The sequence below is a fragment of the Candoia aspera genome, chromosome 10 (genome assembly GCF_035149785.1).
Source record: "Candoia aspera isolate rCanAsp1 chromosome 10, rCanAsp1.hap2, whole genome shotgun sequence".
Taxonomy (NCBI): Eukaryota; Metazoa; Chordata; class Lepidosauria; order Squamata; family Boidae; genus Candoia; species Candoia aspera.
This window is the reverse complement of record NC_086162.1, coordinates 12651375-12723463: the sequence shown is the minus strand read 5'-3', so window position 1 is coordinate 12723463 and position 72089 is coordinate 12651375. Positions and strand designations below refer to the sequence as shown.

At 42.0% G+C, this 72089-nt stretch overlaps 2 protein-coding genes across 2 annotated transcripts in view; both read right to left on the bottom strand.

The window, feature by feature from the left end:
- LOC134503489 (digestive cysteine proteinase 2-like) overlaps positions 1 to 4760 on the bottom strand; it is a 10489-nt gene extending 5729 nt beyond the window's left edge. Inside the window, exons 1-7 of the mRNA XM_063312289.1 lie at positions 4757 to 4760; positions 4294 to 4365; positions 4069 to 4161; positions 3197 to 3369; positions 2363 to 2603; positions 823 to 1024; positions 1 to 71 (exon numbers count right to left, since the gene is read on the bottom strand). The exon at positions 1 to 71 is cut by the window's left edge and continues 123 nt beyond it. Coding sequence (XP_063168359.1) covers positions 1 to 71; positions 823 to 1024; positions 2363 to 2603; positions 3197 to 3369; positions 4069 to 4161; positions 4294 to 4365; positions 4757 to 4760 — 856 coding nt within the window. The remainder of the gene's footprint in view (positions 72 to 822; positions 1025 to 2362; positions 2604 to 3196; positions 3370 to 4068; positions 4162 to 4293; positions 4366 to 4756) is intronic.
- Positions 4761 to 23082: 18322 nt separating this feature from the next.
- On the bottom strand, positions 23083 to 69455 carry LOC134503102 (digestive cysteine proteinase 2-like). The gene is made up of 11 exons (XM_063311744.1): positions 69367 to 69455; positions 59075 to 59134; positions 50582 to 50674; positions 43250 to 43422; positions 39666 to 39909; positions 34013 to 34208; positions 32853 to 33046; positions 31560 to 31651; positions 29541 to 29702; positions 27755 to 27944; positions 23083 to 23785 (listed from the first exon to the last, which is right to left on the bottom strand). The coding sequence occupies exons 1-11, from the start codon at positions 69416 to 69418 to the stop codon at positions 23598 to 23600; spliced, it is 1644 nt and encodes a 547-aa protein (XP_063167814.1). The 5' UTR covers positions 69419 to 69455; the 3' UTR covers positions 23083 to 23597.
- Between the last annotated feature and the right edge of the window lie 2634 nt (positions 69456 to 72089).

The window sequence follows — 72089 nt, the reverse complement described above, 5'->3', positions numbered from 1 at the left end:
GACTTTGATCTGCCAAGTGGTTCACTGCCAGTTTGAAGGAGAGGTTGGCCCGGTTCTTGGAGTGGATATACCTGGAAGGACATGGAGGAGGAGATGATGATGCATTCTCATTTGAAGAAGGAACAGGGTGGACTATTGTCTGGACTGGACACACTTAGCTCGCTATCATTCTTACTTTCAGTAAAAACCTGCAGAACCTTTTTAATGGTGGTGGATGGTAGAAGTACTAGCTCTAACTTTATTGTAAGGTTACATTAACAGAATCTTGCAAGTCTGAAAGTACATCTCTCCCCCTTGCCTTTACAGTCCGAGAAATTAGGGAGGGTCCCTTCTGAGACATTTTCCATACCCCCATTCCCTCTGTGGACTTAGCTGCCTCTTATCTGACTATTGCCTAGTCTGCAGCTTTTCCACCTGTCTCCCAAGGTCATCCCCACATACATTACACTCCCCTTTTACAGTGCTTAGGGTTGGGGACTTCCTCTGATCATGCTTGCTGAAAACTGATGGTAGAGTTTCCTATGGTTTTGAGCCGGGAAAGACACACAAGCATTAGTGCAAGACCTAAAATAGGCATATCAGAGTTAAATAAACTCCCCAATAAAAAAAGAAGAAGCTCTGCCCGTCTGTTGAAATAGCCCCAATCACTTTGTAGCCCTCAACGTTTTCTCAAAATATTAAGTTTGGATCTTGACCAGCAAAAGGTTGCTCCTTCCTCCATTACTGTAAAGCCTGCTTGGTGGTCAAGTAGCAGAACCTGGAGAATTCTGGAGTTCTAGGCAATTAAGCTTTCCTATTCCATGTCTCTGCTGGTTCCTCTACCTCATGTTGTGGATGAAATTGTGTCGCCGGTGTTCTATCTCTTTTTTGCTCTTGTAGACCTTTCTGAATTTTTTCTTGTAGTGATGGAACAGATGCTCATGGTCTTGGCTGACTTCTCCAGTTCTCCCAACAAATTCCTGCATTGGATTGGCCAAGATCCTGTGCTCTGGTCCTACTTTTGGCCAGTGTGTACACTTGATATCTATGAGAAGGAAATCAGCAAATCAGTCAAGTAAAAACTCTTCTTGAGTTCTCTGTTGCCTGCTGTGTGCCCTGTGGAGAAGACCAATATTAACAACAAATTGTTTCAAGTTATTTTACTTAGTAGGACATCGTGATTTCATTTTGGCATTGGTATAAACTGGTCATTGAGGAGGGGGAGGGGGAAGGCCTGGAACATGAATCACATGCACTTGGCAAAGTCTTGAGAGTATTGGGCTTGGACGTCAATTTAAGAGGTCAAGCTGTAAGGCCATCTGCTAGGTGGGTTTTGCATAATTGCTCTTCCTAACACATTCTTTCCTAAGCTAAGTGCTTTCCAAATGTGAGGATGTCAACTCCCAGAATTCTGAGCAACGACCACTGACAAGAAAATTCTGAGAATGCACATTTAGAGAGCATTAGCTTGGGGAAGACCATTTTAACCCCTGCAAAACCTACACATTTGTAAGCTATTGATTTATGAAGATGCCATTCATCTCCAGGGTTCTTTTCTCCATCTGATCCTGAAGTTTCCACCTTTGGGAAAAGAAGAGCATTTAAAAAAAAATTGAGAAGGAATTGTCTTTACTGATACTCATAGGTAAAGGTAAAGGTTTCCCTTGACATGAAGTCCAGCTGTGTCCGACTCTAGGGGGCGGTGCTCATCTCCGTTTCAAAGCCGAAGAGCCGGCGTTTGTCCACAGACACTTCCGTGGTCATGTGGTCAGCACGACTAAATGGAACGCCGTTACCTGCCTGCCGAAGCAGTACCTATTAATCTACTCACATTTGCATGTTTTCGAACTGCTAGGTTGGCAGGAGCTGGGACTAGCAACGGGAGCTCACCCCGCCACGCGGATTCGAACCACCGACCTTCCGATTGGCAAGCTCAGCAGCTCAGTGGTTTAACCCGCAGCGCCACCGCGTCCCTTTAATACTCATACAAGTATTTTAATTAACAGGGTGCTATAAGGAGGGTGGAATATTTCTCCTGGGTTACATATTTTGAAATCCCACAATATTTTTATATTGACCAGGCTAATTGGGGCTAAAGGGAGATGATTTAAAAAAACATCTGGAAAGTAGCAAGTAACATCCCTTTGGGTAAGACATTATTACAACTACAATACAAATCCCTTTTAAGTAGATTTTGCCAGTTTATCCTAATCTGGTACCCTCCAGGCATGCTGGGATTTCAGCTTTCAGAATTCCCATTCACCTGGAGACAACTAGTTTGGGGGAAGCTGACTAGATTAGAAGAAGTTGACCAATACAGTAGATCAGTAGGATAGGTCCAGATAGTCCCAATATTCCAGAAAATGTTTTTGTCCATACTTACTGGGAGGGAGATTGAAGATGCTGGGTGAGAAAGTGTGGGAGTAGCTGATATAATCTATCTCATACTTGTCATAGTGGGAACCCAGCAGAGTGTTGAAGCCTTTCATTTCATAATGCACTGGCAGAGGCCCATAGGAACCATCTGCCAACCACATCTTGTAGGTGTTCTTCTTCTTATCCCAATAGGATACACTCTCCAAGACTGTGCAGTACTGTCCATTGTAAAGCTCCTGCCGTACAGGCTAGTGGGCAAGAGAGCAGAACAGAGGCAAGATTTGCCAACATTAATGGAAGTTGCTAATGCTGCACGCTGCTGTTTTGCAACAGTGTCGAAAGCTGATTTACTCTATACACTGGATGTGGCTTTGTACTGAAGATTTTCAGTGTAATCTATGGACAACTACACAGAAATAGGTTACACTGACTTCTGTCTGGCAAACTCCAAACTGGACAGGTGTAGACAATGCAGCCTTAATTCATGTTTTTTTTAAAAAAACTTTTAAGAAGTTGCCTCCAGTTAAATGAGACAGCAGACACACACATGCACATACCCCACCCAGGCTTATCTGAAATGTCATAATAGGAAACACGTTCACCCTTCCCTCCCATTCAGGGAAATGTCTCAGTTAAGATGACAGTGTTCTCATAGTTCATTGACAAACTACATGGTAGCCATCCTGTGCAGGTGGACACTGAGCTAGTAGAACATAGAAGCAGATCAAGAGCTCTGGTCCATGATTTTTGGTGCATGCCTGAATTATAAATAACTTAATTCATGTTGGATGTGATGCATGAATTGAATGCCCAGAGATAAGAAGATGGCCAAAATGCTCACCTGGAAGTCTGTTAAGTTAGGAAAAACACTTTGAGGCATAATGGGATTCTCAGACGTTCCATTGATCTGAAAGCATTCCTTAATGTTGACCTCTGTTTCAGTGGTTTCTGGGGTTATCTTGAAGCTGGCTCCAAAAGGTTTTACGTAGCCTAACTGGTAAGTGATAACTTGGCCTGGAGCAAAGGGAAAAGCAGAATTACACCAAATACTTGATTGCCTCTGACAGTATGGCCCCTTCTTATTTCATTAGGATAACTGTTGCTGGCTCTAGTGCCCTCTAGGTGTGCTGGGACTGCAACTCCCAACATTTCCAGCAGAAGACTTTTGCCTGCCAGAGTGTGTTAGTGTAGACTGTGCATTCAAATGCTCTCTATAAGACAATGTATGTGGCATGTATGTGAGTAGAACAGATGGGGAGGAAAAATAGGTCAAAGGTAGAGTACATGCTTTCAAGAAGGGCCCAGGGTCAGAGTCTGGGAGCTGACCCACATCACAGAGTTTCAGTAAAAAACTAAAAAATAAGGGGATACCCATGTCTAACCACCTTTTTTTCCTTGGAGATAAGGTGGGATATAAAGGAAAAATAATGATGGTGATAATGTAGAAACCTTTATCTGAAAGGAATTGCAGACAAGCTGAGCAAATAATAGGAGTCTTGACCTGCCTCCCCTAACTTAGTACAGTCAAGAAATTGTGGAACTGTAACCAAACACATCTGGGCAGTCCATGGTTAAGAAGTCCAGTTTGTATGGACATGCAGTCTGATCTTTCTTCTATTCCTCCTCCCTGAAGGGCTCTCTACATTCATGGTGAAAATGCAGTGAATGCTTTCACTGGGTGATCCCACCACCCTGGTACCAAACTTGGATTACCATCATAATACTGGATCCGACTTTTTCCTCCAGTCTTGTTAAACCAGGCTTCAAAGGGTTCTTCTATTTCAGCATAAGGCAGTTTCAGGATCCCTGAAAGAAGAGGCAGAAGTACAACACAACAAAAACAGAAATATTGACTGAGTTTCCTTTTATATCAAACCATTCTACCACCAGGTTTCTGCAGACCACTTCTTCCTGAATCATCTAATGGTCCCGCATTACCTGTAACATGATAGACATCCCCAAACATGGAAAGCGTCTGCAACTGGTTGTGTAACTGTGCAGAGTTTACCACTGAAATGCAAAAAAGAGGATAAAGTTAGATTGATATAATCTAACTTATTTCACATGTCTTATGCAAGTACAGAGTTGGACAAGATCAATTTTTCCTAACACTGATACTTTTTTCTAATGGGAGAGATGGGCGATGACAAGCAATATGAACTGGATTTGGACACTGTGAATGTAAACGAGATTTTTCAAAAACTCAGAGACTTAAAGTCTGCCCCAAACTTCTTTCACCACATTTATCCTAATTCTCTGCCACTTTCTCCACTTGTTTATGGAGGAATGCAGTCCTGCTTAGAATAGGATGAATATTGCCCTTCTGAGTAGACAAAATCCACCTCCCTACAGAATCTCCATTTTGTTGGGAATAGAAATGATTTATTGGTCCACTTCCCACCCATTACTGGTCCCAGGCACTAGTTCAGGACTTCCACTTGACTCACTGAATTTAACGGACCCACCCATTTTCTGTTTCAGATCTTAACACAGGATTTCCAGCCTTGTTAGGCATGGGACTGAAGAAATAGTACACCTGTCAATCGTAAGAAATGGAAAAGTAACGAAGAGTCTTGTGGAATCTTAAAAGTTTCACAAGCTTTCAAAATGGATTGTGATCCACAAAAGCTGAAGCGGCAATCAATATGTTGGTTTTTAAGGTGTCACAAAATGCTTTGATGATTTGTCTCAGGAAATTAAGAGAGCTACCTCCCTGAAAACTGAAAGATGAAATAATAATCAGTTAAGACCAGCTTACCAAGGAAACAAGTTGCCCATATTAGCAAGATCAGCTTTTCCATTTCTGTTGCAGGCCAGGCACTCTCCTACTCAGAGGCGCTGTAAGCAGGTGTTGTCTTATAAAGTCAGCAACACTCAGCTAACCAACGGGTAAAACTAGGACCTCCCAAATGGGTGGGATTAGAAATGCAACGGATTGCAAGAATTGGGTGGAAAAGTCTCAGATCCTGATTCTGTACATGTTGGAACCCCTGGCAAGAAACTATGCAATTATATTTCTTAATAGTTGGTTGATTGTGAATTTTCCCCTGGAAGTCAGGACTAGGATAGTGAGCTGAATAGGCAACTCTGAAGCCCATAATATCACCATCAAATGCCTAAGGGCTGTGGAATTACCACATTGAACTGTTCTCTATTCTGGCTGCTCTGCCAGCATCCATCCATCCATCCATCCATCCATCCATCTAGTCCATCCATTTTTTTACCACTCTTCAGCCAAAAAGGTATTCATAGAGTATCTTATAATCATTGTAACCCTTTCCCCTCCCAATCCAAAAGCCATGACATAAAAAAAGGGGGGGGGGGAAACAAGTTTAGCACAATTCTTACCAACCTGTCTCACTTGGCTTTTTTCCAGGAAGGAAGAAAGGACAGGAGGGTGGACTGATGGGCTGCAAAGAAAAATCTCACTATGATTTTTATTTCCAAACGTATCTCAGGACATTCTTAGAAAATAAGCTATATAAATAAAATTATTATAAGGAAATGAACAGTGGGTGGCTGTAGATGAGTATTACGTTTGGAAAAGTGCCAGACTGCCCCCTCCCACCCATAAAAGGCAAGCTGAGAATTGTGCTAAAGCGAGAAAGAAGAATCCCTGCATTTATGGAAGTTGAACTGCGATATTGTGGTTTGAACCTCCTCTTGAATTAGAGTAGAATCATTTGAAAGGTGGATGAAAACAGTCCTCATTGTCCAGCTGCATGATGTCCACGTAAGGCCAAGTCTTTCAGTTCTTGCTGGCTGCAGAGTTTTTTCTGTGCTGAAAGGTCACAGATAAAGCTGTGTTCTTCCAACCATATCATCTGCCTCTGGTGGGAGCACTGCAAAAAGTAAAATGTTTAAGATTTTGTCCAATGTCATCTTCTCCAATTTCTCTTCCACCTCCAAATCTAGCTGGTTTCTATCCCAAGGTTGGAACCAATCTGTACTTATGTCAATATGTTCTTTTGGAAGTCAAAACACACCCAGATATGCCAGCTCTTTCAGACAGAATCTGTATTAACTTGTTAATAAGAATTCTGTTTTGGTTTTAATTTGGCCAATGTTACCTGAGGTTGTTTTAAGAGACAAGTTAGTCTGTAAAGAAAAAATATATTGAGAAATCACAGGTATAAAATTACAGCATTTAATTCTACAGCATTTGTACATATGAAAACTAAATATACAAATCTAAATCAAACATTAAAATATAGTGGCAGATTTTGGAATAAAAAATATTGTCTGAAAAGAAATTAGAGAGACCAGTCAGTCATAAAACAATCCTTTTATTCTTATTGTAAGAGAGCCGGTTTGGCCTAGTGGTTCAGGCACCAGGCTAGAAACCAGGATTTTGTGAGTTCTAGTCCCACCTGAGGCATGAAAGCCAGCTGGGTGACTTTGGGCCAGTCACTGTCTCTCAGCCCAACTCAGTTGTTGTTGTTGTGGGGAAAATAGGAGGAGGAAGATGTATTAGGTATGTTTGCCACCTTGAGTTATTTATAAAAATAAGCGGGATATAAAATAAAATAAATAAATAATGACAATGAAGTCCTATCCAAGTGTACTCAAAAATAAACCCAGGTAAGTCTAAAATGGCTTCTTTCCAAATTTGTTCAGCAAGCCCATATTTATGAAAGTCATTACTTCAAGTATCACAGTAAGAACTCAGCCTATTGGGCCATTGCCAACAAACCATGGCTTAATGAAATTTTTGAGTTAGGTCTCAGAACAAAACATATTTGCTAAATTGATGTTTTCAACATACTGGACAATAATAAATATAACTAATTTTCTATAACTTGCCTGAGGTGGGGCTATCTACATTGTCATCACAATGAATCCATTTTCCTTTTGTTGTTGTTTATTCATTTAGTCGCTTCCGACTCTTCGTGACTTCATGGACCAGCCCGCGCCAGAGCTTCCTGTCGGTCAACACCCCCAGCTCCCCCAGGGACAAGTCCGTCACCTCTAGAATATCATCTATCCATCTTGCCCTTGGTCGGCCCCTCTTCCTTTTGCCAATTACACCTAAATATAATATCCATAAAGATGTATAAACCTGCATCCGAGTGTTCTTACCAATTTGAACCCAACCTGTCATAAACCTGTTGAACAGATATACTGTATATGTTCTTTTAAAAGTAGCCTTCCTAATTTTGTGCCTTCCAGATGTGTTGGGATCACAATGCCTACAATTTCTGGCAGTAGGGATTCTGGAAGTTGTGGGCCCAGTTCGCCTGGAAGATACCAGCTTGGGAAAGGCGGTTCTAAAAGTTTATGGCTATAATTGATTTATACCATCAGCACAGTTTTAGCTGTCAAAGATTTGTCAAATAATCTATTTTTAAGATTATGCATTGACACAATGAGAGCCAGTTTGATGCAGTGGTTAATGCACCAGGCTAGAAACCAGGAGACCATGAATTCTAGTCCTGCCTTAGGCACAAAGCCAGCTGGGTGACCTTGGGCCAGTCCCTCCCTCTCAGTCCTAGGAAGGAGGCACTGGCCAACCACTTCCGAAAAACCTTGCGAAGAAAACTGCAGGGACTTGTTCAGGCAGTTGCCAGGAGTAAAAAAACTGACCTGAAGGCGCACATGCACACATACACACAGACACAAATGGACACAATGGACACCTACTTGAGTTAGGTAGTGAGCAACATCAATGCAGCTGTAATTCTAAGGCAAGGTAGGCTTTAATGTTCTTTTGGTACATGTTTTTCATGATGGTTTCTCAAGCAGTCACGGGAAAGGGCAAGTCTTTCAGCAACTTTTGAGAAACTTTTAGCTCACGTTCTGCCCAGATCTGTGAAAAGCAGCAGGTGCGCTAGTACAGCCACCCTCTGAAAAGTAGAGAGAATAATGTTCAAAGAATCGCAAGGTCAGATGCTGGAAGAAAGAGAAATTAGGCCAAAAGGGAAGTTACCATCAGTCCAAATTTAATTATTGATCAATTGTACCACCAGACATATAGCCATAACATCAACATTCCAGCATCTTTTTGTTGAAGAACTGAACCGAATGGAGGATAAAGGCAGATTGCAACCTCCGTGCAAGGCCAATATTTCCAGTTTTTGCAAGCTTACCAGAAGTGCTTCCTCTTTCATAAAGACCAATGCTTTCTATGAATCCACTAGGTTTTTTTTAAATTTAAAATGTTTTCTTTGATCGATTAACATTGCACTATTTTATTGTCCATTTTTTAAGAGAGTAGAGTGAAGAGGTAGACTGCCTTTTAAAATCCAATAATTAAATTCTCCTTGTGTATTAGTCCTTCAGGCCTTCCTTTCAGCTACACAGCTGACAACCTTGATAAGGACTTTTTGAGCCAGGCTCTCCTGTTGCTTTCCAACTGGTTGCATACCTCTGTTACTGATTTATTTAATTTTTGTTAAGGGCAAAGTCTTCACAGTGACTTCATTAAAACATAAAACAACAGGAGGCTAATTTCACTGTAAAATAAATTCCTCAAAAATAAGCACGAAATCAGTTCAGATTATATTTTGGCATAATAGGAACAAAGAGGAATGAGCAGCTTTTTCCTATTCCTGCAATCAGGAACAGAAATAAACACACCTGGTTTTCATTTGGCAAATTTCTAATAGGTTATCAACTGCAAACCAGGGACCATGGCTTAATGTTAGCCTGGTTCACACATCAAGCCAATTCCTGAAGAGTTTTCTGGGCCATTTTTTTCTGGGTTACTTTCTCACTGGCTTTTAATACCTCTGCCAAGTGTTGGGTATAGAGAGCCAGTGTGGTATAGTGGTGAAGGCACCAGGCTAGAAACCAGGAGACGCCAAGCTCTAGCCCCGCCTTAGGCACAAAGCCAGCTGGGGGACCTTGGGCCAGTCACTCTCTCTCAGCCCTCGGAAGCAGGCAATGGCAAACCACTTCCAAAATCTTGCCAAGAAAGCTGCAGGGACTTGTCCAGGCAGTCACCAGGAGTCAACACTGATTCAAAGGCACATTGCATAAGGGCCAAAGTTGCAAGGTGAGAATCAGTGGAACTCATGGTAGACAGAACAGTTATGTAAACCTTGAGCAGATGTCTGACTCTCAGGGCAGGAAAAGAATAGGCAAAAATCTATTGACTTGAAGAGACAGGAGGAAAAGATGGACAATTCAAACCTTGGCACAGGCAGATTTCTTTCTCTCACATTGATTTCTGTGTTCTGCAATGGGATGGTTTTCTGCATAGATGTGACTTCTAGTATACAAAAAACAACTAGCTGTGTCATGCCCATGAACTTTCTGCTGTAAACTAGTTCCTGAAAATGGGATTAAGTCTCTGGAGAACTGAAATTTATGGCCACAATCAATTCTCTGGGAGTCAGAGGAACAAAGATGCAGTATTCCCACTCCTAGCTGGTAATACTCTACTGGCCCAGGGGTTTATCTCCATCCTGTTGACCCTTGTTGTTGTTGTTTATTCGTTTAGTCGCTTCCGACTCTTCGTGACTTCATGGACCAGCCCACGCCAGAGCTTCCTGTCGGTCGTCAACACCCCCAGCTCCCCCAGGGACAAAGAGTTTGTGTTCACACAACACAATTAAGTCACTTACAAATTTAGCAGTTGCTTTTGTACAACATGCTGATCTTGATCTAACACAGCTACATGGTAAAGCCAAACTCAGTTTTAGTTCTAGAGGCTAGGCAGCTTTGATACAAGCAATGGCCTTTCATTTGTACATGGGAATGGCACCTTCTTCTGAGCTGACATGGTACAGCCACATTTATCTTCTGGCCACATTTAAGGTAGCCCTTGAAGATGTGATCAATTCAGAAGGCAAGCAGTATGTCTTTCAAGCTCAAGCTAAAGGCTTAGGGCCTCCAACTAGAACTTTGCTGTGATGGAGCTTGGGGCTGGGGGAGAGGAGAGCGCATTCCGGGCTGATAAACATTCTCACAGCTTGGAGAGCATGGGGGTGCTGAGGAAGAAAGTTAGACTAGCCCTGCCCTAGATTTCCAAGAGTATTTTTCCTTTTAGATCAGTTAAGAGACCTTTAATCTGGCAAGATTCTGTATATAGCAAGAACAATAAAGAAACTAGAGTTGCAAACCTGACTCAGCATGGTTTCTTCATCAATTCTCCTGACATTTGCTTAGGCATCTGAAAGTATGCTTGCTTCTGTGACAATCTGCACATGGACTAGAGTCAACTTTAAAGAATCTCTTCCAAGTGTCCCTACCTTCCCAAGTAATTTTTTTTTAATCTGTTCAATCATATCTGATTCTTGGGGACTGAACAAGTTCCTGTTTTCTTTGCAAGGTTTTTTGGAAGTGGTTGGCCATTGCCTCCTTCTGAGGGCTGAGAGAGAGTGACTGGCCCAAGGTCACCCAGCTGACTTTGTGCCTAAGGCAGGACTAGAACTCCCAGTCTCCTAGTTTCTAGCCCAGTGCCTTAACCACTATACCACTCCCAACCATCCCAAGTAAAGTAGATATGACCAAAGCAGAGCATTCTTAGTAGTGAGGCCATTCATTTTATCCCAACTCAGAGGGGCCTACCTCACACCAACACTATTACCTTCATGGCACCAACAAAGATATTCTTCCTTGCTTTGAAATACATATTATCGGCCTTCTTCACATAATATACTGTTCCATTATTGAATTAACCATTATTAACCATGATGCTGCTAGATGGTTGGATTTCTAAATACAGCCATAGGACAGCTGCATTCATCCATTCAGTTTGCTTTAATCATGGTCTGTTGAATTAGCCACAATTTATTTCTATTAAATAAGCCACAGGAGTTGAGTTCACTAATCACATAAGCACAGTTTACGGACTCCAGTGGCTGGGTTCATGCTAATCATCAGCTAACCACTCAGACCGAGTTTACACATTCCACTAGGCTCAAATGGAATCAGCAGATTGATGACTCAGCATGTTGTGCAAACACAGTTATTTTTGCACATTAGTAGGTTTTAGCTTGTTCTTAAAAACTGACTGGAGAGCTCTGCTGAAGGGCAGTATTTCCAAACATTTCCAAGTAAAAGAAATCCTTGCGCAACATTCTGGATCTTCAGTATAATGCAGTAAGATAAAGACAGACTCTCAACACAGCCATTCTCAACCTGATATTTTCCAGAAGTGTTACAAATATAATTCTCAGAATTGCCAACCAGTATAACCAGTCCTTCAGCTGGTGGAAGAGTATAAGTCCCAGAATTCCCTGGCAACACAGTGAATGTCCAAGGGGGCTGGGAATCACCTGATTGTATTCCCAATGCATCTGGAGAATATCTGCTTAGGGGACAGAAAACTTCCTTGCATGATGTGGAGTGCATGAATGCTATCCTTTTTAGGCATATTTGCAAGAAAGGGGCAAGGACAGACTACTATTTATCCTGACTTGGCAATTTCCCTGCCCCAGTTTTAGCACTTTGTCTCAGCCATATGTATTTTCAATGGCATAAAATCTATATAAGCTGCTCTCCCGGGTATAAAAGATAACGTTTAATTCACCCAATGAGAAACCACTCTTTTCTTCTTCTCCTTCCCCATCTTCACCAGCAGAGCCTCTAGCACACTCAGTCCCTGAATCTTTGGTTAAGGAAATATCTCATTAACCCTTTATTGAGCTATAATGCCTGGAGATTTTGTAAACTGAGCTGAATTGAAGAGGTGAAACCAGGCATGGTTGATCAAAGATAAGCTTGTTCAGATGATGGTCTTGGTCATTTCCATATGATACTGTTTTGCAGATAAATCTAATCCTGTGAATTTCATGTCCCATTCTCTAGAGTTCAAGTGGAAGTATTCTCCTTCTGCAAAGAAAGACACAAACCACAATGGTTCAAAGCACAATGTAGTATAATGGATGAACCTCAGCTTGGGAAACAAATCATTATAGCAGGAAAAGGGTCAATATACCTTGCTTCTTCTTTTCCTCAACACCTCTGCCCTTTGGCCTCATACTTTTGTATCTGCTACCAATGATGAAAGGTAGGTCCAACCATGGATGCCCTCCCTTAACTGCAGAAATTGCCAAGGTTTTCACTTCTCTGATGTCACAGTTCTGAGGATGCTAGTAAAGGTAAAGTATGCAATCTGGGTGGCATGCTGTGGAAGGACAGAGAAGATTCTGAATCTTCATTCAAAATCTCTCACCCCCAAATCTTCAACACAGGAAGAAATGGATTTTGATCCTGGAATTAGCCTGAGCACTCTTCCATTGGTTCCAACAGGAGATAAATAACCCCCTTCCATCCTCTATTTAAAAAAAGTATACCAGTTACTAAGTTTAATAAGTCTAGACTCTAGTAAGTCTATCAGAAAAATCTCATTGAATTAAGGACAGTAGGAACTGCTTTTGCATAGGCCTGCTACTATCTACTGTATATCAGCTTTTCTTTCCCCAACATTCTTGTCTTCCAAATGTGAAGACTTGAAATCCCAGATTTCTCAGCAGTAGCCCTATCAAACATCGGGAAAGAACCCAGATTGGGGAAAAGATACTTTGGTTTCTTCTGTCCATCCGAAGAGCTTTGCAGTTCTTAAAGGAGAGTACTGAGAGAGCTTATGAACAGTTGCTTTTGCTGCATTGTGTCTCTTGAGTTTATTTTTACTCCAGCATCTGTGTGCTTGGGAAGTCATCTGCAGCCATTTATAAATACTCACATCCCACATCTCACCCAGATTCTGTTACAATGCATCTCATTCCCTAGGTAATGTGCTGAGATACATCAAAGTTCCATTTGGCAACATCACTGCCTTGAGACAATCTTCAAGAATGGACCTATGGCTGTAAGCACCAATGCCTCCCCCAGATCATCTGCATTTTATGCTCATGGCATCTATTATAATCCTGAAGGTGATGAATCATCCGACTTCCCAGTGACAATTTATGTGACAATGACAGACTTACCTACTTCCCCATCCCCACCTCTATCTTCTATAGGATGGAAATATGGCCATAACTGTGATATATATTTCCCCCACATCTTTTCATTCGCATCCCACAAATGACTGACTACACAGCTGCAATGATTAAAAGCAGTCCCAAAAGAAACAGGGCTAAAAAATTCAGGCAAGCTTTAAAATGTACGCAACAAGGCTAATCTTACTTTCTGTCATAGGTGGGAGCCCTGAGGAAACTGATTGCTTGAGAACTTAGAGTGTTAAAAGAGCAAGCAGAACCTGCATCTTGATAAGACACACCATCAAGACCTTAGGAAACACACTTCCCAGCTAGATATGCTCTAAGAAAACTGTTGTTCCAGCAATTGTCTGCTTTTGGATAATGGCAAAACAAGGCCATTATAATCCCTACCACCATTTACTGAAAAAAAAAAATCTCTATGTGCCAACAACTGTCTGGAACCAACTGAGGCTTTTAGAAGTCTAGCAGGGCTTAATGACCCGGTAGCTCCCCTTCTACTTGATGGAATGCTGCCTGTTCCTTAAAAATAATTTGGACATTTATGAAGCCTCAGACTACATAGCTGCAGATCTGTGAAGTTTATATAGTCTGCAATGAAGAGTAAGGCTACATTCTCAGGCTGAGAAAGTGCTAAAGGCTCCTCTTAAAATGAGATGACTTGGGAATACAATATTCAGAGTCTTTTCAAGACATTGCTGGGTTCCTGACTCTAGCAACATGGCAACTCAAGGCAGTAGGAGGTTGAATTAGAAGACTTCTGTGTCCCTTGTGCCTTTAGAATTTATATGATAGTCCTTATTTTTCTCTTAGACTTTATACAGCCTAGTGGTGGGCAGAGCCACTTGGATGCTCACTGAAAAAAGTGGATTAGAGGTACTTAATTTGGCATAGGATCATTAAGCTTCATATGAATTATTAGATGTGCTTTGAAGAAGCACATTTAAGAACATGGAAATGACCAAATGTAGGCATTTAAGTATTTTTAATATGGACTTTGTTCATATGATGCACTTAACTATAAATCAAGGTTAACAAACCTCAACATGCTAAATTAAAGCAAACAAAGGTCAGTATGATTTAACATGGTACATACAATGTGCTAAGACAATGACTGAAGATAGAAAAGACACTGAATCACAAATCGCCCAGCCCATTTTAGCCTAGGCCAGCATGATGTGCAAACCCAGACACCCCGATTTGATTGATTTTAGCTTAACCAATTTAGGTGGTAGATGATGCTTTTTTGGTGTTATGTGAACTGAGCTGTAGGCAGTACAATATGTTGTGTGAACACAACCATAAACTTAACCCCAATTGATAGAATACTTGAGCATAATAACTAAATAATAGCTTAATAGTTGAAACAAGTTGTACTTGCAGCATACATTGCCCCATTTCAGTTTAGCAGGCAGCCAGTAATTCTTTTAGACCACTCAGGTTTAGCCCCAGTTCCCACAACCAGCCAGCATCCTGTGCTTGCTAAACAAGCTCATCTTCACTCACTGAGAAGCTTTCCTACCTTGTTGTTTTTCTCCTTAAGTATCTTTCCCTTTTGTTCTTCCCATTTCAAAGGCTGTGTCATTTTTTGCTACATAAAGATTCATTCTTGGAGAAGTCATTCATAAGGAAACTTAGCACCCTCAACAAACAACACTTCTCAGGCTTGGGACAGAAGTCATGATAGTCACACTTATTTAAAAAAAAAAGCTTGCAATGAAAAAAATGTTTAGCATGAGACTTTAACTTCCTTCGTTTCCTACTTCAGAACTAGTCCATATGTCTTTTATTCAAATCTACATCATCTGGAACTAGGATCTACTTTTTCACTGTAATTTCATTTGCAAATAAAGGGATTCGATACAGCTGTAGGCATTTAATTCCTTGCTTAGTTGCAATGGGGTTTTGCAGCAGCTTGGCCACGAGGTGGCAACAGCAGACCATTAGGCTCTTTTGAAAAATCTCTTTGCCACCCACCTTCCCAACATACAGAGAGAAAACATGCAAACCGCATCTATGAATTGCAGTCCAATTAAATGCTTATATGTTCTTCTTGTTGGCACTTCCTATCACAAACTAGTTAATGTCTTTCATTTCAAAATATAGTAGCCTATTGGATGCTCTTGGTAGGAAATAAACTAGGAAATTGCAACCCACGATGCTGGCTGTGGGTTATGGAATCTGACAAAGGGAGCCATAGCAGCTGATCAAGAACTCCGGTCCTGGTATTGGAGCAAAACTGGCTACATCCTTATATCAACCAAGAATACTTGTAGGATGACCTGTGTTGGCAATCACCCCATTCTACAGTAAGGCAATAAACAGAGCAGAAAAGAAGGGCATCTCAGCCAACCTTTGTATTATTAATAGCAGCTTCCACGAACTGAAAACAGCAGGTGAGGAAATATCATTACCACCTAATATTTACATACTGGTTTGCCATCAAAGGCAGAGATGCAGAGATGCAGAGATTGGCTAAAGTCTGGCAACTTTATTGGATAGCAACTCCACCCAAAGCCTAAGAGAAGCTGTATTGATGTCATATGGCTTGATTCCAATAATAGCACAGTTCTAGCAAGTTCATTTCAGAAATGTGATCTTAGTATAATAGTTTGCAATATTATGGTAAGGAGCTGAGATGGGTGCTGGATATGTGGGGAGGGATCATAATTTACTAGTATTTTACCTGGAGAACAGTCTACCCCTACCTGGTGACCTCTAGATGTATTGAGACCACAATACCCTGAATTCCATTCAGAACTCAACTGGAAGGTGCCAGCTTAGGATACATTGATATGGAGATTTCCATATTATCTCAAGGTGTCTACAGCTAAAAAAAGAGTGGATAATTTGTAGCTTCCAGAACATGTAGATCTCCAACCCCCATTTTTGAACTTTCACAGAATAAAGTGTGGAAGTCCTTTTTCTGGGAATTGGATCAATGCTGAACTGAATGAATGAGTTTTACTGACTGCAAGACAGCATTCTGTGCCAGAGTTCCCTATTATGTTTTGGTTCATAATATGGAATTCTATGCTTTGGAATAAAGAGCATATTGCATTGTTAATTTGTTATAGTTGTCAATCCACTGATGGTTCTGAAGCTCTTACTTATACATTTCTGCCCCATTACACCTCTCGCATGGTTCCAAAGTCCAGTCCTGCCTTCATGCTGTTACACATCCCATCACTCAGGCCACTACCACATACAGAAAATGGAAAAATGAGAAAAATGGTGTCGGTGGACTCAACAGATTCTATGCTAGGAAGAAAAAAATCCATATACATGTCAACCATGTTCACAACTTTGTTTTTGCCCAAGTTGCTCTGCAGGATTTTGGAATTCCCAGATACTTTTCTGATCTTTCCATGATTGAATGTCATTTGCATACAGAGATATAATTACCAGGAAGGTGTTCTGTTAGTAACATTGTAACATTATTGGTACAGGTAGAATGCATCCTCAGGCAGGAACTAAGAGAGAAGTCCTGTATCTTTTTACAACACTTCCCTTTCTTTTCTCCTCCCATCATTAATACATGAGGTACATGGGCTAAGGTGAGATTAGTGAAGCATAAGGAATCATCAGGTATTTCCAATGGGTTGGTTCTCATTAAGGCTGCATCAAGGATTAACCTACCAAAATGAGTATGTTATCACTAGTCTTATCTGCTAGGGCCATGCCTAACCTGGTGCTTCCACAGGCTATATAGCTCATCACTGGCGTTGACTGAAGAAAATGAGTGTTTTTGTGCAATACACCTGGAGAAGACCAGGTTGGGAAAGGTTAGCCTATGGTATGTTTGTGATATGACTTATGCTTGTGATAACTCAGTGTAAAGCATTAGAAAAATAAAGGAGCCATTTGAAACAACAATTGACCTAGGACTTGAATTTGAATGGTCCAAAGAATGGTAAATATGCTTAGCATATTGCACAAAAGCCAATTAATCTGAAAAAATGGAACAAGTGCAGAGAGAATACCTGAGCAAAACAAATCCAACAAGACTGTAGGAATCCTTCAACAAATGTTGGTCCTCTTGGTTAGGAATTATGAAGTAAAGTTGAGTAAGCAAGTTAGGAATGATGGGAGCTGTCATGCAATATCTGGAGGCTGGGGAAGAATGATAACAGCTGTGAGACTGATTTGTTGAGGAGGAAGCCAAATGTTCAGTCCTCCTGAAAATGAAGGTGATTGTAGATGGTATCTCCACTATCTTCTCCATCACAGGCAACAACCCAGAAGATGAATCATGGACTTGTTTTGTGGGAGGGAAGCACCAGGAGTTGCATTTGGTAGCTTTCTTCTTCCTAACACTGATTGTTTTTTCCTCCTGGCAAAGATAATTGCACAGTGCAGCAATTCAACCTTGGGACAAAGAAAGGGAACCACAACCTTGCAGCTGGATCCTTCCTTCCTTCCTTCCTTCCTTCCTTCCTTCCTTCCTTCATCTCAACTTCCTAACGATTGACATACCAAGAAAACAGCAAAAATCACCTACAGCAGGATGGGGCTTGCTGTAACATCAACCCCCAAAGATCTTGATGGCTTTCCTAACACCAACACAGTTGGTGTTGATCTGAGATGCAGTGGTGAATTCCAAAGAAGAGGGGCAGGTATAGAGAGAGCATGGCCTTGTGGTCCTTGATGATGGCAATCTCACAAGGATGGGACTCAAAAGGTGCCTTCCTTGTAAGATCTTGCTGTCATCTACAGTGTAGGAACAAAAACACCTTCCTTATTGCCAAAAAGTGCCATCTTTGTTTTCCAGTGCAAGGGCCACCCTTTCAGTGGTGTGCCAGAAACTTCAACCAAGGCAGCAGGGTCAAGCTTAAAACCTAGGTTGGGTTCTAGGACAAAATCTTAATTAGATTTCACTTACAATTGCACTATAATGACAGCCACTCCCTGTGTCATTTAATAATCTCAGCCAGCTTAAAAATTTGGTCACATTAAAATTATGATTAGCAGCTGTTTTTGGAAGGGTTCTAGGAGACACACCCGAAGGTGGCAGGGGACAGTTGCAGCTTATTCCCAGAATTGAAGCTTCTGTTTGCCAGGACTGGGAACATTAAACAGGCTGAGCATAGAAGTGTGGTCGCCACCCATGTTGATGCTTCCAGGGCTTTATGCAATTTCTCTTCTCAGGCTTCAAGCACAGCTTCCCATGAAGAAGCAGAAGAAAGATAGAGGCATTTCTTGCATGCAAAAGCTGCTGTTGTTGTTATTCCTCAAAGTGCAGGGCCTTAAATGGTCTAGACCTGTGTTTCTCAGCCTTGGCAGCTTGAAAATGTGTGGACTTCAACTCCCAGAATTTCCCAGAGTGCTGGGAATTCTGGGAGTTGATAGTCCACACATCTTCAAGCTGCCAAGGTTGAGAAACACTGGTCTAGATAAACAAGATTACAGACCATGCCATGGGGCTTCCCTACACTAGCATTTTATGCAGATAATATGAAGTTTGGCTCAAGTCACAGGGCACATTCCCTGCTTTCCAACTTTCATAATCTATCCCTCAATATTCCATGTTTGTTCCAAACTAATGGCATGATCCCCTCCCCCACCCTGTGATTGCAATTTGCGAGGTGCTGAATTATGGGCGAACTCATCTATTACTATAAGAATTCTTATTGGTGAAGGTGTTTTTAAAGCTGGGACAATCATTTAAGAGTTGTAGAACCTGTTTGCAGTTTCCCTTCTGATCTCAAGCACATCACAGGGATTCCTAAGGTTGACATCTACAGCTCTTAGATTCCCCCCCCAAATGATTTTTCACTGCCCACCTACACAGCTCCACAGTTATGAATGATGAGATAATCTTTAATATTACACCTGCTTCCTTGAACTGAAACTGATCTGAAGGTGGTTACTGGGCTGGACAACCATGGCAGGACAATGAAAGAAACTCCAGCATGGAATCATCCACCATGATTTGAAGAAATATTGGGAGCTTCGGGCAAGTACATAACATACCCGATGAAAAGATTAAGGATCAAGTTTGGCAAATTCACCCTATCCCAAAGGGTAGGGAATGCATCGATGAACCTGCCTTTGAAAGCACCCATCTGAAAATAAGGTTCAGGACTAGCAATTTCCAAGGATGATGATTATGCCTCTGAGCCCATGCAATGGGACTTTCTTTCCCCACTAGGCAGCGATCGCTACCCTCTCCATGCAAATACGGGATTGGGGAGGAGGGTACCCAGAATGAAGCCTTTTGCACCTGGTTGACATGGCAGCACTTTCGTAGCAGCACTTACCAGTGCTAAAACTGGTGCATTACATACAGGTAGTCCTCACTTAATGACCACTTGCTTAGTGATGGTTCAGACTTACAATGATGCTGAAAAAATCAACTTACAACCAGTACTCACACTTACTACCGTTGCAGCGTCCTCACGGTCACGTGATCACAATTTGGGCGCTTGGCAACCAGTTCATATTTATGACTGTCACAGCATCCTGTGGTCATGTGATCGCCGTTTTCGACCTTCCTGGCCGGTTTCTAGCAAGCAAAATCAATGGGGAACTGCGTGATTTGCTTAACAACCACTGCAAAAAAGGTTGTAAAATTGGGTTGGATTTGCTCAATGACTGCTTCACTTAACAACCAAAATTCTGGTCTCAGTTGTGGTTGTTGAGTGAGGACTACCTGTAGCTAACTCAGTGCTCATTACTGGAGTTAACGCCACAAAGGCAGCAATCCTGTTAACTGTACTCTAAATATACTTGTCTAGATAAGGCCTATGAGTAATATGAACTTGTAATCTTCCCCTACCCCCACCCCAAAGCTGTAGTTTGCCCTTTTTTTTTTTTTTTGGTAAAAAAAGGGTATTTCATTGCTCTGTGGGGAAAGAAGGGAGTTCTAATTGAAAGCCAACAATCCTCCCTAATGGGTCCTTCTATATGCAATGCCCATCAGCACTGGGCATTGTGACCAGTGTTTAAGGAAGAGTAACAGGCTTAGCTTAGACAACATACTAAGCCAGAATGTACAGGTAAACCTTGCTTAATGCCCCTAATTGGGACCAGCAACTCTGTTGCTAAGTGAACGGCTGTTAAGCAAAATAGCTAAACATCACGTGACTGCGCCAGCTTATGAGGGCAGTTCCAGCAGTCCTGGTTGCAGTCATTAAGTGAATCACCTGCTGTTGTTAAGCAAGACATCATGCGACCATGACTTGAGATCTCCTGCCAGCTTCCCCATTGACTGCTTGTTGGAAGCTGGCTGGGAAGGTCGCAAATGGCGATCACGTGACTGTGGGAAACTGCAATGGTCACAAGTGCGAGGACTGGTCGCAAGTCACTGTTTTTAGCACCATCATAATTTTGAACAGTTGCTAAATAAATGGTCATTAAGCAAGGACTGAAGGGACGCGGTGGCGCTGCGGGTTAAACCGCTGAGCTGTCGATCGGAAGGTCGGCGGTTCGAAACCGCGCGGCGGGGTGAGCTCCCGTTGCTCGTCCCAGCTTCTGCACACCAAGCAGTTCGAAAACATGCAAATGTGAGTAGATTAATTGGTACCGCTTCGGCGGGAAGGTAACGGCGTTCCGTGAGTCATGCTGGCCACATGACCCGGAAGTGTCCTATGGACAACGCTGGCTCCAAGGCTTTGAAACGGAGATGAGCACCGCCCCCTAGAGTCGGACACGACTGGACTTTACGTCAAGGGAAACCTTTACCTTTACCTAAGCAAGGACTACCTGTACTGTTTGATTATGGCTAGGACCACTGCTGCAAATTCTTGACAACTATTAGAGGGCAGCGGAGAGCTAGGGAAAACATCTTTGCTGCCCTCTAATGGCTGTGTAAAATATTGCAACTTAGATAGGGTAGCTCTAGTTTGGGTTTGAGGTACAGTGCAATGGTGTATAGTGTGTGTTGTACACAGTGACAACTATGGTTTAATTTAAAAAAAATTATACAAGCCATGATTTGGAGCGATGGTGAAAGGAGGGCTCTTTGGGGGATGAACTCACTGCTGGAAACTCAGCCACAAGAGAGTCTCCTGTGCAGCTCCCAGGCTATGGAATGTGTTTGGTCTCAACTCCCAGTATTTTGGCAAATGGCAACATGTGTCCCTTTTGCCAATTTTTAAATTATGTTAATTATATTTATTTTAATTTCTGATTTGGATCTTAATTGCTTTGATTTCACGGTTACGTTTTATAGTCTGTATTTTTTAAATTGTTGTGAAACTGCCTTAAGTGTCTGCATAAAAAAAAAAAGCCAGGATATTAACAAATGATGCGTGAATCCAGCTTTTGTTACTTTAAACACAATGGCGCGCTCTCTCTGAAGATTATTATATAAGATCCTTTTGGAGATTTGGTACAAAATGTTCCCCAAGCAACTTAAGCCAATCCAACATCTGAAGTTTCCTTCTTGAAGCTGTTCAGATGCTACAGCTGATAAGGCACACTTTTTCCTCCATGAGGAAGGATCCCTGAGAAGGCACAGGATGGCCCAACATGGTAGAAGTCACTTCTTGGCTACAAAGAAGATGACACGGCTGCAGCTTTTGTCAATTCAGCCCCCTCCAGATGTGTTAGGACAAGAATTCTGGGAGTTGCAGTCCAATCACATTCTGGAGAGTAGCAGATGTAATGGCCTGTGGGAATGACCTTGGGAGACAGGAGGGAGAGCTGCAGATGGAACAACCAGCATGTAAAAGATGTCTCAGCCCACGGAAGGAAAGAGGGCGTGGGAAGCATTTCAGAAGGGACCCTCCCTAGTTTTCTGGAGAATAAAAGAAAAGAAGGGGAGAAATATTCCTGTCTTGCAAGATTCTGTTAATGTAACCTTACACGAAAGATAGAACTAGTGCTCCTGTTTGCACTTCTTGTTTGGACTACCTTGCAGGGCTAACACAGGTTGGGGAAGGCTGATGTACAGCATTGGTTTCTCCATGAAAAAGATGCTTGGGGCATGGACTGCAGAAAAGGAAAGCCAGCCATATCCTGTCACTCACTTCCAGCATTGGCCATCAGCCTAACCGGATGCCAAGAAGCTTCACACACCCTGAACATATAGCAAAATCAACAAGAATACATGGTACATTTTCATATTCATATCTGAATCAGTCCAAGCTGGGAAGAGCCACAGTAGCTTGTGTAAAGGTGACGTTTCATGTTTGGCTCAAGTCACTGTTGATCAAATCTTCTTGCACAACCTGCATGTCTCACCTATTTCTGAACCTGGCCTTTTGATCAGGGGTTAATCCTCCTCTGATTGCTGTGTGCTTGGGTACACCATTACAAAAGGCCTGGAATAGGAGCAGTTTCAGCGGTTGTGTGAAATCTTTTAGGAGTCTGCTCCAAATTATGGGGTTTGGTTCACCCTGTGCCTTGTTCCCAGGCAAGGTTCTGATGGAGAATTTTTTTTTAAAAACCCTAGAACAGCAGTGTGCAAATGCTTCCAAGTGATGGTCACACTTTTGAACTGCCTGCTAGGAACCACACTAAACATGCGGACATGGCACTATAAACTTGATTTTATTTAAATGCACATTTAATGAAAATCATATTAAATTAGTACAATTACAATAGAAAGCCACATGATTTTTTATTTCCCCTTTCTGTTAAAAGTTATGATTTAGCAGCAATTTTTAGAGGAATTCTGCAGGCCATATCTAAGGCCTTGAGGAACAAATGCAGTCATGGGACTGTAGGCTATGCTGTTAAAAAAAAATAGGCTAAGAAACACGGCAGCATTTTGCTGTCTGTAACTGGTCTCAAAAATAGACAACAGGAGTCATATCTGGTTACTACTTGAATGGGAGACCACTAGGACATCCCAGGGATGTAGGCTATACAGGAAGAAAGCAGTGGCAAACCCCCTATATATCACTGCTAAGGAAACAACCTGGAATAATCAGAGGAGTATGGTCAATCCAGTTGAACTTGACTGGAGGAAGTCTTTACCTTTATAGGAAATGGTGAAGCCACAATGAATTTCCCTGCTCTGTATTTTTGGGAGAAAGCTCTAGGAAGATTGGGAGATATCTAAACTATTGGAAAAGAGAGCTGAAGTCCTCTTTACATTTCAGCTGGGTACTGCCAGGAAGAAGGATGGACCTGACCATCTTATTTATTTGGGGCACCCATTCCCAGCTTTTCAATGCAAAACTTACTTTGCAAAGTGGCCTGGGTTCTAGAAAAACTCATCAACAGTAACAATTGAGTTGTCCTACCTAAAAAAAAAAAATCTGAGTTTCTTCCAGTTCTGTGATTTAAGATTAAGTTTAGGAGATGAAAGGAAGGCAGTCCTGCTTCAGTACAAAAAAAAAAGGAAGGGTGGAACTTGCATTTTCTTCAAAATTGCCTGAAGGAATTGGCCAAGCTGTGCTCTCATTAAGCCATAATTGGGAAAGTGGCATCAGTAGCAACACCACAGTTGTTGTCTTTCATGGACATAAGGATGTAGCCATCGTTGCCCCAGTATGTAGACCAAGAGTTCTTGACCAGCCAGTAAAGCTCTCCTTGAAGGACACCATAACCGACAGCCAGGACAGCATGATCGAGCCCGCCCCTCTTGTTTTCTAAAAAAGATGAAAAAAGAGTCATCTTGGAACAAATGAGACTTTTATATCCGTGATTATGCAGAAGAGTACACCAGCACCATTGAGGCTAAGCAGTGACCCAGGCTGGAAATCTTAAATCCTGGATTTACAGATCTCATGGGGCACGTAAGGAAGATCAAACGGTCATGTTTATTACCACAGTTGTGAAAATGTAGATTGTAGGTTTCACAACTGCAGTAATCAACACTGTAGTTCTTCTTTTTCTGTCCTTCTCTATTGCTGTTCCATGATTCACAGCTATACCTATCAGGGATGTGAATTACCAGTTGAGATTTTGGAAACCTCAGTATGACGACCATCAGCATCAAATAAAGTCTGTCAGCATTCTTTCTGCAACCCCAAATTTGCAAACACATGCACACAACCGCCACATATCCTTCCACACCCAAAAAGGCATGCTTCTAAAAGTTTCATATAAACAACCGTAATTGCCTTTTTAGAAAGGGTTTACTCTGGGAAAATTTATATTGAAATTATCTTGCTGGACAAACATACACACTCATTCCTCGTCTGCTGAAATGTCAATAGTAATTCTCTCAATAATAATTTCTCTAGAATATTTAGGATGTGGTTAGATAACAGAAGTTGGTAAATTAAAATATCCTGGATGGAATGAATGTAAAAAGTTGGGAGGGTTTTTTCCTTTCTTTTTTTAAGCTTAATATTTGGGAGCTGCCTTTTGAACTGTGCTTTTTCACCTTTTCAAATGTTTCATGGGAATGCAGTAGATCACTTATTAACAGTTATTCTTCCATTTTAAAGGGGGAAAAAAACACAGAGCAGAGGATATAAAAGTATAATGCAAGGTATGCTGCCCTTCAAGTGAGGGCATAGCATGTTCTCACTATATGCACATGCACAATACCTTAACAAATGGGTGGGGTATGGCTGTGTAGGTACATGACTGTAGGGAATATATGAACAGAGAGCCGAAGATTGTTTGAAAGGTTTTCTATCCCCTTCCCCCAAAAGGCAATACAGGTAGTCCTTGCTCAACAACCATTCATTTAGTGATGGTTCAGACTTACAACGTTGCTGGAAAAACTGACTTATGACCGGTCCTCACACTTACAACCATTGCAGTGTCCCCACAGTCACATGATTGCAACCGATTGGGTGCATGGCAACCGATTTGCATTTATGACCATTGCAGCGTTCCGTGGTCATGCGATCACCATTTTCAACCTTACAGCTCAGTTTCTGGCAAGCAAAATGAAAGGGGAACCCTGTGATTCGCTTAACGACCTGGTGGTCTGCTTAGCATCTGTGGTGATTCACTTAACAACCACCACAAAAAGGTGGTAAAATTGGGTGATTCTCTTAATGACCGCTTTGCTTAACAGCTAAAATTCCAGTCTCAATTGTGGTCATTAAGCAAGGACTACCTGTAAATAATGGCCTAGAGTATTAGTCTGAACCTCTGAGGTCCATTCTAGATTGGTGGGCTAGGAATGGGGTAGACCCCATTGGATGGTCTTGAATTAGTCACTCTGTGTTGTTTCCTAAACTATTTAGAACATCTATAAATAGAGTTGTGAGAATGGAGGAGATAAAGGATTTGCATATTGAACAAAAGGATTGCATTAGTTGGAGATTAATAGTCATAACTATGTTGCACACATAGCCAAACCAATGAGCACACGGAAACTGGGCAGGTGGAGCTGCACCACAATTCTCCCCTCAACCACCCCTGCTCAAATTAATCCAACTGGGTATTCTTCAAAGCTGGTATCCCCCCCGCTTCTCAATTTTCTTCCATCAAAGGGGAAGCTGACCTAGCTGTAGAAAAGGGAAGGATCTGGCTGAAATGTGACATACGCACAGCAGATTCCTCCTAAGGGCAGAATTGGGGCACAGCTCTTGCTACGTATGAACTGCTCTTGGGATGTACTGTAATTTCAGAAATGCATCCTGATTTACCCATTCCCACGTTAATGTGGCAAGCTATGGGTCTGTCCATCATTTTTACTCCACCAACATGTTTTGAAGTTGACCATGCAATTGTCCTCACTCCTGCCAACCTCCAAATGCTGAGAACAGCAAGAAACTGCATGTCCGATCGGTGCTCTCTCCAGGTGCCCAAAGGAGAATGCAAAGAGTGTCATTCGGTCAGGAACTTCCTGAGTTCCAGCAGCTCCTGGAGTAACAAAAATCCCTTCATCCCCAGCCCAGATACAAAGGGGAAAAAAATAAACTGCCATATTTTTAATACATGCTGTGTGCATTGCCATTTTTTAAAAAAAAAAACCTGGGCTGTTGGGATGAGGGGATAGCGGACGTCCTGTACGTAACTACCCGCTGAGATCTGTGGTTATGGTATTTTGCAGCCAGCTGCAACCGTGGCTGTGGGCTGCAGCGTAGAAGCTCTGGGTGGAGGTTGTGGGGGAGAAAGAGAGAATGACACAATTGAACCCAGAGGCTAGAAGGTAGCATGCAACAAGACTTCAGGGCTTGCTGCCTACAAAACCAGGAAAATCCAAGCCAGGCAGGTTTTTTTGGTTTGTTTTTAACAGAGATTGCAAAAGTGACTGGAAGCTACCTAAGAGACGGAGATTCCCATCTGCTGGTAAGAATGCCCATGAAATCTACTAAGAGAGCATGGAGGTCAGGCAGTAGGAGGTGGGAGAGGCAAGAGGTCCTGCCAATGGGAAAACAGCCTGCCCCCAAGCCCTGCAGAGTTCTAGTATCAATTTGAACTCATGGCAGCTCAGCTTGAAGAAAACTGATTTGACAGTTCTCTGACTCATACAGGTAGTCCTTGACTTACGACCATTCGTTTAGTGACTGTTCAAAGTTATGACGGCATGGGAAAAAGTGACTTACGACCTGTCCTCACACTTACAACGGTCGCAGCATCCCTGCAGTCATGTGATCAAAATTCAGGCACTTGGCAACCGGCATGTATTTACAATGGTTACAGTGCCCCAGGGTCATGTGATCGCCATTTGCAACCTTTCCAGCCGGCTTCCAACAAGCAAAGTCAATGGAGGAAGCCAGATTCGCTTAATGACCACGGCAAAAAGCCATAAAATTGGTGTGATTCACTTAATGATCACCTTGCTTAGTGACAGGAGTTTTGGTCCCAAATGTGGTTGTAAGCTGAGGACTACCTGTATGGTTTGATCGTGTTCTGTTATGGCTTTGTTTGGTTTCAGGTCATTTCATAAGTTAATACAACTTTGGGAGCAAAAATATAGAAGTTAAAAATGTGTGTGACACTCCAAAAATATGGAGTTGAATATTTTATGAACTCTGGCTCTATCAAGATTGGGCTAAGAGAATTATTTTACAAAGATGGAAGGAAAGCAATGCTCCAGGCAGGTGTGCTTGCAGGATATGTTTCAAAAAGTCAAGATGGTGGCCAGGGTGATGGGATCAAAGCCCTGCCTGCTTTTTATGTCCATTGCACGTGTGGCACATATAAAAGGCAGGTGGCAGTTTGACTGCCCCATCACGGCTGCCACCTGCAGCCACGCCCTAACTCCAGATGTCAAAAAGTGGATTCAAGAGATGCATTTGCAATGTATTTACACAGTAAAAATGAGAAGATGAGGAAGTGTGCTTCTGTGTGATTTAGACTTAATAATATGTTAAAGGACCGAGCGCCCAGAGTTGCTGGGAATCGGGCAGCATATAAATTTAATAAATAATTGTATATTAAAACTATATTAATACTGTGTGGATCTTTCCTTTTCCTTTTTAAAAAAAAAAATCATTCTTTTTAATCACCATTATGTATAATTTGTCTATATTACCACTGTTCCTTGTCATTTCTGTTTGTTCATCTCGCTATAATCTATAATAAAAGTACATTTAAAAAAATAGAAGAAAACGGGGTCAGGCGCTTAAAGAAGTGACAGCGTGGGAGCGCCGTGGCGTAGTCACATCAGGAGGAACGCCCCATGGAGCAGGGGCTCGGACACTTACTACATTTGGGCTCGTAGTACACCCCATTAGAATAGAAGGAGAAAGTCCTGTGGGAGGCATCAATGCTGACCGACACCGGACCATGCTTGTAAATGGCCGCCTTCAGAGCAGTGATGTTCCCAGAAGTGACATTGACGTAACCTGAGAGCTTGCCCACGAGGTGAGTCTTGTTGCTGTGACAGTAGCCATTCTGACAGAAAGAGAATATCCCAAAGTCAAGATTTCCACTTGCTCTATCCTCAATCCCCTTGATTTAGGAGTCCCCGAATGCCCTCCACAGATGGATGCTGTTGTGATTATTAACAATATTAACAAGTCAAGACCTTATCATAGGCATTTATAGCCTCATTCTCCCATTCTCCCTCTTCAAAGCAGTTCATAAATGCACAAAGATGTATTAGCAAATTGAAATCAGTAAGGAAAAAACTAAACGAGGATATCTGTGCACACACAGATATATGAGAGCAGGGTTTCCCAACCAGGGCTCCGTGGCACCCTAGGGTTCCACAAGAGGTCACTAGGAGATCACAATCTATTTAAAAAATTATTTCAAATTCGGGCAACTTCACATTAAAGTGGTAAGTTTATTTTCAGTTTAAGAACACTGTTAATGCATATACAGGCCTACACATGAAACGAATATAATGATTTTGTAACTTCTGGCCTCTATTTGAGCCTGAATGTACAGGCGTTCCCTGAGGCCTGAAAAATATTTCAAGGGTTCCTCCAGGGTCAAAAGGCTGAGAAAGGCTGCATAAGAGGATGCGTGTATATCAGAATTAAGAAACAGGTTCGTGTGGGGAAGCCATGCTTTGCCTTAAGAAGTCCTTCGGTGTGTGTGCTGCATAGGCCCAGAGATGACCTCTAGCTTCTAGATCTGCTAGTGCAGCTCTTAGAAGCAATGTGTCAACTTTGTGTTGCTTTTTAGAGGGAAGGGCCATATTCCTCCACAAGGCTGTTTTGAAGGAATGCTTTGTCTGAAGCCTCTTCAAAGTGAAGCACAGCTTTGAAGCTTTGCAATACCCCTATTGTGCAACACTAGGCAAACTGCTGTTTTAAGAAGAAAAAACCCCAAACTTCTTTTGATAAAAGAACAAGGTCATCCAATTTCATACAGATCTTGGAATCTAACAAATCTGCTGCCTGTGATCCAGATGGCAAAACTCATATTGTAGACACGTTAAGCTCTGTCAGGGTGAAAATAAAAATTCCCGCATAACCTGAGGAATCTGCTCACTGCGTGCTGTGAAAATTGCAACCATGAATGCATCTTCACAGCTCCTTTCCACCCATGTGTCAACACCTGTCACCCTATGTGTACATAAGGATAACATGCATGTACCTGCTAGTCATAACCAACAACAGCCTCATAATGTTTCTACTTGGATTGGAAGAGCCCAATGACTCCATATCTCTATATACATGGAGGTGTTTCCACAAGGGGTCAAAAAGTCAAGATGGTGGCCACTACCATGCAGTCAAAGCCCTCTTTTTTATGAGCGTCGTGATCTTGGCATTTTTGACACACACCCCTGGATGCCCCTAACAGGTATCCTAAGAGTTCTACATAGTTGGTCACCAAATGCACCTCCCTTTACTGTCCCCAAACTATGTTGCTCCAAACTGTACATGGCAGTTCATGCTTTTGGTTAACCCCAACAGAGCTGGAAACCAGTAGCTGCAAACCAGCTTCTCTTTCAGAGCAAGTCTTAAGCCACACTGCTCTTTCTAACATAAGCATAGGTCTTCTGCATGGCCCTCTAACAGATGGGTTTCTATTACTCACTTGTCCTTTGTAGGGCCCATAAGACTCGGTGGTGGCAATGCCGCCATGCTTCAAGACCCATTCAAATGCTTGCCACTCCTCACCACCATCGCAGGCATAATTCCCAAAGCCCCAGGAGCAGTCGATGAGAATTTGCTGAGACAGGGAGATGAGATGCCCAGTCTGGGGAACAGGATAAAAGTACTTTGTTCAGGCTTGGTGGCATTTCCTGACAAGGGAGCAAAAGCTGCCAACTGCGGTTCCTAACTGCATCGGAAAAATCGCAGGGCAGGGTTTGTGTATATGCGGTGTATCGTCTACAGAAAGCAGCTGCAGCCTCTTTTACAGCTCAGCAGACATATTGCTATGCTTTGCAAAACAGCAATCCTTCTTTCCATCAAGGAGGATTGTTCTAGTCACATCCTTTGCTATCCTGAACAACACAAAGTTCTGTGGAATATGAAAAGCAAATGAAGGGCAAAACCTGATTAAATTATCGTAAATATCAGAAGCACCATTCCAGGGTCTTTCACCCCACAAATTAGGGAGTTGATTTCTTTCTAACCTTTGGCTCAGCTCAGGAATTTGTTTTTGCTATAGGAACAGTTTTTAATCTCTCAATTTTTGTTGCTTTTTAAAAAAAAAAATCTCAACAGCATAACTTAGAAGACTTGATTGTGGGCAGAGTGACTTTTGTATATTACTCTGTGTGTTTTAAAAAAAGCAATTTCAAACGTCTTGCTGAGCAATCACTCAGACATTGACCAGTATTTCCAAGGAACCTTAGAAAGTGTTTCTAAGAGGATATATACTAGGGCTGTGTAATGCATCCAATTTTATTGGGAGGAAATACTTTGGAACAGGTAGGAACATGAACGTGGCAGCTTTCCCAACTGAGCCCAGAGCTCTGTGCTGCCTTAAGATGTCTTTTTCTTGTCCATAAAAAGAAAGGAATAGAAACATACTTCTTCCTTGGTAGATTTGTATTCAGACAGCATTCTCTATAAAATGTGCTTGACAAACCCTAATGGCTAAGCCAAAATCAAACCAACCACATTATGTCTTAGAGAGCCCTATGAACCAGGTCATTGGATTGTACCATAATGTTGATTCTTTGTTTTGGCTTTCCATATTATGGGAGGGGAGCCACTCTCAGGACGCTAATCATGGCTTACGTTGTACAACTGTTCTGTACTAACTAAAATATAATTAGGCATCCATAATTAAACACATAAATTAAAACAATTAAATTAGGAAGAGGAATGGAATTTATTTACATATTTGTCAACTTTGTCACCGCCCATCTCCTCCGACCAGAGGGACTCTGCGTGGCTTACAATATGAAGTAATAAATATATAATAAAATTTTGATATAAAACACACTATAAAACAATTCCCCAGAGCTACCACATATAATAAAATCCAGATGGCTGTGGCAATTTCTCTTTGCCTATGTAAAAACTAAACGTTGGAAAAACATTTATACTTGTTAAACACACTACTTAAAGAACTTAGTTGAAACAGATTGGCAACCTCAGCCATTTGTGGATTTTCCTGTGTATGTTTTTTTTTTTTTTTGTGGATGTTATTTCCCTCTCTGGCAAACATATTGATACAAGTCATCCATTATTCTCTTTCCATGTTTAGCCTACTAGTCACTTATGCTAGGTTTCTTTGGTTGTTGATGTAATAGATAATGCTTGCTCTGTGACTTCCATTAGTGATATTAACACTGGGCCAGTTTGTTGGAACCAAGATCAGGATAGTAAAAAATTAGATGGATGGATGGATGGATGGATGGATGGATGGATGGATGGATGGATGGATGGATGTCCTTGGGCACCCAACATGAGAAGCATGCAAAGCATCTGAAAGGCAAAACATTCCAGGCTTTAAACACTGTTGCACGCACAAGACACTCAGTTTCCCCTTCCAAACAATTACCGTGACCTTCCTCGGAACAGGGTCTTTTGAATTTGAAATGTTTTGCACACTCCTAACCAACATCTTCCAAACTTTAAGGAACAAGGCAGGTCTTACCTTAAGGAAGAGAGCTCCTTCGAGGGATCCTGTACTGGAAAAACTCCAGCAGGAACCACAGACAGCCTGATCTTTGACAGGAGTCACTGCCCCTGGAAAGAGCAAAGAGAAATGTTTGCACACTTACCTTACCACCCACCTGCACACCTCCTCCCAAGCTGCTTATCTTCAAATGCTGCCAAGCAGGCCAAACTTCCATGCTTTTTATTTCATAATAGGAAAAATGCACAGTATATCTATAACATTGTTTAACTTTCACCCACGCACCCCAAAACCATCAATTTTTTATTTTTATTGCTTGCATTTTCTATCTATGCCACTTAGCATTTACACACAGATCCACTCTGGGTCACATCAGGTGAGGACTAACTTCTCCACTAGTGGTTTCCAAAATCTTCATGGCATTCCCCAGCTGCCACTGGAGTGATATAAAGCCTGCTCCCATGACTGTTGTTTGGGTAGAGTTAGGGTTGGGTGATTCTAGAAGATGTAAAGTTTTGGCGGAGAAGTGGTCTGAGTGAGCAAATGGCTGAGCAATCAGCCAATATGTCCTGTTGCAACAAAAACGAATAGAAGGAAACTTGGCTCCGTAACTAATTAGAACACTACTAGAGTTTGCAAGGACATGAGGAAAACTGTGGGAAGGGGAAAGGAATTCCCCCCACCTCTGTTTGAGTGAAAACCCTGTATCTCTGGAACACTGTTTCTCAATCTTGACAACTTAAAGATGTGTGGATTTCAACTCCCAGAATTCCCCAGCCAGCATGCAAAACATCAAGCTGCACTCTTTTTTTTGTTTCTGGCTTAAAGTGAGGTACAAAGCCAATCCTTGAAGTTGGTCCACGATCAACGGCTGAGTGCGACGTTGGAATGAGGCCCCTGTGGCTCATTCAACAAACAATGGTTTAGAATGGCCTGCTTTAACACCTTAGGTGAATCCAGTGGCTATCGGGAAATAGAAAGTTGGCTGGAGGTCCAGATATTTTGAAGAAGTGACAGCACAGTTAGGTACGAGAGAAAAGTCAGAAAATGTGGCATGGCTCACTTACTTATTTAGGTGATTTAGAAGCTGCCCAACTCCAAAATGACTCTGGATGGCTTATGCTTAATATAGAAAAGCAATAAAAAGAACCAAGGGTCCAGACAAACTACACAAAACCAACCACCCTTGGCTCCACCAAATCCCTACCCCAAGGCATACCTTCTCCATGCTGATTAATGACTGTCATAAAGATTGACTTGAATTGACTCACCTTCACTAACCACACTGTTGCCTAAACCAGCATCACATACCATAGAGTCGCCAGTCCAAACTTTCTGGCAAGATGAGGCCTGTATACAGCTCCTCGGAAAACGGCAGCCCCTTGTTGGGTGCCGTGCTCTTGAGTTTCCCCCTCATCACTGCCACCTCTTCCTGGGTGAGATCGGCCAGGTGATTCAGGGCCAGCTTAAACGGAAGGTTGGCTCGATTCTTGGAATGGACAAACCTGAGAAAGGAAGGAGAAGGAGCAAGAGCTAAGCCAGGTGTATCACCTTTCTGACAGTTAAAAGTCCCTCTGTCCTGAGATCAAGGTGGGCTGGGAGAGGCAGCAGATAACAGACAACCACTAGAAGGGCATCCCTTCTTTTCTTTCATAGGCAAACTGTGCTCTGTTTACCTCCTTGATAACAAAGATGCAGGGATGCTTGTGGCACATCTGAAATTTGAGATATGACTCACATTGGGGGGCGGGCTTGCACCTTCACAAAATGGTGGTCATGGCGGTCTGGCCTCTCCTAGTATCCCTAGTAACTAGAAAGCAAATAGGCGTGGATGCTCCCTGTTGCACCCTCTAATCACCCTAGTGAACACTGGCCCCACTGATTTTGGGACTCTCAACCATTTAGGCTTGACTTCTGCATGAGCTTTGCAATCTTCAGTTTTGGCACTCTGTGAGATCTTTTGGCACCAGTTTTAGCCCTTGTTTTATTGCTGCTTGTTTTGACAAGTGTTGTTACATAATGTTTTTATGATTATGCATTTTAATCTCAGCTGTAAACCAACCTGATCATTGCTACTAAAGGGTAACATCAGAATGGTTTACATGCTAAAAAGTGCAGTGGAGCACAAGTTCAAAACTTGGCTGGTGAGATGGGAGAAGAAGCTTTAATTTTGCCACCTAGGTCTTCATATGAATGACAACGAAAGCCTTTGAACCTGTGTTAAAATGGTAGGGCGGAGCTAATGTAGGACTCCTAAGGAATAATAAAGAGGAAAGAGTGCAGCCAGCCATGCGTAGAATCTATCTGTCAAGGCTTTCCCCCAGTAATGAACACATTTACTGATTATGGAGGAAGCCCATCTGAGATTGCCAAGATACCTGCAAATGTTTTTCACCAGTTCTTTTCTCCTCTCCCCTGTCCTTCTCCCAACCTCCATGCCTCCCGTTGCTTCATCTCTTTAGGCTTTGCACCTCATGTTGTGGGTGAAGGCGTGCTTCCGATGTTCCATCTCCTGCTCAGTGTCGTAGTTCTTTCCGAACTGTTTTCTGTAATGGTGGAACAGAGTGTGGGCACGATCCTCTTGTCCACCAACAAAATCAGCCATGGGGTTTGCGATGATGTGGTGCTCTGTGGAATCCCCTGGCAGCTCATCACAGAGTTTGGTTTCTAGGGAGAAAGCACAATGAATATGTGGGTGTACCAACGCCCAGGTAGCTTTGAAATGCAATAGCCCATTTCACAAATCCAGGGACATATTCTGAAACCAGGGAATTGGAAGAACTCTCAGGGCTAGCTCTACCATTAGGCAGAGAGAGGAAGCAGCTTCCCAACTGGTGATAGGGAGCAGGGAGAAGTGATCAGCTGCTGGAGAAGAGAATTGGGTGCCCTAGCAGGTGTCCTTGAAAGCTAACCGCTGGTCTTCCAGTACAGCTCCTTGCCAGTGTTAAGTGTTTAGTTGCCAATTGAGTTGGCTTCTGTACATGGAATCAAGGGAAAGTACCATCTCCTCCTTTATCCTAGGCAACAAAACCTTACCAAAGATCACAATTTGTCAAGCAGTGCTTTATTATATTCCATATAGAACCAACTGACCAGGTTTTATGCAAAAGCATAAAGAGACAACAATGGTCACAGAACCAGGAGGAGGACATTTCAACTAGACTCAGAACATTGCGCAACTGATCTTAAGGTTGCTTGATTTGAAGGAGAGAACCTGAAGATACATTTCATTACTCAACAGTTTTGCTATAAATCCTCAGAATATTTACTTGTATTTCCTGTTGCTTGAAATAAAGGCTTTTTAATCATGATGCTTTTTATTCAGATACTAGTTCACCAATGAAGAATGTATCTCATCTGACAAGTGTTTTGTGAATGGATGCTGCTAATAAAATAATAATCACTGGCCGTATCTTCCAGATGCCACCTGCTTCTAATCTTTCAGGTTACAATTCCTCTTCCTTCAAATCATGAATATGCTCCTAGCCTCCAGATGACACTTCATGTATCTAAAGAAATGGACTGTAGATCATGAAACTTATGCTCTCGTAATTTTCTTGATCTTCATTTCTACAAAAATGTATCTTGTTTTTAACGGATAATTTTACATGCTGTAGAAAGTTCTTAAACACTATATAGTATTCTACAACACCGTAGCTTCTGCAGGAAGGATTTCAGATCGTATCAACCAAGACACATGTTGATCCAAAAGGCAAAACAACTCTCCACGTGAGAACCAGTTTGGCCTAGTGGTTAAGATGCCGGCCTAGAAACCAGGAGACGGCGAGTTCTGGTCCTGTCTTAGGCATGAAAGCCGGCTGGGTGACTTTGGGCCAGTCCCTCTCTCTCAGCCCAGCCCACCTCACAGGGTTGTTGTGTGGAAAAGAGGAGGCAGGAGCATTAGGTATGTTCTCCACCTTGAGTTATATATAAACAAAGTGGGATAAAAATGCAGCTTTAAGCCAGGTTGCTCTCTTTAGCAGGAATAAATTATTCCTAGCTTACATGATCCAAGTTGCCAAACTTCGAGTCACAATAGGAGCACAGGGAAGGGAAGGGCTGATGTCCCCAGGCCAGAAAGCCATTAAGTGATATATAGTAGCCTGTAAATTTCCAGGCGCCTTAAGCAAGAGGGCTACAGAGAGGGTGGAGACTGTACCTCGAGCTCTTTAATATAACCCATAAAAATCCATCCACATTAACACCATATAATATCCCTGCAAGCTCCCTTGGCCCTTGCGGGCCACAACCTGATGGGGTGGAACGGATAAAGAAGGAAGAAGAGAAGCTGGGTAAAGGCAGACTGTGTAGTTTTCAGCGTCTACATTGAAGCCACATCTATGAGAGCCTTAGTTGCAGCTGCTCCAACATTTTTAGTTGAAATGTTCTGAGTCCCTTTCTCTGCAAAAATGAAAAGGTCATCTGCAAGGCATTCTCCAATCTGCTTTTTCATTTGGATGGCTGAAGCAATTTTTGGCCTGTGCTGCTAGGCACAGGATGTGGGGGAGGTGAAAAACGGCACTTGGAAGCCAGTATGATTGTTGAGGCTTGCGAGGGCAAAAGGGCACTGACAGAAATGAGGAAGCTGTGTTACCACCAGCTCAGGAAACTGTTAGGGTTCGTACATTACCCTAAACTAGTACAGGTAGTCCTCGCTTAACAACCATTCATTTAGCGATGGTTTGGACTTACAACAGTGCCAAAAAACCGACTTACGACCAGTCCTCACACTTACAACCATTGCAGCATCCCCCCCAGTCATGTGATCCCCATTTTCAACCTTCCCAGCTGGTTTCTGGCAAGAAAAATCAATGGGAAGCCGCATGATTTGCTTAACGACCACATGGTTTGCTTAATGGCCACAGGGATTCACTTAATGACTGCCGCAAAAAAAAAACTGTAAAATCAGGTTGGCGACCAAAATTCCGATTCCATTTCTAGTTGTTAAGCGAGGACTACCTGTATATGAGCTAGTTTGGCTTTGCCTCAGCCTGCTAGGACTGAGAATCCAGGCATTGTGGTTTGTAAACCATGGTTTGTGGCTCAGCCTGTTGCGCATACAAAGCCAACTACAATTTCCCATACCTATTACAGACCACGGCTTAATGCAATATACAAATGCAGCCGGAACTGAAGAATGGTGAAGGATGATGGGAGCTGTAGTCCAGCAGCTTCTGGAGGGTTGTGTATTGCTCAGGGCTCATTTGTATGGAAGCAGCACTTCAGCAGAATGACCATTTAGTGAAATTGTCTGCCATTTCCTCGCCCATCAAAGTCTTAGAAAACCATTTTTAAAAGGTATTCTGGGCCATCAAACAGGATAAAGTTAAAGAATAAATGGATGGATTTTGATAGGTTTTTCAATTGCTCTGTTGCAATCTTTCCTTGGTGTTGTTTACCAGTTTGGGGGGGGGGGATAAAACCGATGTTCCTTGTACCAAAACAAGGGAACCGCTGCCTTCATTTCAAGTTTCAACCAACAGTTTTGTTTCTCCACTTAAAACTACTGTAGTGCTGAAACGGGCTGGGAGAATCACCTTGGGAGACCAGAGGAAGAGTCGCAGCCTACGCAACCGTCATGCAAAAGACATCTCAGGAGGAGATGGGGGACCTCCATCCACAGGAGGAAAGGGGGCGTGGGAAGCAACTTGGAAGGGACCCTCCCTCGTTCTCTGGAAAGTAGAGGTGAGGGATGGGGTAGCGCTTTCAGACTTGCAAGCTTCTGTCACTGTAACCTTACAAGAAAGGGAGGGCTGGTACTTGTGGCTTTGGATTCTTGTCTGGACTACCTCAAAGGGATCACAATTGCACAAATATCATTTTGCAACAAGAATGTCCTGTATGTTCAAAGCTATATTGGAAACATAGCACAAGAATATATTCCCTGATTTGGGGGAAGCATAAATCAACCTTTCTGCTGATTGTCTCTATTTTTGGTGGATTTTGTTTTGTACCTTAACTGTTTGCTGCTATTGGTATGCTGTTCCTTTTTTCATGGTACATGTCATGTACAGTCAAACTATTCAGCTATATAAATTTGATAAGTAAATATATAAAATATAAGAGAGAAAAGGCCATTCAGGAGAGAGAGAGACAGGCCAAGAGACAGGCCTTACTGAGGTCCCATCTCCTAAGAAGCCCCAACTTCAGGGACCCCATAGTACAGCCTTCTGAATGATGGCACCCCTCCTGTGAAATAGCCTGCCCCATATATATGAATCACCACTCCCCGGATGAAACCATTTTCACAGAGAAGTGGGGGAGAATATTTGGGGGGTGTTAACTTTGGGATCTGCCCGTTGGGTTCCATCATTACAGTTTACATTGTCTTCTCTTTGTTCTGTTGCTTTTAATCCTTGTTTTTGCTCTAGGCTGTTCACAGCTGTTTTGAGTGGAGTGGCACAGAAATGCCAGTGATGAATAAACCAACAAATAAAAAGAAGCAGATAAAGAGAGGTTTCAGCTATCGGACGAACAGTATCCTATCCACTCCAGAAGCTGACCAAACAAGTAAGCCCATAAAGCTGGAAGAAATGTTCACTGCTTACATTTTCCAGGACAGGACTCAAAATAAGTTTGCTACAGGTGACATAGAAATAATCATCATCATCTCTGGTTGGTTAAGACAAGAGATTGGATTGGAAGTCCCCCTACATGTAACATTTTGGCTCATCTCACGTTATCAAGCCATTTCATATTTTTGTGTGAATCAAGACCATGGACATTGTACAGTAATTCTTTACACCTCGAATGAAAAGCATGTCCAGAAACCAAGAAATACCTTCAGAGGTGCTCCTGTTAATTCTACTGCATAGCCTCTGCATACTTAATATCACACACGACTCATTTCTTCTGGTGGATACGTATCTAGAGAACAACAAGCCAGGAAGGAGGCGGCTACCTAATGCCAGGTAGACTACAGAGGGGTTTGTATGATGGAATCATAGAATCAGAGCTGAAAGGGAGCTTAGAAGTCATCTAGTCTAATCCCCTGCTTAGTGCAGGATTCACTATAGCATCTGATCTTTCTGTGACGGTCCTGGTCCTCAGTTACTAATTTAGAGTCTCTCAATCACAGGCCATCAAAAGGTGTGGAAGAGTTCTTTATTAATACAGGTGATCGGTCCAAGGCAAAGATCAGACTAAGGAAAGCCCACACAATTGCTGTTACAAATATCCCCGTAACAGCCCCCGTCCGCACCAGCCCCTCCCTGAATACTGGTTCCCTCTAACAACTCTAACTCCCAACTGCAAATACTTTAGCTAACAAGCGCTGACCCTAGAGCTATTCAGGCTGTTGAATAACCCTTGCAGACATTACATGGCCTGACTAGGCAACATCTTCAGTGCACGAGTGCACAAAATGTCTGCAAGCAAACAACCAAGCTCAGAGAGCACCAAGGGCTCCACTATCCAGCTTCTGTTTGAAGACTTCAAACATAGTTGGCTAAGCCATAACAGTGGGCATCACACAGCAGGTGATAGAAACTATGGTTTACAAACCACTCACTCACACTTAGCCAAAAGCTCACATATCATACTTTGCGTCATGTGTGAACAAAACCTCTCTTTCTGTCAGCTCTTCAAGGTAGACCAGACTAGGAAACCAATGCCATGTAGGTTAGTAGTACTTTTATTGTAAAGCTATAGGAACAGAATTTTGCAGGTCTGAATGTGCTCCCCGCCCCCGCTTTACCTTGATGTGAACTAGGGAGGGACTTGTCTGTGACATTTATGCATGTTACACTCTTGCCCTGGACTCAGACCAATTTTATTGACAGTTGCCTCAGTAGCAGCTCTTCCTCCTATCCTTCAAGACCATTCCCTCCTCCCTCTATGCTTTCCTTCTCAATCTTTATAGTTTATTCTGAGCAGCAGAACCATCTGACGTTGGTTGCTACCCAATCCTTTAACATGGAGATTTAGCTTGAGGGTCTACCCCTCGGCTTTGGTTCTTCTCTGTCAAAAGAGGGTCTGCGTGGGCATGACACGTGATTCTGATTCCTGCTGAGTTGTGCAGTTTGCTATGATGGTCACCCACCCTGTGCACAAGGGGCAAAAGCTCAAAGACCGCCTCCCAAAATATTTTGGAATACAGGCAGGAGGTAAGTACTTCTGGCTCACCGTTTGCTTTCAAGTTGAAGATGGAAGCTGGAAAGCTGTTGGAGAAGTCACTGTAATCGATTTCATACTTGTCGTAGTGGGATCCCAGCAAGTTGTTGTAACCCTTCATCTCGTAATGTACAGGGGAGACCCCGCAGCTGGTGTTCGTCACCCACATTGTATAGACATTCTTCTTCTTGCCCCACTGGGTTATGCTCTGCCACACGGCGCTATATTGGCCTTTGTAGTACTCTTCTCTTACAAACTGAGGGAGCAACAGAGAGAAGCCATTGAAAGAGGCATGTAGGAAACTGCATTGTTGCAGTCAAACTCTTTGGCTGGGGTTGCATATTCCACCAAGCCATGGTTCTTGTAACCCTATCTACTGAAAAACCACAACTGGCTGACTTCACTCATACTGTGCCAGAATTCATGGCTTGCAAACCACAATATAGCTGGCTCAAACATCACAGTAAATTAAAGCCACATGATGGCTTAGGATAATAGGTGAACCCAGCCTTGAGTCAAACCCAGGGGGGTAAAAAGGACCAGTATCCCCTTTGGTGCCCTCAGACCCACCCAGAGCCCAATTTTTCAGTGTTCCCCTACTTCGTTGGAGTTTGTGGAGTGGGTTAAAGAAACAATGGAAATCATTATCTTTGCAGAGGTTTTGAGGACCTATTTCATACTTTAAATCCCCTGGAATCTCCCCTGTCTTCATCTTCTTTTGGAGTGTAGCCTTGGCATGCTACCCAAAAGCCTGGGTGGTCTTTAAGCCAACAGGAGTTGCATACTCCTAGTTGTCTTTTTCAACTGGCAATTCAGTTTTCTGGCAGAAGAATTTCCCATGGCTTATTTAATCCATACAGAAGTAATGATCGCTGGTGATACCAGGTGTTGAAATTGGCACATCTACAAAGGAAGCATGAGCTCTACTATTGAATTACTGTTCCTTCCCCCAACTGGCACAGCTTTCATTTATAAGTGGAATGCATGTTACCAACATTATCCTGAGTGCTTTCTCACCTAAAGGAAAACCAGCTGGGTAGCAGGTCCCCAGGAACTCATGTCATTCCTTGGACAAGTCGTAGAATAGCTCTATCTCCCATGGGCTTTTGGTTTTCCTACCTGTAGCCAGATAGCCAGTTGCCAACATCCCAAGTAGCCCAAGAAATACAGCAACTAAGGCAGCTCTATCAGAAAGACAGGCTGCCAATAATTCCGATAGGGTCTTTGAAGGCATTGTGGATTTTGAGTCCTGTATTAGCAAACTTGAGAGCCAGTTGGTCTAGTGGTTAAGGCATCAGGCTAGAAACCAGGAGACCATGAATTCTAGTCCCGCTGTGGGCATGCAAGCCAGCTGGGTGACTTTGGGCCAGTCCCTTTCTCTCAGCCCTGGGAAGGAGGTGGCAATGGAAAACCACTTCTGAAAAACCTTGCCAAGAAAACTGTAGGGACCTGTCCAGAGAGTTGCCAAGAATCGGACACGATTGAATGGATCAAAAAAAAAAAAGAGCAAACTAGCAAAGCAACATCCCAAAGTTTCTCCCCCACATCTGTTGCATCACGCTTTACCAGGCAGTGATTTGGGATAGGTCAAATTACAGCTCGCCATCAAATGTACCCTCTGTGTGACAAATGTCACTTTGAGCAGCCACTGCAGAAAGAGATTTCATTACTGTTAAGGCACAGCATCTGGGCAAAGCCTGCTTTGCAATTTTATTAGAAATCTGGCACGAGTAAGAGCAGCTTTGCTGCAGAAGGAAGTGGCTGACTCACTAAACAAAGGTTGGCTGAACTGGCTGAGGATCTGTCCGTGTGTTGTTCTCAGTTGGAACAGCTTTTTCAGGCCTACCAAAAGAAAGGAAGGCTGGGATGTTAGTAAGTGTTTCCCATGGTCTGTTAAAAGAACTGGGGTGCGCAGAAGGTACAGGTAGTCCTTGCTTAATGACCATTCATTTAGCATCGGTTCAGACTTACGATGGCACTAAAACCTGATTTACAATCGGTCCTCGCATGTACGACTGTTGCAGCATCTCCAGAGTCACACAATCGTGAATTGGGTGCTTGGCAACCAGTTCACATTTACAACTGTCACAGCATCCCACAGTCACACGATCACCATTTTTGACCTTCCCAGCTGGCTTCCGGCAAGCAAAATCAATGAGGAACTGCATGATTCACTTAATGAACACCACAAAAATGGTCATAAAATCAGGTTGGATTTGCTTAATGACTGCCTTGCTTAGTGACCAACATGCTGGTCCTAATTGTGGTCATTAAGCAAGACTACCAGTATAGTAATTCTTGGAGCCATCATAGATGGACTGGGTTCCAAAAGTAGGTGACCTGGGGAGAGACTGCAACTCAGTGGCAGAAGATCTGCTTTGCATGAAGACCTCCAACATCTGCAGGTGGGGTAGGAAAAAAATATTTTCTGAAATCACAGAGGCTCACATCCTAGCCAATGGCTGATATAGTTGTTTGTTTCCTAAATAAACCACAATTTAACCAAGTCCAGGCAACATATTAGCCATGATTTACAAATGACATGTTTACACAACACATTAGCAAACCATAAAATCCACATTATGATTTTGTGTGCTACATCAATCCAACCAACATGGTTAGTTCGGTTTTGGCTTAGCAAGTTGGGAGAATCTGGCCATTATGGCCTCCAAACCATAATTAATAGCTCAGTGCAATGTATGAGCAATTGATACCTTGTTCAACAAGCCATGTTTACAATCACTGGTTTGCATGATGGGTGAATCTAGCACTTCCTCAATGCTGCCAACACTTGTCAAACAAGATGCAGAAAGCTATGATTTAAATATCTCACTGTTCACCCCAAATGCCAGAGAAACTTGTAATGTGAACTATACTTTTCCCAAGTTCAGTCTTACAGGAATGTATTTGGCAAAGAAAGGGTGAAATTACTCACATTTTTAAAAAAGTGGCAAGATATTAACAACAAAGCAGAGATAAAATATGTCATAGGGAGGAGTTAATGTCATCTCAGTATGAAAAAGAGAGATACAGGATGCCTGGTTCACTGTGGACCAGCCTAGTTATCCACACCACAAACTGACAAATATCCCTCTATTTCCACCCATCCCCAACCAAGTGGAAAACACTTTGCATTGCCAAAATGCTTCACAACTTTCATTTGATTTAACCCAACCCCACCCTGCGAGTAGTTCACATTTAGTCATAAGCAACTCGGGTTAAGATAAGCTGGTTGCCACATCATGCTAAGATGCAAGATATGTTCCCACAACTCACTAAGCCATAAGATTGGCTTGGTTTGGCTACCATGATTAAAAACAGGCCACAGCTTAGCATGGTGTTGGAACTCAACAGTAATGAGATTTGCTTGGTTTCTTCTTCATGTGTTGTGGGAGCCCAACGATTGCTATTTCTGGACTCTAGTTATGGTTTAGCATGACATGATAACCCAGATACTGTGGCCCATTTCACAAACCACAAGATAGCAGCTGTGTGAAGCTAGGCAGTGCCTCTTCCCAAAGATCATCCAGCCAGCTTTCCAGCTCCAAGCACTGGACTCCATTTCCTTCTCCAGCTGCTGAGCATTGCTGACTCACCTTGAAATCTTTCATGTCAGGAAAGACTCCTTGTGGCTTCACATGTTTTTCTTTGGTGCCATTTAACAGGAAGCATTTCTCAATATTGACCAGTTCTTCTGTGGTGGCTGGTGTAATCTTGAACAAGGCACCATAGGGCTCTAAACATCCAAGCTGCAATGTCACCACCTGGCCTGCAGAAATGACAGAATGAGCAACCAGTGAACAAAAATGAAGAGAAGAGAAGAAAATGTGGCTAAGCCACAAAGTGCTCACTTTGCATGCAGACCAGGGATCTCTGGCATTCCCAAGTAAAGAGATGATGTAGCAGGAAGACAGCTGTTGAAACAGCTCCTGAGTAACCCATACAGCTGTGCAGAGATCCCAACTCAAAGGGCAAAACATAATTCAGAGCACACCTATGCATGCTCCAAATCACAATTTCCCTTCACGTTTGGATTTCTGTATTGTACACCCCCAATCCCCAAGACAAACAAGAATGCAACAGAAAATACTGGCCATTTTTTCTCCCACTTCTCATTCAACTGAGAAAGAGATTGTGTTGAAGGAAAGAAATTGTGCCAAAGGAAAAGAGCACTTTGGAGAAATTTTCCCAGGTGGAATGTGGTTTCTTGCACTCATTTAGCAATGAGGGAGCTGAAGCATTAGTCAAAGCACTCTCTGGGGACCTGCAGTCTCCTGGGCTTCCCACATTTCCATTCAATCACAGGAAAAGATTTGAGGAGGAAATTCTCCGATGGGACTTTTCAGAGTGATGCCACTGTCACTGTTAGAGGGAAGGTCTGTCCTTGAGACAGTACTGGAAAGTCCTCCTTGCCCTGGAGAAATTCAGAGAAACTGTCCCAGAATTTCTCTGCAGACAAAATCTGGTGGCACATTTCAAAAGGTCTTTTTTTTTTTAATAATAATAAATGTTTTTTAGAATGTTTCAATACAATAAAAGTATTAAAAAATTAAAGGAAAGAACAAGAGAAGAGAAGACTTTTGTGTTCAGTGGTAATTGAATGGACAAGCTGACACAGATTTTGGGTGACAGGGGGCAAATCTGGAGCCTGAAGACACTGGTAATCTTGGGAGGAGTGGAGAAGTTTCTCATGGTTTTCAGGAGGTAGGATGCCATTATGATAAACTTCCTCTTCATCTCTTGTCAGGGTCAGTCTCCCCTGCTCACCCTGAAAAATGCAATCAGTGTTCTTAAAATACTGCTGTTGTAGGAGATGAATGGTCTTTGTGTGTGGGGGGGGGGGATTTTCAGCCCAGCCCAAGGACAAATAGTGCAGTTCAGGATAAGAGAATGCTACAGCTTCCTATGTACTTCTAATGTGAAGCTGGTATACAGCAGCCTGAAGATTTCTTGGCATCAGCCCCTCACAGCAGCTTGCCAGCAAGAGAGGGAGATTCTCACAGATTCAGAGCAGTCGGGGGGGTTGCAATGAGAGAGGAGCTAGGCTACGGAATCTTGGCAACTGGGTATGTACTGGCATGGCCTGGGCCCAGGTTACCTGAGGAACCATCTTGTTCCAATTGCATTGACCCATCCCACTCAGTCCGGCAGGAAGGGCATGTTGTAGACCCTGCTGACTAAAAATTCTGACTGGCAGGGTCTAGGTGGAGAGCCTTTTCTTCTGTTGCCCCTGCCCTGTGGAACATCTTGCCTCCTGAGGTGACGTTGGCCCCCACTCTTCTGGCCTTCAGGAAGAGCGTCAAGACCGGGCTCTGCCAACTAGCTCGGGGGTCCAAGAGCAATAGGCAGCCCTGGAGGTGGTTGGTGGTTTGAGGACACACTCTCCACCTTTGGGTTTCCCTCTTTTATCTTCTACTTTTTGTATTTTTTTGTATTTTTATAATGGTTTTTATAACTTTTATTTGTAAGCCTCCCAGAGTCACTTTTATAGTGAGTGGGCGGTGTATAAATTTAATAAATAAATAAAATAAATGTGTACCTTGACCCTCAGTGAGCATGTTAAAGCAGGTCCTCCCTGTTCCCTTTGATCTTCTTTCTAACTAGGTCTTGCTTTAACGGAGACAATGCTAATCACTTACGTGATACCACAGAAATGTCTATTTGTTCTTGTTCTGGAATATTTTGGAAATCGCTATTTTCATACCCAGGGGCAGAGAATTCCATCACATGTAATCTTTTCCATTTGTTGGGTTCCAAGTGACACATTGCGCATCTAGCTGGCAGCATCTAGTTAACCTTGGCTGATCTTAGAAAATAAGACTGGAAGGAAAATCACCAGGAAATCCCAGGACTTTAGGCAGGACTGGAAAGTTTAAAAAATACCCCAGAAGAACCTAATGGCAAGCCAATTCTGTGTTGTTGTCAGTAAAACTACACGGATGTGTCCATGAAATCATCAGAGTCAAACCTGATCAGAAGAGACTTCCATAGCAAATTAGAGGATTATGCCTAAATCTGTTTCTTCCCTACGAATGCATTCATTAGGTCCTCTTTAGCCTAGCTGAAGTGCCTCTCCATACAGAGTTGAGAGAGAAGGCCATTAGAGAGATGCCCATATCTGAAACATCTTCTCCAGATGAGTCTCCTGGCAGTCATTATGATTTGGGGAACTGCCGTATAGTCACCTTCAGCCTACAGTTACCTCCCTATGCTCAGTTGCATCCCTATGCTGACTGGGCTCAAGTCTATAACCATGGTTTTCTGGGTGGGGGGCATCTCTAAATACAGCTCACGTGTATGTGTTGGAGCATTTTACCACCACAGTTTGGAGAAACCATCACAACTGACTTGGTTCACTTAATATAAAAAGCCATAAAACCATGGTTTAAGTCCCAGAGGCAAGATTCACCCATCACACAAAGCCCAAACTACATACACTTTAGTGCGATTTGTGAACCAGATCTTGGCAATGGCACTCCACCAATTTAAATTGTAGCCTTTTGCAGTGGAGTTATCAAGGACTGAACCCTGGACCTTCTGCACTCAAAACACATGTGCTTTGTTCACTGAGCTACAACTCAGATCCATTCCATCAGGTCTTTCCTGGACGTGAGTTTTTCTGCTTTTTCAGTGTTAATCATAGAACTGTGGAGTTAGAACAAACTGTGGGAAAGGTTCTTTGGATCATCAAAAACCAAGGGCTAGCTGAACCAGAGAGAATCTATGTTTGAATAGGATGTAACCTCTTTGCAGGCTGGTCCCACAAACAACCTTTTTTTAGCAATCATGATGGATTATTTGCTTAATGGATTATATGTCCATCTGAACACACATGTGCATGGAAATGCAACACCACGCTAGGGTGGACTACCACAATGATTTGCCGAAGATCAGGAAAGGGTCAAAGTATGTCCGATGGATAAAAGTACCATGAATCAGGATGTCTATGATCAAGAGCTGACTGAAACCAGTAGTTCTCAAGTAATGACCACAACTGGGACAAGAATTTTGTTTGCTAAGTGAAGCAGTCATTAAGCGAATCCAACCTGATTTTACAACCTTTTTTGCAGTGGTCATTAAGCAAACACCACGGGTGTTTAGCAAACCACATGATTGTTAAGCAAATCATGTGGTTCCCAATTGATTTTGCTTGCCAGAAGCTGGCCAGGAAGGTTGAAAATGGCGATTCCGGGACCACAGGATGCTGTGACGGTCATAAATGCGAACTGGTTGCTAAGTGTCCAAATCATGATTACATGACCGCGGGGATGCTGTGACAGTTGTAAGTCTGAGGACTGGTCATAAGTCATTTTTTCAGTAACATTGTTAAGTCTGAATTGTCACTAAACAAATGGTTGTTAAGAAAGGACTACCTGTACAGTAGACCACTCCTTTAACTGCCGTCTAGATTGTAACAATATTTCATGGCAAGATTGATGAACATTGGCCAGCCAGAGCCCAACACTTTCAGGTTATAAATTAGGAGACAAGGAGGAGCTCTGGGTAGATGTGCGTGAAGCGTGTAAAAGTGTGCATGTAGTGTGTAAGAGCTTCTCTAATGTATAGCTATTTTACTTGCTGCTTTTTGCCAGCTGCTTTGCTCATTATCTTTTCCACCTTGAGAAATCTTTCTGGAATCCAGAAGCTACAAGACAACTTTGATAACTACCTGATTAATAATTTAGATAACCTCTCTGCTTACATTAGTTGGGAAAATCATGTTGATCGCAATGTGTTCCTCTAATTAGCTGTGCTGCGATTGAGAAATCTAATGGGACAATTGTTTTCAAGCCTCGGTCCAGCAAACCAATGCAACTGTTGTGGTGTACACTGTTGCCTTCTGTGGTTGCCCCCCAGGGACAAAGATCCTGAGAGGGAGGAATGTTCCCCCCTCTGTGTTCCCCCGCTCCCAAGAGGGACCAGCCGAACCCTCTGCCATGTGCAAGAAAACCAGTGTTATTCCATACTTTGCATATTTTTTTGTTTCATTGTTATAGTATTCTTGTTACAAGGATATATGTCTAACTTCAACATTCTGGCCAAAGCAACGGATGCATAATCAGAAAAGAAGTGTTTTAAATAGGCCATCAGCAGATATTTAAAAGAAGAGAGATACCGCCAGAGCAATGTTAATAAGGATGACCCCTGCCTCCACAGATCCTGAGCTCTGCTTTCATACAAATCAGGATCAAGCTACTGATTAAATGCCATTTCAAGCTGCTCCGTCGCTTGCATTTAAGCAAATTGCGGTATAAATGCAATTTAAAGTGTAAATTAAAATCAAACATAAACAAAGCTGTAGATTGCTAAAGCCTAAGGAGAGACTTGAGGCCTTAAATGAAGGAAGACAAATTGCAGTTTAAGTAGATGTAACCAGCCCTTCTTATTTAAAAGAAAAGCCATCGTTCATCAGAGCAGATGGATGCATTAAAAAGAAGCACATTTTTAAAAAGCAAAAGAAACCAAGTCAATTGCAGCTTCAGCAACGGATTTTGCTCCTTCTGCAACATCAGGAGGAGCAAAACCAACTCAACTAAAGGTTGGGTTGAAAGTTTAGCCTATTATATTAAAGGCAGCTGTAGCATGCACATATACCGACTTTAATTGAAAGCCTTTAATTGAAGTCGTGCTACTATACTGGAGGGCACTGCTTAGGTTCAAAACGTGTATTAAGGCTTCAGCTATTACAGAATATACAGGAAGCAAAGCTAAGCTGGCCTGGCCTTGGTCTTTGCCTGGATGGAGACCCTGGGACAGCCAGTTGACGCTGCTTTAGATTTCATCATGGAGGCCCTTCATTTTCTAGTTTATTTTCATTTTCATTGTTGGCAATGTAAAAAATATGAGGGGTCATTGACCCATATGATTTAGTCTTGGGAGTCTCTGGCATCTTTCTGGAACCATATTTTAATATAATTAAGTAGATTCATGGGGAAATCTTTTAATGTTAAAGATATTAATTCCATGTTAAATTATGCTCTAAAACTCTAGAATCTGACCATTTTTGAGAACTATGGCTATATTGGGTGTGGGGTATTTCTAAGAGAATTATTTTGAGAAATTGGAAAAGTAGAATTGCTCCCACTGTTAAGGACCGCATACAGCAGAGGTGTAATCTACCTGTTTTTGGAAATGCAGTTTTACCTGCCAATCAAAAATGATGCAATTTGTTTCCTTTTGGCACAGATCTCACCTTATTTTGCAACAATATTTTATTTATTCTCTTCAAACGAGAAACCTTTATACAGAGTCCTGTTTATTACTTGAAATATATGTGATGTGCTTAGATTGTAATGCTTTCCTCTTTCTTTTTTCTTTGCTTAATTATTAATTACGGTACTGATTTTTTGTACTTTGTTTTTTCTCTTTTTCTTTTTGATTTTAAAACTTGTAATGAAATAAAATTTGAATTTGAATTTTAAAAATGGAGGAAAGATGAATCTGCTATTCTAATAATATTCTGTGATTCTAGATATTCTGTAAGTAGTTCATAGTTTGGTGTAGTGGTTAAGGAATCAAGCTAGAAACCAACAGGCCTTGAGTTCTAGTCCCAACTTAGGCATGAAAGCCGGTTGGGTGACCTTGGGCCAGTCCCTCTCTCTCAGCCCAAGAGCCAATCAGGCGTGGTATGAGAGTTCTAGTCCCGCCTTAGGCATGAAAGCTGGTTGGGTGACCTTGGGCCAGTCCCTCTCTCTCAGCCCAAGAGCCAATCAGGCGTGGTATGAGAGTTCTAGTCCCGCCTTAGGCATGAAAGCCAGCTGGGTGACTTTGGGCCAGTCACCCTCTCTCAGCCCTGGGAAGGAGGCAATGGCAAGCCACTTCTGAAAAACCTTGCCAAGAAAACTGCAGGGACTTGTCCAGACAGTCTCTGAGAATCAGACACGATTGAATGGGGGGGAAAAAAGGTAGTTCAGATGTGTACAAAGCTAGATAGACAATTTTATCTTTTTTAAAAAATAAAGATTTCTAGTCTTTAAGACTGAAGAGAGAAGCTAAGGCATGTGAATAGTGCAGGTTTAAGGAACTCAGAGAAAGGAATGGGAAAAACAAGATTTCAAATATTCAGGATGAGTCTCTTACACGCCTCACTCATAGCAGAATTATGCCATATAATATTATATAAAATAAATCCATACAATTTGCACAAATTATTTAGCTCACACAATTCATGCTCTGATGGATGAGAGAGACTTACCTATCACTGCATCACTAACTAGCCTGCTGAATAATATGAATACTAACAATAATTTATTTTACATTTAAAAATTAAGCACAGAACAGAAATAAAGGAATATCAATTGCATTTGAATACATCAAATACAAAATAGACACATTAAAGCCAACTATAAGGGAATAGTGAAATACCAAACAAGTAACTACTTCACACACAAAAAAAGAACAGATCAACTAAATCCTATAAAACTGACTGATTTTATACAATTATAATCCTTTGGGGGGGAGATGGGCGGTGATACAAATTTAATAAATAAATAAATCAAGTAAAATCAAGCAATATCACAGCCAGAAGGGATTGCCACTAAGGCCAATCCAGACTTTACAAGTCCCCAGTCAGAGGAACACTTCTATTCTTCAGAATCAAACCAAAACATTTTAGGGGGGGATTTAATGATAAAAAGTTCTCCCCCATGCAAAGAGAACTGGGGGAGAGGTGTGAATTCCAAAGCTGTGGGACTAGATCCTGAAAGGTGTCAGCCCCCAACCCTCCAAAAATCAAAGGCGTCAGCCCCCAACCACCAAAACATTGAACTTCCCATCCCTGGTCTGTGCTAAGTTCTGATCACTTTTGTCAGACCTTCAGAGTTGGGTAAACACATCCTGGTTCTCCACTGACCTGTTTGGGGCATTTTCTCTACCTAAGGCTAACTTTGCTGGTTCTCCCCTTTCATGGAGGGCACCAAGTTTCTTACCATTATAGTATTCAATGCGACTCTTGTTGCCAGTAAGGTTGTACCAGGCTTCAAATGGCTCTTCTATTTCAGCGTAAGGGAGGCTGATGACTCCTGCAGGACACAAGGAGACACTTGGATATTTTATTTATTTATTTTCTATCCCACCTTTATTATTTTTATAAATAACCCAAGGGAGTGAACATGCCTAATACTCCTTCCTCCTCCTATTTTCCCCACAACAACCACCCTGTGAGGTGGGTTGGGCTGAGACAGAGGGACTGGCCCAAGGGCACCCAGCCGGCTTTCAGGCCTCAGGCGGGACTAGAACTCTCATACTGCGCCTGATTGGCTCTTGGGCTGAGAGAGAGGGACTGGCCCAAAGTCACCCAGCCGGCTTTCAGGCCTAAGGTGGGACTAGAACTCTCAAACATATATATATCAAACATTGCTATAGAAAAGAGCCAGGTGGAAGCACCACTAAATTTAGGGTTACCTTCTAATTATGGAAAAGGGTATCAGACAAGCTTGTTTTTACTTATTTTTTTACATTTTGAGGCTGAGAACAGATTTGAGGTTGGACAGATCCCTCATTCTTCTTGCTCAGTATATTATTTTACACTATCTACCAGTTTGGATGCTATATAAGAGAAGAATTCAAGCAAGACATGAAGCTGGTATTGTGTTCATCCATTTTTCCCATTAATTCTTAGCATGCAGATAGTGAGAGATAGATCTTTACTGAATATGGAGGCTCTGATTCTAGTTCTCATCACCACTGGCCACTGTTTGCCCACTTAATCTGTCACGGGTTCCAGCGGCCACCGTAACTGAGCAGCAATGAACTCCAAAAGTTGGTGAGGAATTAACTTTTTATTTACAGTGCTTTAGTTGAAAGCACTTATATCCTACACTTTACCTGGCATGACCCCAGAAGAGCTTACAGATTCAGAAAAGGGACAGCCTTCTTTGAGGTTTGCAAGCCAAAAAGACACAGCACACAAACAAACAAAAAATGGGTGAGGAGGGAAGAAGAAAACAAAATACCCCAGTGGCAATTCTTAATGTTATGCAGATCTCCTAAGAACGAACCAGTTTATGGCAGTAATGTAGCAGAGGCTGTTAGTCTTTTTAACACAACTAATCAGAATGCTATATATAAAAGTCTCCAAGCACTTCATGTATCCCAGTTTAAGAATTCTGGGAGTAAGTCCAGCACATCCCAACAATGCCAGCTGGGGGCAGTGACCTGCATTAATGTCCTGATCATTACACTAATTCTTTCAAGTTGTCATGTCCAGAATGGGTATCATACTGGCTAATCAGGGCCTACATCAATCACACAATCAACAGTAGCTTGCCAAAGGTGAACATTTGGTGGAAGTGGTATTTCAGAATGCAGGCACAAACCTCTCAAAAGAATTTGAAGAGGGGAAAATCCAAAATGTTGACAACCCCCGCCCCCCCCCCCCAAACTTTCAACAATCTCTCAGGCTTTATGTAAGAGCTGTTGGGTCTGCTTATATAAAAGACCAACAGGAACCACTTTTTCCAAACTTTGTTCCTAACATTAACAGGCAATTTAGCTGAAAAAGACGGGGGTGAAAAGAGAAGGTGGCATTTTCCAGCCCACGAGCATCACAAAGGAAAGACACCAACTCTGCAAAGGTCTGTTCAATCTTAAACTCCCAGAGCAAGCTTTCCAATTAGGCAGTGACACGAGAGATGCTGCACTGACAGCTATTAATTTGCATGCCATTTTCTTGGAAGTAGGGCACGTTCGCATTTTGGGTTTGATTTTTTAAAACTGTGCTCAGTGATCTCTCAGGTTCCACCATGGTTATACTAAATGCCTGGCTAGTTGGGAACATCCATAACCGTTGTTTGTGCAACTGCCTTGCTCACCTATAAGGAGGTAAATATAAATTGCACATTTAAGTTTTACTTTTTAAAAAAAAGGCAAGCTGAGGTGTTCTCCTATTATGCAGTCTTGAAGAGCATTTTCAGCCTTACTTACAAACTAGTTACCTCAATGAGAGCATCTTGATTTAAGCATTAAAAAAAGCACATTTTGTGCACCCACATCCAGCCTGTTTATGCCTTTTGTATGATTGGAAAATGAGCCAAGAAGCTGTAGTTGCTGACCACATTTCTGTAACATGCTAAGACATGCTTTGCATTAATCATGGGCTAAAGATATCCAGTCCAGGGATCAATAATCATTCCTGCAAATGTTCTGGCAAACCCCTTTTTCAGCTGGTCAGCTGACATTTGGTGGTTGATTTGATTTCTAACAACACTGGGTCAAAATCTTCCTTGCAACTTCCCAGCATTTTTCTTCCCCCAAAAAAGGAAGGGGCTTCTGGTTTTCTTCCTTATTCTCAGGATGCAAAGACATTTCTTGAGAATTTCTCTGGATGGTGTTTTGGGGCTTGATTGCTCTTGCCAGTTTGGTGTAATGGTGTAGAGCCAGTTTGGTGTAGTGGTTAAAGCATCAGGCTGGAAACTAGAATACTGTGAGTTCTAGTCCCACCTTAGGCTCAAAGCCAGCTGGGTTTCCTTGGGCCAGTCCCTCTCTCTCAGTCCTGGGAAGGAGGCAATGGCAAACCACTTCTGAAAAACCTTGTCAAGAAAATTGCAGGGACTTGTCCAGTTGCCAGAAGTCAAAAACTGACTTAAAAGCATCAAACATTCTAGATCCCTTGCTTACTTATCTGAATGTTACTATTTGAATCTATTCTTTTTACATGTTTTTTTATCTCTCTTTATTCTCTAAAATACATAATAAAACCAGACCAAGTGTTTGCTAAAAAAAGAGGAGAGATTTAACTAAAGAAGCTGCAATTGCTGGAGAGAGGAGTCCGTAGCAAAAAAAAAAAAAGAACAGGACATTTACACAGAGTCTGTGACCACCTTTTAAATAATAAACACAGGAATATCATTGTCCATGTCTACGCACTCTTCTTCTCCTTTGAAGGAATCTCCAGAACAAATGTCCTTTCATCAAACTGAACAAGAACTGGTAGGGAAATAATGAAGGAAGAATGTTTGGGGTCAGTTGCAGTGTTTATTAAATAAGAAAGCAGATGCGGTGATGGGCCAGCCAGGATCGTAGCCATGCTGATGACATGGAAACAGCTTTGCTTTAAAAAGAATTCCAGTGTGTCTGTTTGCATGTGTAGGTGAAGGAAGTCTCAGAGAAATTTCCATGCTGTGACCTCTTCTATCTTTGTCACAGTATTCCAGGAATATTGGGAAAAGCCATGGCTCCAGATTATGGCTAAGATGTGGTTGAGGGTTTATTGTGGCTAAAGTAAGTCTACCTACCTAGTCTGAACTTCCATATTCACCCCCTTCCTAATGTCGCCTGTGAGAAGTTTGGAAAGCTTTATCTCCATTTCTGATTAACCACTGCTTGTTTTATCAGCCAAGCTTAAAACCTGAAGTTTAACTCAACTATGGCAACTTGAAACCAAACAGCTGTAAAACATGGGGTTATCCACAAGACAGAGGTATGGATGATAAGCTAAGTCAGTGTTTCTCAACCTTGGCTACTTTAAGATGCTGGGGAATTCTGGGAGTTGAAATCCACACATCTTAAAGTAGCCAAGGTTGAGAAACACTGAGCTTAGCTATAGTCAATTTATTTATTTATTTTTCAAATTTCTATCACCACCCATCTCTCCCAAAAAGGGGACTCTGGCGGTTAATTAAAGCAGGAATATTCTCTGATAATGGGGAATGTTTTACACTGAGTGAAATCATTAGCTCTCTTCTATGTACTCAAATGCAAGGTTTTTTTCCAGTCACGTTGGAACCTTCTGCACATGTAGCACATGGGCTGGTTATATGTTTTGGTCAAAACTCAACTTTCCAGGAGAGCTTTTGGAGAATGAGAGAGTCAGCACCATCTCTGGTTCGGGTGTGTTGATTGATTGCATTAGTTTTAAGTTTTAGTGAGATCTATCTTTACGGTTAATGTTGTTATACTTTTATGACATGCTCTCTCACTTATGGAGGAATCCTTTTCTTTCTTTTTCTTTCCTTCTTTCTCAAGCCCACTCCTCCCGTTAGCCCAAAGGAATTACTGTTGAAATGCTTTTGTTTTTCTTCTCTATTTCATATATCTGTATATATATCAACAGTATACACTGTGTATCTGAGATAACAGGACCAGGTGGAATGTGAGGAAGATAAAGAATAGTTCTCTGTTAGCATTTAAACAAGGAAAAGGATTAACTTTTATTAAGTCACTTAAAACAGGCTGCAAACAGGTTCCCTTAATACTAGAATTTATCCAAAAGCTGTCGATCCTACCTTTCTCTGGCACTAAATATGCACTCATAAATCTATCACTTTGACAGATGGAGGCTTGACTAGGACTATGAGCCTAGTCAACCCATCCTTCCACTCATACCTCCCAAATATCTCTGTCCTCAATTCCCCCTACCTCCAGAATATAAACTGGGAGGCAGTACCTTATGTTACCATACTTCGATTGACAGTTCTAATAACCAGTCATCACATAAGCACTAGGAGTCTTTTGTTGATTGTGGAGGTACACAAATCAATCAATCAATCACATACATGCCACAACTGACTCAGAACAGTTGTGAGGTTGGTTTTATCACAGGTCCTTTAGATGTTCAGGGGTTTCCAAAGAAACTGGAAAAAACCAGGAAAACAAGTGCCTGTTTAAAAAATTCTGGATCACAAATCAGTCATGAATGAGCCATGCTCTGAACAGGAGAAGAGGGTAGCTTTCAGAAATGAGAGGGCCTCCCGTGAACAGTCCCATTTTTCCATACCCTTGCTTTCCCCAAGTTTGCAATGGTTGATCCCAATCAACTTGGACTTGAAGCATCGTCTTCAGGATTTTGCTCCGGTAAGAGGGGATGCATTGGGAAGGATTTAAGCCATCATGTTCATTCTAGTTAGAGGGAAGGATAGTTGAGAAACTGCTGTAGAAGTCTGCTTGACTCAGTTTTTCTGAACGATAACAAAGGCAGCCTGTTTTCCCAAATAAGAATCCGTATGAACATAATAGGTCAAAGCCAGACATTGCATATATGTTAACTTTTGAGCTAGTCCAGACAAGTAGTACGACAATGAATACTAGCTCTATCTTTATTATAACGTTAGGAAAAGGTAAAGGTTTCCCTTGACATTAAGTCCAGTCATGTCCGACTCTAGGGGGCGGTGCTCATCTCTGTTTCAAAGCCGAAGAGCCAGCGTTTGTCTGTAGATACTTCTGTGGTCATGTGGCCAACATGACTGAATGGAACGCTGTTACCTGCCCGCCAAAGCGGTACCTATTAATCCACTCACATTTGCATGTTTTCGAACTGCTAGGTTGGCAGGAGCTGGGCCTAGCAACGGGAGCTCACCCTGTCGCACAGATTCAAACCGCCGACCTTCCGATCAGCAAGCTCAGCAGCTCAGCGGTTTAACCCGCAGCGCCACCATTAACAGAATCTTACAAGTCTGAGAGTACCCCTCCAGTCCCTTACTTTTACTCTCTCAAAAACTAGGGAGGGGCCCTTCTGAGATGCTTTCTCCACCTCCTCTCCTTTGGACTCAAATGTTGTTTATCACACCATTGCCTAGGCTGCAACTCTTCCTCCTGTCTCCCAAGGTCATTCCAACACACCATTACAATATATTGGGGGATGCAAGTTGTTGGATACATCATCCCTGTCCAAATTGTTCCTTTCAAGGTGCAGAATAGAGGGGGGAATCACCTGGTGTCCTCCTTTCCCTCTCTATTCTGCTAACTTGGAACAACCAAAGTCCTCTCCCTTTCAGGCTGTGCCTGCTAATTAGCCACGGCATGGTTTCTAGAGCCTGTGGAAAGTTCTGTGTCCTTCTGATAAATAGATAGAGCTACTGATAACAGATACTACACTTGATCTTAGCCAAAAGGAGGAGAAGCAGGAACATACAATGTTGCCAGGTTCTGCGCAGCAGCGCTTAAAATTTGCCAGATGGTGACTGGTGCCACAAACTAGCATTTATTTTAATATACTAGAGTACTGTATTTACAAATATACTAACCTTTATGCTCCCCCACACTCATCTAATGCTCCTACTCCTCCCCGTAGATTTTCTTTTTCTTTCGTTTTTCCTTTCTCCTTTTCCTCTAGACTTGGTGTTTTAGCTTTTTATATTAGCTTTTAATGTATTTTTTATTTTCGTGTTTTAGCTTTTTATACCAGATTTTAATACATTTCTGTGTTTTAGCTTCTTATATTAGATTTCCATGTACCTTCTGTGCTTTTAACTGACTGTACCCCACCCTCCTTATGCTGGTCTTTGACCTTAATCAAGATTTATATACATATAGATAGAACTACAGAGATAATGATTAGGAAATGACCCCAATCAAATTACATACTCCCAATGATATCACGATCCTGGATGTCTTGTCGTGTTTCATAGCCACATTTAATTAAAGCAGGTATTTTACCATGTATCAAGTCAAACTGTAATTTGACTGTGTTTTTAATAAACCATAATTGGGTATGCATAGCCCAGTAAGCCTTAAACTCGGCTTGGGGGTCCCAGGGAACCAATAACATCTTAAGATGGCTCCACTGATATATTCACTCTTTCCATGCCTGTGGTTTATATATTTTTACTTTTTAATGTATTTTAATTTTTAATGATGATTGTTTTATATTTTTATGATTGTATTTATATAATTGTTTTTATCTGATTGTTGTACGCTGCCCAGAGTCACTTCTTGTGAGACGGGTGGCTACATAAATCTGATAAACAAACTAGAGTTTGCAGAATGCTATGGTTAGATTCAAGCCACATACTGAGCCCCAAATTGAATTTTAAAAATGAAATCTCCCACTGTTGCCTCCTTAAAAGACGGCACAGAATACTGAAACAATAGGGCAGAATATAGGAGGGTTGCAGATGGAAAACCATGTTGACTGGACAAAAATTCCAAGAAAAAGAGGAAGAAATCACATTATAAAAACTTCCTCTGCAAGCATATCCACTTCCAAGGAAAACACTAAGTTTTAAAAACAGGTAATTGCTTTTTGCCCATGCACAGCTTTTCAGCCTAGAGCGATGATACACAGCTGGGATTTGCCACTCAGCTATTGACATCCGGGCACCCATGTGTTCATGTGCCAAAGCAAGAGAGGCACTTAGCATGACTTCAAAAGGACTCTCCCTCCAGTAGAGGTAAGAGATAATCTGATGGCAAAACTTCCAAAGGTTGTTGTAATATATACTGATTCTCACACTTTGATTCAGCAAATTTAAGATCCTGTCATCAGATAAATTCATTCCTGGAAAGATGTGCTAGGCGCAATAAATCTTTTTGCCTCTAGATCTCTCTTAAGATTTGCAAAACCCTACTCAGGCAAAAAAAAAAAAAGGGGGGGGGAGGGAGAAGCTTAAAGCAAGGCGCTCCCCTGAGGAAATTCTGCCTAGGTAGGTTAGCAGAATTCTGACAAGCTCCCCACCCTTTTTTATTTGGCTAAGGGGAAGATGCCAATTATAATCTAGATTTTGCTTCCTGTCAAATCCTTACTGGTACAAACTTGCATTTTCTATACACCCATAACCCACAGTAATAAAAGACAGCCTAAACTGGGTACTTCACAAAAAATGGTTGGAAAATGTAGCATTGAGAAATGTGCATGAAAGAAAAGGCAGCATTGTGTGCACTCATCACATTTCTAGATGGCCAATTGTTTTCTTCTAGGTGATTGTACACCCTTGGCATGCAGTGAAATGTGAACCCTGAAATATTGGCCTGCTCCAGCCCTTCATCGGAAGTCCAAGTGTGGGTGGTTATTGGCTTAGTGTATTGAGTGAACCTAGCCACCATCGTTTATAAACATGGCTTAGAGTGTAGTGTGAAGCCAGCAAACCAGTTAAACAAACCATGACTTAGTGCAACATGTAAACCTGATTGCATGTATCTGAAAGTTTGATCTTCAACAAATTCAGTGGGACTTATTCTCAGGGAAGTACATATTAAACTGTATCCTTAGAGCAGGAGTGGAAAATTTACAGCCCTCCAGATGTTGTGGGGTTATAACTGCAATCATCTTTAACCAAGGATCATGATGGCTAGAGCTGATGGGAATTCAAGAACATCTTGAAGATCAAAGATTCTCCACCTGGGCCACCACAGAAGACCAGATAGGAGAATTATGTGATATGCCACCAGAAAGTCAACAGGTGTAGTCACCAATATCCAAAGTGGTAATGGTCCAAAAGATATTTGCAAATTATACTGCTTGGAGAGATGCCCACAGCATTAACTCCATGATTACAGCTACCCACTGTTGTTTATAAAGCAGAGGTTCAGGATCAGATTCAGCACCTCTGTTCTGTATAAAAGGAACAGCAAGGAAAAAATGACAAATGTGGTTTAAAATTTGGGTGGCTGAGTTACCCTGGTCAGATTTTTTAGTCAATGTCAAGGCAAACCATTAAGAAGTGTTGGTCAGTGACTTTCAAAAAGGCACCCTGAATGGAACTTACCTTTGACATGGTAGAGGGCTCCAAAATCTGGGGTTGTGTTAGAATAATTGCACCCATTTCCTGCAATAAGAGAAAATAAAGGTGAATGTAATGTTGAATCCATCACATTGTCATCAGATTCTCTGCAGAAACAAGGGAACAAAGAATGGGAATTCTAGAGGTGGTGGCTAGCATGGCAGAGTTGCTATGATTGGGTTCAAATATGATGTTAAGCCATATCATGGTCTGTTTGTTTTTGGGCTTAGTGCATTGTGTGAACTAAGCTATTCAGTTAGTAAACCAAGGGGCATGGTTCAATATGTTGCATAAATATGGCCAATTGTGGTTTATTCCAATCACAGTTATGTTTAGCACAATGCATGAACCCCAGCCAGAGTCTTCCTGCTATTTACTTGTAATTAGGTGACAATAAGAAAATCAGAATCATCCTGCTTTTATGTCTTATTTGTAATTGACTCACCTTGGAACAAGCTAGGAAAGAGCAGGTATTTATTTCAACCTTAGTGCTCCTGTTTGAAATAGAGGGGACCATAATATAGATTTATAAGCAACGGTGGCTGTATTGATTACAGTGAGATAATATATGCAAAGTGCTGGCACATTTCAAAGTGGATGTATCTCACACGGATTGATACCCACATATCAAGCACAACAACTTTGTAGTATTAGAAATGGCTGGCAGAGTTGCCCTAAGTTTATTTAGCTTGGCTTCATCACTAACAACAAAAATAATAATCCACATTAGCATGCCGTTCTTTCACACCACCAGAGTTTATTGCATTTATAGTTTAGATCAGCTTCCCTAACCTGCTTCTCCTCATTAGAGAATTGCACTCCCAATACATTTGGAAGATGCCAAGTTTGGAAAGCCTGACTGAGGTGTAAGCACATGTATCAGCCTTCCCAGGTAGACCAGACAGGAAACATGCCAGATGAGCTAATTCTACTTTATTGTAAGGCTACATTAACGGAATCTTGTAAGTCTGAAAGTACAAATCTCCTGCCATCTCTTTTTACAGTCTGGTAAGTTAGGACGGAGGGACGCGGTGGCGCTGCGGGTTAAACCGCTGAGCTGTCGATCGGAAGGTCGGCGGTTCGAAACCGCGCGGCGGGGTGAGCTCCCGTTGTTAATCCCAGCTCCTGCTCACCTAGCAGTTCGAAAACATGCAAATGTGAGTAGATCAATAGGTACCGCTTCGGCGGGAAGGTAACGGCGTTCCGAGTCGTCATGCTAACCACATGACCCGGAAGTGTCTATGACAACGCCGGCTCCAAGGCTTAGAAACGGAGATGAGCACCGCCCCCTAGAGTCGGATTCGACTGGACTTTACGTCAAGGGAAACCTTTACCTTTACCTAAGTTAGGACGGATGCTTTCTAAGTTTCTCTCCGTTCGTAGAACTCCTTATGTCCCCCACCAGAATGAGAGAAACTGCTATGCTCATAATATTCTGGAAATTAATTAAGCCCTGTTTGTTCCCAAAGTCTTGGGGACTGAGGAATTGAGAAGAACTTATGTTTTTACAGGCATGAGTGATGGGCACTATGGTATCAGTATTGTATTTGCATCATTATGATCTATAATATCCTGATGATGATCTTGCTATATTATGGGTCTTGGCTTAGATTTCTTTGATTGGAGCAGCATTGAAGCAGCAGTAAAAATAAAATAAATAGCAAGGTCTTACTAAAAATGCAGCAAGCAAAACTGGCAGTTGGCTGGTAGAAGGAAACGGGTAGATTTTCAAGAAAAAGCTCCTGTCTCACTCTCAAGGCTGGAAATTGCACAGGGGAAATACATATTTGAGACAGGAAGGACTAAAAAAAAGAGGAAAAGAAAAACAAACTAAAAGAAAGATAAACTGAGCCCAAACCCAAAGTTTGTGTCCTGACTAAGCAAGAACCACGCCAAGACGAGGAAGAAGTCTCTAGTGCTTTATTATTGCTATAGTAGACAGAAAATCCTACCAAACTGAAGAAGCGTGGGAAAACCAAGACAGATAAACCCCCAAAAGTCAAGGCGGGTCTGTTCCGTGTCTCTTTGAATGACAGCTCAAACTCTCTAAGCTATGCATGCGTTTTTGCCCCTGGATAGCGGTCCCCTCCTGTTCACCATCAGTACTCATGACAGTTTGGGTTCAGATAGCATGCAAAACCCAGGTTAACAATAACAGTTAATGTTCTTTATCCAAGTATTTAAATAAACCATATTCTAGCTTAAAGTGACAGCCCGGCTGAGACAAAAAGCTAAGACAATGGCTGGATTCTCACAAGATACCAAAGTATCCTCAATCTCAGTCCAATTATTGTGTGAAACCAGATGCTGTAGATTTGATCAGTTTCAACTTACACCCACTTTGACTGAGACTTCAAGGAATACCAGTTCTTGTAAGATTCGTCTGTTATTAACACAACCCTGACCAAATCACAAAAACAAGGCAACACACCTTGAAAATGGGGCTGACCCTTTCCTTAAAGTCAGCATTTTCCATGACCAGAGCAAACCCCTAATCTGCAGATTTGAGCAAGGCTGCTTGATGTGGAAGAAGATAAACTGCTACCACCTAGGAAGGCAAGCCTTACAGAATCCTTTTCCACCCTCCTTTGTGGATGTAATGACACGTGGGAAAGACCTTAGGAGATTGGGTGATGCTACCTAGCAAACAGATAAGAGAGGGCACAGCCCTCAGCTGGATAATGAGTGGGGTAAGAGGCTCAGAAGAGACCCTCCCTAGTTCCTGTAAAGGAGACGTGGGGAGAATTATACTGTCAGACTTGCAAGATTCTGTCAATGCAGCTTTACAATGAAGTGGAATTAGCTCATCTGTTTGTGATTCCTATCTGGTCTACCCCGCAAGGCCGACAGCTTTCTTCTCATTTCCTTATAAAGTGGCTGGGCACAGAGCAGGAGAAGTGGCTGCAAACCAAATATTCCTGATTACTACTGACTCCCAGGCAAGGCTGAACAGATGAGATATTTACATGTTCCATTAGGGATCCTTTAATTTCCAGCTCCTCAAGTCAATGTGCTCTTCCTTCATTTTTTTCCAGGACAGCACTTTTCCTGATAATTCCAAATATACATTTTCCTCTTTCTTCCCTATCTTTTGTCTCCTCAGCTTTTGGACCTCCTGTTCCAAAGGGTGGAACAAAGAAGTTTGAGGTGGAAGATCTACTGATAGATATCTAAGGTTCTTGATTCTCAATAGTTTAAGGACTTGGGAGGAACACTGACAGCAAAAAAAAAATTAGCTGTGGCTCATACTAAAAACTACCTCCACCCATCTCAGTACTCCTCACCTATAAAGCATGGGATCAGGTTTGTTCAACTGGGGGTTGGAAGTTAGTTTTCACATTGTTTAAGATGAATGACCTGATGTGATGTCAGGCCTTTACCAAAACAAGGAACAGATGGCAACTATCTGGTACCCAAAAGAAAATTGCTTCTATCCCTTTACAAAGAATGGGGAGGAAAAAAAATTGATATCAATTATTATAAGCAGAACGTGAATTTGTTATTCAGCATTTACTAGAGTTCTTTCATAATGGCTTCTTGGCTTTTCTACAATTCATCGCTTATCAGAAGTTTTTGGATTCTTCTGTGCAAGTTTATTAGTTTTAGCCAAGCATGGTGAAAAACCTGACAGTATTTGTGCAGCTATGGGCTGTCACTGACCCTGTTCCTTAACACTCCAATCCATAGTTGGCTCTCCTTCATCTCCAGCTGCTAGTTTACGTTCATCCCTGGTTGGTGAATCTCTGCACTTAACAAATGATGATGCTCTCAGTCAGGCCTAAGGAATTAAACAGACACTATGGCAACCATGATGGACTGAAATACTGCAACAGAAAAAAAAAAACCCTCCTTTGTGCAACCTCCATGGAATTTTGCTGAGTCTTAGTGCCATTCAATGGAATACTTTGGACCTCTTTGCTATGGAATTTCTTAAAATAAGCCAAGAAAAATGATCTATGATACCAACAGGAACAAGAGGAGTCAGAGAGAAAGTGGTATCATTTTGCATTGTTCAAAAGAACTTTCTGGGATATGTCAAGATGACCTCAGCAAAAACTGTGTGGCATTATCTCCTTTGGTTGACTGTTGGCTTTCATGATCCACTCTCAAATGCACAACATTAGGAGGAAGGAAAAATCCTGTTCTACCACAGAGCATTATAAAATAGCCAGGGTACCTTGCTCTCATTTGGGTAAAAACACACACACTCACTCCATTTGACTTTTATTTTCCCTTTCCCTTTGCTTTGCTATGTTGTTCCAGTTCTATGGAGATCAAGAGTTTCTTCACTGACAATTAAAAAAAAAAAGGTATCACACCCCACAACTGTTTTGCAAAGGGCCATTATCTGTAGGCAATTATCTCTCCCAACCTCCTACATTTCTCTATAACCTCTCTTTTTACTATTTCCCCAACCATCACACACCCTTGCAAAAACCATAGCAGGACCAAAAAAGATCTCCCTTCTAGAACAATAACTGAGCTAGCAGTGAGTCAACCAGATCAGATCAGCTGTTGCTGTTTTCACCTGCATCTATTTTCTCTCACTGTGCAACCAAGTGTCACACCCCTTCCTTTTCTTATGATTGCTCCGTCTGTGCAACAGTCTCACCCAATGTTAATAAATATGCATTTGCTCATCTTATATAAGAGATTTCTACAATAGCACTCAGCTCTTAACAATTAGGGCAGCTTACACTCAGGCTACACTAAAAAGGTAAAACTAAAAAAATATTAAAGGAGACTATTTAGACGTAATCTTTCAGAAATTAGAATCCAGCAGGAATCAACAACAGAGGATCTTTACTCCGCACCAACATAGGAAATCTATCTTAGGGAACGAGTTTCATAAAGAGAGCACCATAACTGAAAATATCCCCTTTTCAACTGGTATGTATTTCCAACCACGGGGCATCCACGAAGGGTTCTCCCGCTCCCTAAATCTTACTAAATGGGTAGGCTGATTGGAGAAATATATTTAAAATACACAGATCCCAGGATTCAAAGGAATTAGTAGTTAAGCACCAGCATTTAGCTTAGGCACTGAAGGGGAGCCAGCAAAGCACTTTAAATAATAATGACATCCATTCTGGATTACTGTTGGACAGTACGTCTTCCCTGACAGATACTTACGTTTTCTTGGCCGCAATACAAAAGTGGTTTGCCATTGCTTTTTCTCCAGGATGTTTTTCAACTTCTCTACTCTAGTCTAAACCACATTACAAATACTCATCTTTAAATGGATCAACATTTAACCCATCAGTGTGATGACAGCCTTACTCACGGAACACGCAACATTGGTTTCAACCCAGTTTCTGAAGGTATTCTTGCTCAAAGCAAAGAATGACTCAACTCATTCCTTGCCCTAATTGGTTTTATGATACTTTTTCTTCAGACCAATCAGAGCTTCCCAACATTGCTGAATACACTGTATTTCAAAACTATGGGACTATTAATTTTACTTATGCAATACTGCTAGGAAAAGGTATCCATTGCTTATAAGCAGCAGAGAAATGGTTGAGAATTGAATGGATGTCATTGTGAAACTGACCAGGTGAGTCCCTTATAAGATCAGGTTGCAAAATTATTTGAGAATGTGCAAAACATCAGTGATAGAATGGAAGGGATCTTCTCCCAGTCTCTGTTCCTTCCAAGGTTATCGACTGTGTGTGTCAAGGATAGCCATCTCAGTGGGGTTGGAATACTGGCCTCAGATGTTAAAACCATATTTAATGCTGTTTTCCAACACAATTCTAAAATTGCTCCCTCGTAATTATCACTTGATTCAGCAGGATTTAGCTCAAGTAGGATTGTGCAATAATCTAGTGGTAGAAGCATGGGAATATAGAACCCATACCTCAGCAATCACTGGAAACTCTCCAGACCTTAGCTCCAGCACCTTAAGTCCTGGAATTTTAATGTTAAATCTTTTTTTTTAATCTGTTCAATCATGTCCAAGTCTCAGAGACTGCCTGGACAAGCCCCTGCAGTTTTCTTGGCAAGGTTTTTCAGAAGTGGTTTGCCATTGCCGCCTTCTTAGGGCTGAGAAAGGATGACTGGCCCAAGGTCACCCAGCTGGCTTTGTGCCTAAGGTGGGACTAGAACTCATGATCTCCTGGTTTCTAGCCTGATGCCTTAACCACTACACCAGACTGGGTCTCATCTGACATTAAGAGCACACTATTAAATTCATGGGAAGGCATCATATTTTCTTAATTTTAATTCTAACTGAAAGCAATCCCATTTCATTTGTGCAGGCTCCATCTTGGTTTTCAGAATGTCAGGCCAGAGACCGTGCCCAAGGCAAAGCGGTCCTCTTCCTGAAAAAGGTTGCGCATCCAAGCCGTGGACAACTTGGGAAGGACAAGCATGGACTCCCATCAGCCAGACAGAAGGTAAAGGCAGGACGATTGCCATGTTCCAATTCCCCAAAACTGATCCGAAAAGGGTTATGATGCTAATTTCTTTCCTACCGCATGGGGACTCAAGATCATACACATCTGTCACCTTCGTAAAGGCAACTTGAAAAAATAAGTGGTCTTTACAGCACATCCAAGCATGTTAGAACAAGATCCTACTAACCAATTCAAAATGTAGGTTAGCTTCTCACCAGCTAGTGCCCTACAGATATGACGGGAGTTATTCCAAAACATCTGGTGCTATCAGGACACAGAAGGCTGGTTCATTCCATTCATGTCAGTGTTTGTACTCAAAGTTTATTTCAGTCAAAGACCAGTATAGAGCAGAACAATCAACCGCGTCAAGCAGAAGAGGAAAGCTTGATATGAAACAGCAGCTAAAACGGTGGAAAAGAATATTACATTATCAATATAAACTGTGTTTGCACAGGTGTGAATTGAGTTTATGTGATTTCCATGCTGCTGAAGCTGGGCTCTACTCAGAATTGTAAGTAGTAGCTCCAAGCATCAGAATTTCACCAGGTCTTCTCTGATGCTTTTTGCTGGACTGATTTTTAGGGTAGGGAATCCTTGGAATTGTACCTCTGCAAAGAAATCTTTGACACTTCTTGGCACTTTCTGGAATTCTGTTTCCAGGATGCCTGGGAGATGGCTCAGCAGCTTAGATCGATTGTATACAGATGCCCACAACTCTGGAATGGCAAAAGTTGCCCAAGTGTTTGAGTCTCTGGCCATGATTGATTGACACTTGTCCTCCCACAGCCTCTGACTTTTATTTCCAAGGGAAACTGGATGAACTGCCATGAGAACTGCAGTTTATGGTTTATATTTCAATTAACTTGAAAGAACCGGACTCAAATGAAGGGTTACTCTGGCTCTGCCAGTCTGTCAAGCTAAAAAAGGAAGGAAGTGTGCTTTTAGAATTACAGCTAAGTCTGTAATCAGTTTCAAAGAGCATCAGCACTTTCAGGCATTTAAATTAAATACTTCAATTGCAAGAATAAGCCAGAAATGTGAGCTTTTTAAATAATTGGTAGGAAAGTGCTGCTCATCTTTGTTTTTAAATGCTAACTTGGTGGCCAAAAGTCACCAGAAATTCTGTGCACACTTATGGAGCAAGTGAGTATATTGCTGCAGAAAGCACCTTCTGTTACCCCCTTTCATTTGTAGGCAGAGGGCCGTGTTCATCTAGGGTAGCAAAACAAAATAAAATCTGAAGGAGCCTGAGAGCACCTTTTCCAACGAACAAATGTTCTTAAAAGGCAGACTCCTTCCCCTTTTCTTCATAAGCAACCTCTCTTCTGGCAGGCTTACACAGCAGTAGCACAACCAAGTGACTCAACACCAACAAACTCCAGAAATTATGCTGGTTGGCCTATTTAATACCTGGATGGGAGACGATCAAGGCATTCCAGGGCTGTAGACTTGATTGGAAATTAAAAAAAAACAGGAAGAAGCCAATACCACGCCACTCTTATTCTGTTGCCAGGGGAACTGCACCATCTTGCCCACAAAATCACTAGGGGTCAAGCTCAACTTGAAGGAGGTTTTCCCTTTCTACCTGAGTGGGCTTATTAAAGATGGTTGCTATATTGGCTTTTTAACAGCAGAGGTCTCCCTTCCCACAGCTTTCTAAAACTGAAGGAGCTAAGCTACATCCTTGCTGCTGCTACAACAAAAATCTCAGATCAGCAATAAAGCAACAGAAAGTGGCAAATTCCAGACCTATTTCTATTATTCAAGCACCATTATATGGCTATCCTAAGCACACTGAATACCATCTTGCAGTAAGTGTAATGCGGTGTGGGGGCTGATTATGCTAATGCCCTACCATTCGCTACACCTTAAATTTGCCTTTCTTAATTGAGCACATGCTTGCTAGTATCCCAATAATTAAGCAAATTTTGATGGAGAGTATCACAACTCCAGGAAGAGCACATTAAAAGAAACTAGAAGGAAAACAGAGACTTCTTTTATGCAATTATTGCACAACTCTTCACCACCTATGGCTCTGTGGGTGTTTATCAGGAGCTGTGAGCAACAGTGATTGTGTCCCAGTCAAGCAGGTCAGGCTCAAAGTTAAATTGCCACATTGGACAATGGCCAAGATCACACTTTGCATTAGCACAAAAGGTAGCTTTTGACAAGAGGTGGCTGGTTAACTGAACAATTGTGTCTGGGTCCCCAAATCATGCTATGGTGAGGCTTGCTAACCATGGTTTATTAAATAAACTAGTTTGCAGTTGGGTCTGCAAATACATTAAGCCATAAATTAGGGTTGAGAAACCACTGTAGCTGCCTGGTTCACTCAAAATGACAAGCTGTGTTATGGCTGAATACAAAATATGAGCTCTCAGCCATTAATCATGATATTGAAAGCTCCATAAGTGAGATTTCCTTAGCAAATTGGAGGTACCCAGGAAACACTACAGAGCTGGCAAAGAATGAGCTTGACTGTATTCTTCCAAACAATCTGAAAGAGTCATGGGAATTTATACAAACTCCAAACAAGGAAGAAAGCCAATTCTTGAATTCACACATTATAGTAAGTCATAATTTGGGTTTTTTTTGTCCTAGTGTGTTGGTGAACTCAAGCTATTGGAGTTTATTCAATTAGCCACAGAAAAGCAAACCATGGCTTAATGCAACATGTGAATCCAATCCAATGAATCCAACTTAAGTGCATTTGCTATCTAATGTAGCAAAACAAATAAAAAGTTAAAAGGAGAGTTTAAAAACTTCTGGTTCAGAAACACTCCTGAACTGAACCCATACCCAGCAAAGGACTGGAGAGAAATCAGTTCCTAATTTATGGGGTGAAAGACCCCAGTACAGTGCTTCTGATATTTATGAAAATTAAATCAGATATTATCCCTAGTTTGGCTGGAATAAAAAATATAAATCAAATACATATTTTTAAGGGATATTTTTATTTTCCCCACTCTTAGCCAAGAAGAATGCTCAGTGACATTCTCTGGGTTCATGCATCATACTAGATCATAGTTTAGACCATGAAAAACTAAGGAAGTGCTACTTGTTTCACAGTTGTCATAGTCACAGAACTACAGTAGTCCTTGTTTAGTGACAATTGGGACTGGCAACTCAGTTAAGCAGAGCAGTCACTAAATGAAAAATCACATGACTGTGCTTACAATCTTACTTCAGATTTCCTTTGCTTTACAGACCTGTGAAGATTGTAAATGCGAGGATTGGTTGCAAAGTTACTTTTTCATTGCTGTTGTAACTGCAAACAGTCGCTACCCGAGGTAGTCACTAAGCAAGGACTACGTGTATTACCCATTGCAATAGACAGGAATTCAACAGATTGCCACTGCAGATACTTTCTGCCTGTCACTGCTGTAATTTCTCAAAATCAAGTAAAGCCTCGGACAGTATTCCTCTGTGTGTGTCAGGCCTGGGACAGGACACAGCCTGATTCACACAATATAACTAGAATAGATTGGGGTTAGCTTGTTTGTAGTTCAGACAGATTGTATGAACACAGCCCCAGCCCTCTAAGAGCTGTTTTCAGAGGCTTCTTCACAACTTCTTATATTCTATGCACTTCTGCAAGCCTTGTGCCTTCTACCCTCAAGATGCTAATATTTTTTCCTTGCATTTCAGTAGTTCCCTTTTGGCTATTAAAACCATGGCAGTTCTCACCGCTTGGGGAGCAATACAGCAAGTGTTAACTTGTTTACCTCCCCCCACCCCTCACTGAAGGAGAGGAACCCAGCTATCACAGAGCAGCACAGCAAATTCACTGAATTTTCCACCCACAAACATCAGTGTTAAAGCAGAGGAAGTTTCACCTACAGAAGCTGTTCACCAAACACCCTTCTCCAACCGAACACTCACCAAAGGCAAAAGTCCACGCACATACATGAAGTAAAAAGACCAGCCTCCCCATCGCTACTCTGCTCTTTTCAACCTGTCCTAGCACATACTTCACCTTCCCTTTTTAAATGAATGCAGCCAGCCAATAGGAGCATCAGTGTCTCTCCAGGGTGGAGCTTCAGCTTGGATTTCAAAACGGTAGGAGCTCTCTGGGGCAGGAAGAGATGGTTGGCTAAACAAGTGTGTGGAAAGAAGGAAGGTGGTTTGTATGAGTCTGCTCAGAACTTAGTGGAAATGATCACATCTTGCATCGGCTTGGATTCACATCCTTTACTTAACTGGGTTATTGAATAAACCCACTTTCTGGATTCAGACAATACACTGAGCTCCAGATGAACCAAACAGCCTGGGTTTCTACTTTAAAGTCACCCAAAAGACAACTAGGTTGAGACTAATCAAGCTTTGCATGTTGTATAAATGCAGTTGCTAGGTTTGCAACTAACCTGGTTAAGCATGTTGGGCAAAGCCAGCCATACTGTAGCATTCACTGTCTGGACTGGGGTAGAAGGGACAACAGCACTGACAATTCCAGGCTCCAACGTTGAGATGCCTCCTGCTGCTGCCTTCTAGCTTTTGCAGCCAGGGAGAAGGTTCTGAAACTTGAAGACTTGGAGTGATGGATTCTCCTTCCTTGGGTAAGTTCAGGCAGAGGATGGAAAGCCATCAATAAAGGATGCTGTAATTTTGATTCCTGCACAGTCCATGGATTCAATGTCCTAAAGAACCTCTTACAATTTTGTCTCAATGTTCCAATGTCAGACTTGATCATGGATAACTGAACCATGCTTTACTCAAGTAACCCAATTTTTCTAGGTTCACACAATACACTGAACCATAAATTAATCATACCATTGGAGTCCACATCATTCTAGGCCAGTGTTTCTCAACCTTGGCAGCTTGAAGATGTGTGGACCAACTCCACAGAATTCATGGCTGGCTGAGGAATTCTGGGAGTTGAAGTCCACACATCTTCAAGCTGTGAGGTTGAGAAACACTGTTCTAGGCTAAAATTGGTTAGTTTGTTTGTGATTCAGCATTCTGTACAAATAAAACCTCAGTGTAGGTTCACCCATCTTGATAAACGAAAATGTGGTCGTCTTGCTGGGTGCTTGGCACACTCTGGAAACACATCCAGTGTGGTTTATTCATACATTTCAATAGCAATTATGCTGGATGAAAACTGTATGCAACAACATCCAAATATTCCAGAAACTTTCCTGATCTGGCAGAAACTCTGATAAAAACCAGAGAAGCCTGTTGAGCTGGACATCTTCACGCAAGCCATTAATATCACTTGCCCTGTAGGAATAAATCAAAAGAGGATGGAAGGAAGACACCACCCCAAACTGGTTTCATTTGCAGTCTGTTCTCCCTGCTTTAACAAGACAGTTAACACCAATTGCCTTGCAGGAAGGAGGCAAGATGTTAGCTTGACTTTAAATAATATTTTATTGTATTTTGATTTAATATAGTTTCTATTGCTTGTGCACATTTTGGGAGGTTCTTCTTCTGAGAGGCAAGGTATGAATAACGGAAACAAATAAATAATAAATGCCCCACACTCTTAGTTCTGGGCTTGCTAAATAATTTGAAATTTATTTTTTTTAATTCTCCCATTCATTTGGGGGAAAGGCAATATAGATCAACATCACCCAGCCTCTATAATTGCATCTTTTAAGGTTTTGAAGTGCAGATTTTAGTGAATGGCATTTACCAAACAGAAAAATTTTCAGTGGTGCAAAAAAGAAAAAAAATCAACCACAACCCCCTTTAGCTTGTTTTCTGCAGACTGAGCTGCTGCTAAAAGCTGAACTGGACTTTTCATGTTTTAATCAGCTGGCAAGCCTATTCACCAAAAAGTCTGCAAACTCCTATCCTGTTTATTAAATTCCAACCTGGAAATTCTAAGGTGTTATTCAGGCATGGGGATCTTCTTCCTGTGTACGCAAGAACACAGGGGTGTCTGCACGGAAGAGGATCAAAAGAGATGGAGGCTACAACTCTGGCCTTTGACTGCATGGTTGTGACCATTATCTTGACTTTTTTTAACCCATTCTGTAGAACAGTGTTTCTCAACCTTGGCAACTTTAAGATGTGTGGACTAGAATTGCAGTCTGTTGTTTATTCGTTCAGTCGCTTCCAACTCTTCGTGACTTCATGGACCAGCCCACACCAGAGCTTCCTGTCAGTTGTCAACACCCCCAGCTCCCCCAGGGACAAGTCTGTCACCTCTAGAATATCATCTATCCATCTTGCCCTTGGTCGGCCCCTCTTCCTTTTGCCTTCCACTCTCCCTAGCATCAGCATCTTCTCCAGGGTGTCCTGTCTTCTCATTATGTGGCCAAAGTATTTCAGTTTTGCCTTTAATACCATTCCCTCAAGTGAGCAGTCTGGCTTTATTTCCTGGAGGATGGACTGGCTTGATCTTCTTGCAGTCCAAGGCACTCTCAGAATTTTCCTCCAACACCACAGTTCAAAAGCATCGATCTTCCTTCTCTCAGCCTTCCTTATGGTCCAGCTCTCGCAGCCATATGTTACTACGGGGAACACCATTGCTTTAACTATGCAGACCTTTGTTGTCAGTGTGATGTCTCTGCTCTTAACTATTTTATCGAGATTGGTCATTGTTCTTCTCCCAAGGATTAAGCGTCTTCTGATTTCCTGACTGCAGTCAGCATCTGTAG

Excerpts from the sequence above, each read along its gene's own strand:
- LOC134503102 (XM_063311744.1), bottom strand. The coding sequence starts at position 69,418 with ATGGGGAGGCTGGTCTTTTTACTTCATGTATGTGCGTGGACTTTTGCC. Across the intron at positions 31,652-32,852 it reads TTTGGACTGGCGACTCTATG|GGGCAGTGACTCCTGTCAAA; the intron begins GTATGTGATGCT and ends TGCTCTTTCCAG. Across the intron at positions 23,786-27,754 it reads GTACTACGAGCCCAAATGTA|AAAACAAGAGGGGCGGGCTC; the intron begins GTAAGTGTCCGA and ends CATCTTTTTTAG.